The sequence below is a fragment of the Aegilops tauschii genome, chromosome 1 (genome assembly GCF_002575655.3).
Source record: "Aegilops tauschii subsp. strangulata cultivar AL8/78 chromosome 1, Aet v6.0, whole genome shotgun sequence".
Lineage (NCBI taxonomy): Eukaryota > Viridiplantae > Streptophyta > Magnoliopsida > Poales > Poaceae > Aegilops > Aegilops tauschii.
In genome coordinates this window covers 76,274,846-76,346,934 of record NC_053035.3, presented here as the reverse complement: position 1 = coordinate 76,346,934, position 72,089 = coordinate 76,274,846, and the positions used below count along the sequence as shown (strand labels likewise).

At 46.6% G+C, this 72,089-nt stretch overlaps 1 long non-coding RNA gene across 2 annotated transcripts; it reads left to right on the top strand.

The window, feature by feature from the left end:
- Nucleotides 1–40,058: 40,058 nt before the first annotated feature.
- On the top strand, nucleotides 40,059–44,889 carry LOC141041694 (uncharacterized). 2 transcript variants are annotated; one of them, XR_012202796.1, is made up of 3 exons: nucleotides 40,059–40,587; nucleotides 43,662–43,924; nucleotides 44,402–44,889. It is a non-coding gene; the product is annotated as an uncharacterized lncRNA (long non-coding RNA). The 2 variants fall into 2 exon arrangements; XR_012202795.1 differs by having other exon boundaries at nucleotides 40,059–40,593.
- Nucleotides 44,890–72,089: the final 27,200 nt, after the last annotated feature.

Sequence of the window (72,089 nt, the reverse complement as noted above, 5' to 3'; positions counted from 1 at the left end):
TCCTACTTGGGCGCCTTGTCCAATTCGCCCCCCCCATTACCATCTTTTCCGGAGAGGGAAGGAAAAGGGAGAGAGGAGGGAAGGAAGGGGAGGCCGAATTGCCTCCCCTTCACTTTCCCCTTCCTATTTGGCCATCAAGGGGCGCAGCAGCCCATGCTGGGTGCTGCGTTTCCCCTCTTCGCCCAATAGGCCCATATAGTTTGCCGGGGGTAGCCCGGAACCCCTTCTGGTGACCCGATACGTACCCGGTACCCCTGGAACACTTCCGGTGTCCAAATATTGTCGTCCTATATATGAATCTTTACCTCTCGACCATTTCGAGTATCCTCGGCATGTCCGTGATCTCATCCGGGACTCCAAACAACATTCGGTCACCAAATCACATAACTCATATAATACAAAATCGTCATCGAACGTTAAGCATGCGGACCCTACGGGTTCGAGAACTATGTAGACATGACAGATACACCTCTTCGGTCAATAACCCACAGCAGAACCTGGATGCTCATATTGGTTCCTACATATTCTACGAAGATCTTTATCGGTCGTACCGCAATGACAACATACGTAATTCCCTTTGTCCGGTATGTTACTTGCCCGAGATTCGATCGTCGGTATTTTCATGCCTAGTTCAATCTCGTTACCGGCAAGTCTCTTTACTCGTTATGTAATGCATCATCCCGTAACTAACTCATTAATCACATTGATTGCAAGGCTCACTGGTACAGCGACGTGCTATACAAATGGTTTTTAACCCCTTTCTGCGACGGCGTTTGGAACCGTCGCCAAGTGAGTCTGGACGATAGGGGGGTCCTTCCCACATGACCCAGAAACCGTCGGGGATATATAGGCCCTCCTGGCACATAGGATGGGGCAAAATTAGCTCGTGTCCTTTCTGGCGGGGCATCGAAACCCAATTGTTTTCGTTCGTATGTACATCCCGCACGGTGAATCCCAGAAAATCATTCCCGTTCGTATGTATATCACACACAGTTTTTTGTGTGGAAACGTTTGTGCAAGGTGGCCTAACACAAACAGTTCTCTGCCGGAAGCCGTGTGTGATTGTTAGTTGATCGAACACGCCTACTTTCTAGAAACCGTGCGAGTTGTTTGAGTTCATTGCCCACGGTGCTGCCTGAGTAACCGTTTGCAATAGAAAACCCCAATAAGCAGGATAATTAGCCTATTATTCATAATCCATGTACTAATCAAATTTATATTTCTTATAAAACACACCAGATATTTCATATCCGTATAACAGCAATCAGGATTTCATAATCGAATTACATCAGATAGCTTTGGCACTTAGTTACGCCATTACACAACAGCACCAAGTTTCACATGCAACATCAAAAACCTTTGGAAAGTAGCATCATACACGGTAAATAGATAGATGAATCTCATCTGGGAAACTACAGAAGCGGAAGGCAAATATTGAGCCTTTAGTGATGTTGAATGTCCTTGCAACTTTAGGGCAGTGGTTATGGATAATTGCCCGCCCAACCTTCGTCCTCTTCAGCAAGACTTGAATATTGTACCGTGGGTGTTGAATGAATACCTTCCTCGCCTCTTGACCATGCAGGTGGTTTGAGAGGTAATCATTGGTGAACTGCTTTGAGAAGTACTGGAAACAAAGATATGCATAAATCGCTGTTATAAATTTTGAAATGGCGCAAGGGGTAAAAACAAGGTAAGAGAGTTAGTACCATCCTATAGTTGGCTGATGTCTTCTTCATTGTGCAAACAAAGATCTTGTTGTTACTCGTCACAAGTTTCTTCATCCTAACAATCTTTCTGAGTTTCTTGACTTGACTGGTATTCATGGACATCTCATTTCCCCATATGCAAAATGGGTCGAACAGTGGGTCTAAGCCTCTGACAGCAGGACCTACATGTGTAAGACCAAAACCTAAATATTAGAATGATTCCTGCAACTGCACAATAATGTGCTATTAGCCAAAGGACCATGCTTGAACAAACCTCGATGGTAAACCGCAGTGTCCCCCATTGTTTCCCTGCAACACACATAAGGAAGATCTTGATCAGGTTAACTGAGAGTTGCCATAATATCAGTAGAATATGTATTCAGTACAGCCAAATTCGATTTATTTCACATGCATAAAAATACAAAATTGTACCCACAGCAAATGAAAATCAAATTGCAGAACTGAACCAAACAGTTAAATGAACACCAGACCAAATGAACCAAAATAGTTAACTGAGCATGACATTGCAGAACAGAAACATGTACTAGAAGATAAGACAGTTAACAAAACAAAGAATTCTTGAGAACAATACTATGAAATGTAGCAATCGTTGGACCAAACTTTTAACTGAACATTACATTTCAGAGGACCAAAGTGTTAACTGAACATTACATTTCATAGGACCAAACTTTTAACTGAACATCAGATTGCATATTAACATTACAGAGGACGAATCATTAGAAGGCACTGGCGGTTGCCTCGAGAAAACAGCATGAACTATATTTTAAATTAGACAACAGCGTGGCGGTGTCGACGGTGGCCTCGAAGACGAGGTGCTCCTCCAAGATCTGGCAGTCGGCACGCATGGCAGCCATAGCGACCTCGTGCGCGCGTGTGGCCGCATGCTACTGAGCTCCATGTTATACTGCATGCAAAATGGTTGTGGGCGGCGCTTAATTGGAGGAGGGGGACAGTGATTTCGGCGGAAGGTGTCGCGCTATCGGTCGGGGCATGTGGGACGGGAAAGGAGGAGGATGGTGTGGGTGGGGTGTGGATTACCTGACCTTATCGACAAGGCCGCGCAACAAGAAGAAGGGTCGGCGGCGAGGAGGTCACGCAGTAAGAAGAAGGGTCGCCGGCGAGGAGGCGGTGCTGCAAGAAGAAGGGTCGCCAGCGAGGAGGCGGCGCTGCAAGAAGAAGGGTAGCCGGCGAGGAGGCGGCGCTGCAAGAAGAAGGGTTGCCGGCAAGGAGGCTGAGCTGCCAGTAAGCACCAGTGAAGGTTTGAACTTGGAAAGCAAGGAGGAACAATGGAAATGTGGCTTTTGGTGGGAGGGAGGGGGCGGGGAGATAGACATTTCCGCAGTGGCAAAAAAATTCGCTCGGTGCCGCGAGAAACTGGCGCGCAAGTGTGGTTCAAGCGGGGGCGGTGGACTGTAGACGACGAAACTTCCTGCGTAAGCCATACAAGACGGTGCGCCAAGATATTTTATATCGCATCCCACACGATTCTTTCTAGTAAACTGTTTGTGGTATACCTGATTTTTATTCATTATGTTTCGAAAGACAAAATGGTGTCACGGAGGGAAACGATGGTGTTTGAATTGTTAGATTATTTATGTACAATGAACATATAACTACTCCCTCCATCTCAGTTTACAAGGCTTGCATGTTTATCTAGGTCGTCAATTTAACTTATATAAAATAAATAGTTTAACATAAAAATTATATCATTAGAAATAGAATATCTAAAGTTTCTAATGATATATTTTTTGTAATGTATGCCTCTTATTAAGTTGGTCAAATTAACAACCTAGGTACACGTGCAAGACTTGTAAACTGAGATGAAGGGAGTACATGAGTGTCGTGTTTAAATTTGGAATTATTCCGGATTCGTTTGGCATTTTTATGCATTAATTGAGTTTCTAGGCATTTAATATGCATAATTCAAATTTGAACTACAAGCACATGCTCCAGTGCACCAAAGTTTGTTGAAAAATCACATGTGTGTCTTTGGGTGAATTTATAGGTCCCATGCAAGAAATGGGAATGAAGTTCAAACATCTGGGCGTCGTGGCTCGGCCGAGAACATTGAGAAACTTGCTTTTTAAATTCCTTGAAATTCAAAACTCGCCTAAACATCATGAAACTTGGCATGGTGTCATTTCATGGCACCAACATGCTATGGTGAAAAAATTGGCCGCATTTGGACAAGTTTTTGGTATAAGCTTCTTGCAAACCGGAGCTTCTCTCGAGAAGACTCATGGTTCCCGAGGGGGGACGTGTCACCTTTGTGTTCAAAACTATATACACTGCCCCCCCCTTGTTTGTTTACAGAGGCAACATAGAACTATATGAGTGACGTGTTAAAATTTGGAAATATTCCGGATTCGTTTGGACTTTCTTATACATTAATTGAGTTTTTGGTCATTTAATGTGCATAATTCAAATTTGAACTACAAGCACATGCTCCAGTGCACCAAAGTTGGTTGAAAAATCACATGTCTGTCCTTGGGTGAATTTCTAGGTCCCATGCAAGAAATGGGAATGAAATTCAAACATCTGGGCGGCGTAGCTTGGCCGGAAAGATTGAGAAACTTGGTTTTTTAATTCATGTGAATCCAAAACACGCCTGAAAATCATGAAACTTGGCATGGTGTCATGACATGGCACCAACATGCAACGGTAATTTTTTTGGCTGAATTGGGATAAGCTTTGGTATAAGCTTCTTGCAAACCGGAGCTTCTCTCAAGAAGGCTCATGGTTCCAAGAGGGAACTTGTCACCTCCGTGTGTGAAATGACATACGTACACTGCCTTCTCCCGCCTTAATATTTGTACACAGGCAGATTAGACCAAATAGAAGTATCATGCTAAATTTTGGAATTATTTCAGGTTCGTTTGGCCTTTTTTATACATTAATTGAATTTATGGGCATTTAATGTGCATAATTCAAATTTGAACTACAAGCGCATGCTCCAATGCACCAAAGTTGGTTGAAAAATCACATGTGTGTCCTTGGGTGAATTTCTAGGTCTCGTGCAAGAAATAGGAATGAAATTCAAACATCTGGGCGTCGTGGGTCGGCCGGACAGATTGAGAAAATTGGTTTTTTAATTCCTGTAAATCCAAAACACGCCTGAAAATCATAAACTTGGCATGGTGTCATGACATGGCACCAACATGCTGTGGTAATTTTTTGTCCGACTTGCGAAGGCGCACACATTAACAATGAACAAAGTCATTTTGGAACAAGTGTTGTCACGTTACAAATCAGAAACACAAATATTATTGAAACCGTGGGTGTTCTACTTGCCAATTACGTGTCGCCACGCGTCCCCTTTTTTATTGGCTAGGAGGTGTCATGCGGGGTAGCTATTTGAGTATGGGTGGCGTGCGATCAGACCCCTGCGCGTGCTCATCGGGAGGAGAGCCCTTTGACCTCTATCTGCTGCGCACCTCCCTCCCAACGTCTCCATTAATGGCGCCCAAGCCCCTGTTTCATGGCGTGGCTATGTCTCACTGGACTAAGATTTAAGAGAGAAAAATGAAAATCTGAAAAGAAAGTTTTGCGCGGATCTTGATGTAATATCCGATGGACCTATATAGCATCGACTACGAATTATAGCAAGCATGATGAATATAAGGACGGTGACAGTGGATAATAATTTTCTTACATATTTAGGAACATAATTAAAAAAAGCCACATGTTGCAACGCCCGAAATACACAAGGGAAAAAGAAGAAGGAAGACAACGATCTAGCTCGCTGATCTCTACTTTCTTGATGCATTGCTGCAGGCCGCGGGAACTAGTCTCTGCAGAGAGCGGCGATGAGGTCTTTCCTGTCCTCAATATGCTGCTTGAGAGCATCCACAGATTCCTCCACCAACCTTTTGCGCTTCATGCGCAGCGCGACATTCTCGTCCATAAGTTTCTCGACGATGACGATGGTCCTCTTCAACAAGGTAGTGGTCTCCTCCTACTGCTCCGCACTTCCGACAATCTTTGCCCTCAGCAGGTCGCGCTGGGCCTGGAGCTTCGCATTGCTCTCCCTAAGTTATCGGATGACGCCGGTAGCCCGTTCAAACGAGGCTTTCATGTCGTCCTGCAACCTCGCCCAGCCGGAGATCTGATCCATCTGGCTATGGACGATTGCATGCATGTGCCTGTAAGAGTCCTAGCCTGCCCGTGAGACATTTTCCCAGGCCACCGCGGTGCGAGAGCACATCTATGCTGCTTTCGCGGCGCGGCCAGACATCTTTGCTGCTTCCGCGGCGCGGCCGCACCAGTTGCTGCATCGACGGCACGGCGGGACCTCCGTGCTGCTTCGGCGGCATGGCGGGAAATCTGTGCTGCTACGGCCACGCGGTGGGACATGTCGGCTGATTTTGCGGCGAGGCGGGACATCTCTCGTGCTTCGACTTCCATGCTCGCCTCTCCCTAGTGGCAATCTCTCGACCCAAAACTCACGCTAGCCATAATAGACACAAGGGAACGATGATGAATGACATGTTTGTTTTTGTGGATGAGGAGTTGAGGAGGAATGTGCAGTCATCTTGGAGTAGTACTATTTATAACCGAGTACTAATACGCTCCTAAGTGGGAAACCCTTTAGGTTTTGATCGGTGTGAACAGGTTTGCAATTTGGAATGTGATGGGACACAGGCTCAAAATTTATTGACGGTTCTATAATTTCTAAGTGCGGCACTATTCCCGGACGTCGTAACGTGGGCACGCTTTCTCGGCCGCGTACGTGGCGTCAGCACCATAGGGTGCACCGCAATAGGCAATGTCAGCACACGTCTTGTTCCAAGAACCGTGCGCGCTCGTTATTACCATCGCGCACGCTTCTTTTAGTTAGAATGTGTGCCCGTCTTGCACACACACGTTGATCTGTCTAACTGTTTATGTTTGTTGTGGCTAATCGCAAACAGTTAATTCATGTGAAGTGTATGCGATCAATCGCAGACACTTTGATCTGGCTGACCATTTCTATTCTATTGCCTAATCGCAAACAGTTAATCCTTCTGAAGCGTATGCCCTCAGTTGCACACACCTTTATGTAGATGCCCGTTTCTGTTGTTCCACCTCATCACAAAAAGTTAATCTGAGTAAACTGTATGTTGTATATCGCACACGCCTTCATCTGGCTGCCCATTTCTGTTCTTCTTCCTCATCGCAAACAGTTCATTGAACTGAACCATATGCCCTGCATCGCACAGGCAATCAAAATCTGAACCATGTTTGATACATCCGTCATCGCAAACGTTTTGCACCTTTTTGACAGTTTTTTACACCACCGTTTGCGATTATTGCATTGCACACAATTTCGTCGAAGGGTCTCTAGTCATAGTGTCGCGTTAGCAGCATCCTGCAGTAGTGGCTTATCATGATGTGCATTATTGAGAGGGCCCAGAGATACCTCTCCGATACTCGGAGTGACAAATCCTAATCTCGATCTATGCCAACCCAACAAACACCTTTTGAGATACCTGTAGAGCATCTTTATAATCACCCAGTTGCGTTGTGACGTTTGATAGCAAACAAGGTATTCCTACGGTATCCGGGAGTTGCATAATCTCATAGTCAAAGGAATATGTATAAGTGCTGAAGAAAGCAATAGCAATAAAACTTAATGATCATTATGCTAAGGTAACGGATGGGTCTTGTCCATCACATCATTCTCCTAATGATGTGATCCCGTTCATCAAATGACAACACATGTCTATGGCTAGGAAACTTAACCATCTTTGATTAATGAGCTAGTCTAGTAGAGGCTTACTAGGGATACTGTGTTTTGTCTATGTATCCACACATGTATCAAGTTTCCGGTTAATACAATTCTAGCATGCATGAATAATAAACATTTATCATGATATAAGGAAATATAAATAATAACTTTATTATTGCCTCTAGGGCATTTCCTTCAGTCTCCCACTTGCACTAGAGTCAATAATCTAGATTACATTGTAATGATTCTAACACCCATGGAGTATTGGTGTTGATCATGTTTTGCTCGTGGAAGAGGCTTAGTCAACGGGTCTGCCACATTCAGATCCGTATGTGATACGTCTCCAACGTATCTATAAATTTTTATTGTTCCATGCTATTTTATTATCAATCTTGGACGTTTTATAATCATTTAATAGTCATTTTATATCATTTTTTGGAACTAACCTATTGACATAGCGCCAAGTGCCAGTTGCTGTTTTTCCATGATTTTTACATCGCAGGAAATCAATATCAGACGGAGTCCAAATGCAACGAAACTTCATCATGGTTTTTTTGGACCAAAAGGAAGAAGTTGGGACCTGGTTGCACCTGGGGGGAGTCCCGAGGAGGGGACAACCCACCAGGGCACGCCAGGAGGCCCAGGCGCGCCCTGGTGGGTTGTGCCCACCTCGGGTGCCCCCGGACCGCCTCTTTGCTCTATAAATACCCCAAAAATACCAGAACCCTAGAAGCGTCGACGAAATATTCATCCAGCCGCCACAGAGTCCAGAACCACCAGATCCAATCTAGACACCATGTCGGATGGGGTTCACCACCTCCATTGGTGCCTCTCCGATGATGCGTGAGTAGTTCTTTGTAGACCTTCGGGTCCGTAGTTAGTAGCTAGATGGCTTTCTCTCTCTCGCTAAATTCTCGATACAATGGTCTCTTGGAGATCCATATGATGTAACTCCTTTGCGGTGTGTTTGTTGGGATCTGATGAACTTTGAGTTTATGATCAGTCATATCTTTTTATATCCATGAAAGTTATTTGATTTTCTTTTATCTCTTATAGCCTCGTATTTCTTCTCCGATATTTGTGTTTTGTTTGGCCAACTTGATCTATTTATCTTGCAATGGGAAGAGGTGCCCAGTAGTGGGTTCGATCCTACGGTGCTTGATCCCAGTGACAGAAAGAGAACCGACACGTATGTATCGTTGCTACTAAGGATAAAAAGATGGGATATATATCTACTGCCATAGATAAACGGATCTTGTCTGCATCATGTCATCATTCTTATTGCATTACTCCGTTTTTCATGAACTTAATTCACTAGATGCATGCTGGATAGCGGTCGATGTGTGGAGTAATAGTAGTAGATGCAGGCAGGAGTCGGTCTACTAATCTTGGACGTGATTCCTATGTAATGATCATTGCCTGGATATCGTCATAATTATTTGAGGTTCTATCAATTGCCCAACAGTAATTTGTTCACCCACCGTTTGCTATCTTTCTCGAGAGAAGCCACTAGTGAAACCTACGGCCCCCGGGTCTTCTTTCTCATATATTTGCTTTGTGATCTATTTTATTTGCACTTTTTATTCAGATCTACTAAACCAAAAATACAAAAATACTTTGCTGCACTTTATTTTATTTGCGATCTATTTATTCAATCTATTACAACTTTCTCCCGTCAACACGCAATTTCTGGTGCCGTTGCCCGAAAGGGATTGACAACCCCTTTAACATGTTGGGTTGCGAGGTGTTGTTATTTGTGTGCAGGGGCTGTTTACGTTGTGTTGCTTCGTTCTCCTACTGGTTCGATAACCTTGGTTTCATATCTGAGGTAAATACCTACCGCCGTTCTGCTGCATCATCCCTTCCTCTTTGGGCAAATACCGACGTAGCTTCAAGCGACATCAAAAGGAATTTCTGGCATCGTTGTCGGGGAGGATCTTCAACATAACCAGGTTCCTAATCACAAATCTCATCTCCTCGCAATTTACATTATTTGCCATTTGCCTCTCGTTTTCCTCTCCCCCACTTCACAAAAATTTGCCGTTTTATTCGCCTCTCTTTTTCCATTCGCCGTTTTCTTGCTGGATATGTTTTTGCGCGCCTTCTTGTTTGCCGTTATGGATAGTTCTTCCTCTATTGCTTGCACTCCCGAGGACGAGGTCCTCAACTTTAAACAAAGGGGAGGAGAAAATTTAAAAGATGCTTGGTATAGAATTTGCAATGCTCATAATAGATCTATCTGTAAGCAATCTATCAGTGTTCTTCTGCGTTGGTTTTATGTTGGCATCACCACTTGGTATAGATTCGTCCTTGATGTGATTACCGGTGGAAATTTCTTAATGAATCCTCCTTTTGATGCTCTTAATGCTATGCGAAATCTGGTGGGCTCACCACCTCTTATGGTTAATGAAACGATTTTGACTCTTGAGCATGTTATGGAAAGACTAGATGCTATCGAAAATAAAATGCTCACCGAAGATCATATGGAAATTATACATAAAAAGATGCATAACTTTGCTACTAATCTTGGGTGAAAAGCGGGTGATATTTTTAAGTTGTTAAAAGAGAGAGGTACCTTAATCCATGAAAGAATAGAAGAAAGTCTGTCTCGGATCGATAAATTGGAAAAAATCTTTAGTAATCTAAGAACGGCTTTTACTACCAGTAAAATTATTGAGGAAACTCCTGTAAAGAGTAGGAGATCCAGGAACAAGGGTGCAACTTCTAGTGATAGCAATAAAGGGGATCTTAAGATGATTAGTATGCACCCTGATTTTGTTGAAGTGATAAGAGATCCTTTTTGCAAGAATGAAATCTTTAAATTTACCCCTAGAAGTATTTCTATCGAAGGTCTTTATGCTAAATCCTTGAAGGATTCCAAGTGTTTGATTGAGGAGTTGGACAAAGATGACAAAACTTATATCATTGCTTTATGCCTATCTAAGGGCGTAAAACTATAGCGCTTGTTTTGGGCAACCCAATGAATAAAATTTATTTTTGCTTTTTGCTTTATGTTCTTGTGTGTTTACAAAATTGTGCTACTGTTATGATTGTGTTTTTTATGTTTTAATTAGTGTTTGTGCCAAGTAAAGCCTTTAGGATCTTCTTGGGTGATAGTTGTTTGCTCTTGCTGAAAAAGACAGAAACTTTGCGCTCACGAAATTAATTTTCATAAATCACAGAATAGAGCTTTTTCTCTGATTCTTTTTGCAGAAGATTGATATACAAATAACCCTGGTCGTCCTAATTTTGTAGAATATTTGGAGTTCCATAAGTATTCGCAAAACTCAGATTGCTACAGACTATTCTGTTTTGACAGATTCTGTTTTCTTTGTGTTGTGTGCTTATTTTGATGGCTCTATGGTTTTCTTTGATGAGTTTTTGCCATAGAAAAGTTGTAATACAGTAGATATAATAAAAAACAAAATATGAATTGGTTTTATACAACACTTATAGTAGTGATTTATTTTTCTTACACTAACGGATCTCACGAAGGTTTTGTTGAGTTTTGTGTGATTGAACTTTTCAAGTTTTGAGTTATCTTATGATGGATGAAGGATGCAAGAGCCTAAGCTTGGGGATGCCCCGGCATCCCAAGCTATTATCCAAAAATGAGCAACCAACTAAGCTTGGGGATGCCCTCGAGTGGTATCCCCGCTTTCTTCCAACAACTATCGGTATTTTACTCGAGACTATATTTCTATTCGTCACATGATATGTGTTTTGCTTGGAGCGTCTTGTATGATATGAGTCTTTGCTTGTTTTATTTTGTGTTTTAAGTCATCAATCCTTGCTGGACACACCTATTTGAGAGAGCCAAAATTATTTCATGACTTGTTAAAATTGCTCTCTGTGCTTCACTTAAATCTTTTATGAGCTAGGACTTGCTCTAATGCTTCACTTATATCTTTTTGAGCACGATGTGCTTAGTATTTTTGAAGAAATTCTCTCTTGCTTCACTTAGATTTATTTGAGAGTTAGTAAAATTTTGAAGAAATTCTCTCTTTCTTCACTTAAATTATTTTGAGAGAAAAAGAAAATTTGTTATGCTCATGATCTTCACTTATATTTGTTTGAGCTTATGAAAAGCAACACATGAAAATTAGTCCCAAAGTGATAGATATCCAAGAAGGATAAAGAAAAATGTCATGAAGATCATTGGACAAAATAAACTTGATTCTTAGTAATAGTTTTGAGATATGATGATGTGATATGTGAGTTATGTTGATGAGTAATTGTGCTTTAGTAAGAATATTGGTGTTAAGGTTTGTGATTCCCTATGCATGCGCGAAAGTCAATAATCATGCAATGAAAATTATATCCTACTTGTGGTGCATTATTCGGTGTTAATTATGCTTCATGCTTGCTTATGAGATTTTTCGTTTCTTGGTTCTCAATCTTTTTGCTAGCCTTCATTTTGCACTAAGTATGATCTCTACTTGTGCATCCAAAATCCTTTAAACCAGTTTTGCCACCTGAGTCCACTATATCTACCTATATGCGGTATTCTTTTGCCATTCTAAGCAAATTTGCATGTGCCATCTCTAATTTTCAAAATAAGCTTCTCTTTTGTGTGTTTGTTTCACTCGCGGAACGGTAATGGGTGGCTAATATTTTCCATGTTGGATGTGTTATTCTCGAGAGAAGCCACTAGTGAAACCTATGGCCCCTGGGTCTTCTTTCTCATATATTTGCTTTGCGATCTATTTTATTTGCACTTTCTATTTAGATCTACTAAACCAAAAATAGAAAAATACTTTGCTGCACTTTATTTTATTTGCGGTCTATTTATTCAATCTATTACAACTTTCTTCCGTCAACACGCAATTTCTTGCGTCGTTACCCGAAAGGGATTGACAACCCCTTTAACACGTCGGGTTGTGAGGTGTTGTTATTTGTGTGCAGGGGTTGTTTACGTTGTGTTGCTTGGTTCTCCTACTAGTTCAATAACCTTTGTTTCATATCTAAGGGAAATACCTACCGCCGCTGTGCTGCATCATCCCTTCCTCTTTTGGAGAAATACCGACGTAGCTTCAAGCGACATCAGTTTGTATTTTGCAAATCTCTATGTCTCCCTCCTTGACTTGATCACGGATGGAGTTGAAGCGTCTCTTGATGTGTTTGGTTCTCTTGTGAAATCTGGATTCCTTCGCCAAGGCAATTGCTCCAGTATTATCACAAAAGATTTTCATTGGACCGGATGCACTAGGTATTACACCTAGATCGGATATGAACTCCTTCATCCAGACTCCTTCATTCGCTGCTTCCGAAGCAGCTACGTACTCCTCTTCACACGTAGATCCCGCCACGATGCTTTGCTTGGAACTGCACCAACTGACAGCTCCACCATTCAATATAAATACATATCCGTTTTGAGACTTAGAGTCATCCGGATCAGTGTCAAAGCTAGCATCAACGTAACCATTTACGATGAGCTCTTTGTCACCTCCATAAATGAGAAACATATCCTTAGTCCTTTTCAGGTACTTCAAGATGTTCTTGACCGCTGTCCAGTGATCCACTCCTGGATTACTTTGGTACCTCCGTGCCAGACTTATAGCAAGGCACACATCAGGTCTGGTACACAGCATTGCATAGATGATAGAACCGAGGTCTAGCATGAATAATAAACATTTATCATGATATAAAGAAATATAAATAACAACTTTATTATTGCCTCTAGGGCATATTTCCTTCAGGCCCACCTCCACGCAGCGATGAGGGGCCCAGCGCCATTGACCTTCCTCGCGAAGTACCCGTCTTCGTACACCTCCTCCGCACGACGACGCGCCCGCCCCCAAAGCTCCGACGCCTCCTTTTTCTAGGCGGCATCACGGGCTTCACAGGCCGCCTGGTACCTGGCTTCCTCCTCCGCCATCTCCTTCCTGAACGCCACTTGCCTAGCATTGTCAGCCGGCGGCAGCGACTTCCACGGACAAAGATTGTACTAGTCCCAAAACCAATCCAAAGTTGTGGGGTCCAGTGCAACCTCGTCCGGTGGCATGTAGGGGTCCTCATCGCTGCTATTCGAGTGAGCGTCCTCGGGGGGCGGCGACTCCTCGTCGACGCGTGGGCAGACCGGCAGCGCCATGGCAGAGATTTGAGAGAGAGAGAGAGAGAGAGAGGGTGAGCGAAGGGAGGATGTAGATGAGAATGCGGGCAGGACGACGCGAGAAAGGTAGTATTTATTGGTGGCCGGAATCTAGATTGACGGGAACAGTACACACGCGGGTCACCGGAATTTACGAGTACTGTAGTTTGAATGACACACGATTCCCGCAGCAAAATCCGTGTGTGAGCTTAATAGCTGACGGTTTTCAATACAGAACCATGTCTGATTAATGACCCCCTGTGACGCCCCGAGACCGACGCTCCAGATGCGTTCCACGTTTTGCGTGTCAGCTCTGTTATTTATTTTGTTGTTGCATTCTTCATCGCATCATTCGCATTGCATCGGCACTCGTTGCCGTCTTTGTTTTTAAAAAACATGCATCCGATCGTAGTTGCCGCGTTCCCCCCTTGCTTTCGTTGACCGTTCCGAGACCAACCGTGTTTTCGGTTCCATCTTGTCAAACCAACTAACCTCTCTCGTCAGCCCGCGATCCCCTCCCGCGCGTCCGAAAGTTGTCCCGTACCCGACCCGGTTTGTTGTTACCGTTGGATTCGGATCATCCCCAAACATCTACAAAACATCACCGTTTTCTTCATTGGACGTCCTAACCTATAGTTTCTCAGCCGCCCGATTAAATCGAAAGGCCCGAACCTAATCCTATTGTCCTATATATAGACCAACCCCACCCAAATCAGACCAAACCCTATTTTCTAGGGATCCTCCCCTGTCCCATCCATCTCACCGCGGCCGCCACTGTTCTCTCGGGATCCATCCCGAGCCAACCACCGTCCCTCCTGCCCGATCCATCCAACCAGCGCTCTCCCCTGCTCCTCCTCGATCTAGGTGCCCGCACCCCCGATCCAAACTCCCTCTCGATCTCTCCCCGCCAACTAGTGCCTCCCCTGGATCCCGTCGTCTTCGCGTGCCACGCCGGAGTTCCACCTCGCCGGAGCACAGGACCCCCTCTGCCGCCGGTGAGATGCCCTGCTGCTGCTCCTCCGTTTTCCCCTGCACCTCCCGTGCCTCACATCTCCCTCTCGACCTCCTAATGCAGCGCCATGGATGGCTGCAGCCCAAGCTCGCGCCCGACCTCTTGGATCCGCCTTTGCTCCGCCTCAAGCCGCGTCCTCGCCGGGCCTCTCGTGCGCCCGAGCTCCACCTTGCGTGTCCGCCTCCTCGTCCTCGTGGCCGAAGCAGCCGAACAGGAGGCCGAGCGCCCAAGCCCAGTCCCCGTAGCCTCCCGTCCACGTCGTCTCGTCCCGGACATCGCCGGTGATACCCCGCTACCGCGTGTCCCTGTCTCTCTCTCCTTTGCCTCTCTGACCTCCCCTGCTCTCCCCTTCTTGGTTGAACAGGTAGGAGCATCACCACCTCATCCCTGGAGCCGCCCCTGCCGGATCCGCGTCCTCGCCATGCCTATGATCCGCCCGTTGTTCCTCACCCGCTCGAGGGCGCCATCGTTTCCCGTTCCAGCACGGCTGCTGCTGGCCTCGTCTCTCTGCGAGGGAGACGAGCCCCTCGCTCGTTGACCTCGGCCTCCTCAAGCCCGGCGCCGCCAAGCCGCTTCCTCGCCAGAATCTCCTCCCCGCCATCACCTGCGCCGCCCCGATGACGCGCCATCGACCGCGAGTCCCGCCGCGCCAAGCCCCTCCAGTCGCCGGTCTCCTTCGCTGCATCGAGCAGCATCAGTTCAGACAGAGGAGGGCGATGCCTCTGCCTCGACACCTCCCGTTGACCGCGACCCGTGGCCCAGCAAGGCGCTGCAGCCAGCCCCTCTCCTCCAGTCGGCCCATGAGGCCTGGTGAGAAACCCCCCCCCCCCCAAGTGCCCATGTCCTGTTTCGGCCTGTAGCTCTAATTCAGCCCGTGACTTGTTTTTTTTCCTGTGCTGTGATTTTGTCATTAAATCCTGGACATGCTTATTACAGAAATTCCCCTGTTTTAAACTGCTAATAACTATTTAACCATGCATCCAAATAAAACATGTCATATATGTAACATGCTTAGAATTTCATCTAGTTTCACAATATCCCTCTTTCATCCATGTTTAAAATGTTTAAATTACTGCTTGCATTTAATTTGCATAAATGCCATGTTTAAATGATTTATTTCATAGCTAAATAACCGTAACTCGGATTTTAATAAACTTTATATGTAAATGGGGTGGAAAATGCCTAGTTTAACATGGTACACTTTATTTTTCTGTTTAACATCATTAAAATATGGTTTTAGGCAGAACAGTACCAAATCTAAAATATGGACATGAGGATTTTCCGAAATTGTTGTTTATTATTTCCGGCCTCATTTAACTTGCTCAAATAGTTAGTTTACTTATGCTTCACCTCTTGCCATGTTAATCAACATTTAATATTGTTGGGTACATAACCGAGAGAACTAAACAATTGATGTCGTGTTTCGTCAATATGCAACTCGTTGCATATTGAGCTCCACTTAACTTGTAGTTTCGTTTGTGCACTTTGCCATGCCATGCCTCACTAAACCGGACATGCATCATACTTGATTGTGCATCATGCCATGTTTATGTTTGTGTGTTTACTTTGTTGTTTGTTTCTTTCCGGGTTGCTTCTCTCGTTAGCTTCGGTTTCGTTCCGGAGTTGTGAGGATTCGTTCGACTACGTCCGTTTGTCTTCTTCATGGACTCGTTCTTCTTCCTAGCGGGATCTCAGGCAAGATGACCATACCCTCGAAATCACTTCTATCTTTGCTTTGCTAGTTGTTCGCTCTATCGCTATGCTTGCGCTACCTACCACTTGCTTATCAAGCCTCCCATATTGCCATGAACCCCTAACCTTTGTCACCCTTCCTAGCAAACCGTTGTTTGGCTATGTTACTGCTTTTGCTCAGCCCCTCTTATAGCGTTGCTAGTTGCAGGTGAAGATGAAGATTGCTCCATGTTGGATTATGTTTATGTTGGGATATCACAATATCTCTTATATTATTAATGCATCTATATACTTGGTAAAGGTTGGAAGGCTCGGCCTTATGCCTGGTGTTTTGTTCCACTCTTGCCGCCCTAGTTTCCGTCATACCAGTGTTATGTTCCTTGATTTTGCGTTCCTTACGCGGTTGGGTGATTTATGGGACCCCCTTGACAGTTCGCTTTGAATAAAACTCCTTCAGCAAGGCCCAACCTTGGTTTTACCATTTGCCTACCTAAGCCTTTTTCCCCTGGGTTCTGCAGACTCAAGGGTCATCTTTATTTTAAACCCCCGGGCCAGTGCTCCTCTGAGTGTTGGTCCAACCCATCAGTCGCCGGTGGCCACCAGGGGCAACCCTGGGCTCGCCTATCGGAAGCTTGGACAATCCGGTGTGCCCTGAGAACGAGATATGTGCAGCTCCTATCGGGATTTGTCGGCACATTCGGGCGGCTTTGCTGGTCTTGTTTTACCATTGTCGAAATGTCTTGTAAACCGGGATTCCGAGACTGATCGGGTCTTTCCGGGAGAAGGTTTATCCTTCGTTGACCGTGAGAGCTTATAATGGGCTAAGTTGGGACACCCCTGCAGGGTATTAACTTTCGAGAGCAGGTTATGTGGCAGATGGGAATTTGTTAATATCCGGTTGTAGAGAACTTGACACTTGACCCTAATTAAAACGCATCAACCGCGTCTGTAGCCGTGATGGTCTCTTCTCGGCGGAGTCTGGGAAGGTGAACACGGTTCTTGGGTTATGTTTGACGTAAGTAGGAGTTCAGGATCACTTCTTGATCATTTCTAGTTGTCGACCGTTCCTTTGCTTCTCTTCTCGCTCTTATTTGCGTATGTTAGCCACCATATATGCTTAGTGCTTGCTGCAGCTCCACCTCACTACCTTTTCCTTCCTATAAGCTTAAATAGTCTTGATCTCGCGGGTGTGAGATTACTGAGTCCTCGTGACTCACAGATACTTCCAAAACAGTTGCAGGTGCCGAGGATACCAGTGCAGGTGACGCAACTGAGCTCAAGTGGGAGCTCGATGAAGATCTTGTTCGTGGTGTTGTTTCTTTTCTTGTTGATCAGTAGTGGAGCCCAGTTGGGAAGATCAGGGATCTAGCAGTTGGGTTGTCTTCTTTTCTTTTGGTTCCGTAGTCGGACCTATGTGTGTATCTTGAATGATGTATGATTTTATTTATGTATTGTGTGAAGTGGCGATTGTAAGCCAACTCTTTATCCCATTCTTGTTCATTACATGGATTGTGTGAAGATGACCCTTCTTGCGACAAAACCACAATGCGGTTATGCCTCTAAGTAGTGCCTCGACACGTGGGAGATATAGCCGCATCGTGGGCGTTACAAGTTCGTAATCAGAGCCATCCCCGACTTAGGAGCCCCTGCTTGATCGAATCGCTGACGTTGTTGAGTCTAGAACAAAAATGTTTTGAGTCTTAGCATTATATATATCGGAGAGTAGGATTCTTTTTACTCCTCAGTCCCTTCGTCGCTCTGGTGAGGTCTCCTGACGTAGAAGTTTTGACTCTTCTCTCCTCAAATTTCACTAAATTTTTTTTAGGATCACGCGGGTATCTTGGAATCGTTCCGATGGTTTTGTGACGAGAACATTGTTCTTGGTGCCTCCTGACATTTACGGGTTGTGGCGGTGTCCCGGGGAGTTGAGCTCCGAGGTGTTGTCGTCACAATTTTATCGTTGCAGTTCTGGAATACCTGAGTTTCGCCGACATCGAAATCTCTTTTATGCAGTTGTTGGTGAGATCACCTCGACGCCACCCCGTACTGGGGCGGGAGTTCGGGAGTATTGCCATAACTCGTATAACGGATGCTTTTCGAAGGTTGAGGTAAACGATTTCCGGAGTTTTCTTGGTTTTGTGTTGACGGATGGATACAGCTGGATCTAGGGATTGTTAGTTTGGGTGATATATATTTTGTGTCCCCTGTATCCCCAACACCAGATTGCATAACCAGAAAGTTTCGGGAGTTTTTAAGTGGGAATTCAAGTAGCTCTTAGGATATCTTTCCGACAGACGCGTGATATGAGATTGGGGTTCGACGTCTAGTGGTCCGCCTTTCCACGGTTGGTTTTATAGTGGTCTCGTAGTGTCTTAAAGAGTCCTTGGCTATGCCGACTCGGGGACGCTTCGTATGTCATGTGCAGTGCCTTGTACATGATGGTGCTGTACGACCGAGCCCGTGTGGGCCCCACCACGAAAACTTCGGACGAAATCTCTATCATATGTTTGTTCCAGCTTATTCTGCGAGCCAATCCTTTGTTTTGTTTTTATTTGTGGTATTCGAGTTGCTTCGAAGTCAAATGTTGAATCCATACCTTTCCTAAACGGTGTTCTCATATTCCTATGTGGATACTAATCCTTCTTGATCATCGAGGTCGTCATGTTAATTCTTTTCCAACCGGCGTGCTTCTCTTCAAGTAAATCCGATCATTCTCCCCATTCGGAAGATCAATTATAAGTTTTCTCAACGTTGTTTGTTTCATCTGCCCCAAGTTGCCTTTGTTTTCCTGCCCTCCCACCCTTTTTCTTCAAACACTCAGATTTCTTAATCAAGTATCCATCTTATGGGTGTGAAGTCTCTTCATTATTTTCCTCCATTTTCTTACCCGGTGATTTCTCATGAAGATGCTCAACAGTTTCAAGTTCATCATCCTTCATTGTTGTTTCTTCTCCGGTGGATCCAATTCAAGCTTACAGTGTTGATCATATTCCTTTCCTCATTTCAAATGTTTTTCTCATGCCGGTGCACCTCTTAATCATCCATTTTTTCGCCTTTCATTTGTATCCAGAGCGTTGAAGATATCTCAGAAAATTCAAGTTTCCATTCTTAATCAGTTTAAACTATTTTGAGGTTGTTATCTCATTCAAGCCATTTAATTCAACCAGTGCAATCTCCTTTTCAAGTAATCTTTTCAACGGTGTATCTTTTGAGTGGGCCCTAACCCACAGGTCTTTTCCCAGGATCTTACCTGACTCTTCTAATTTTTCTGGAGTTATTCTCAAATTCATTGCAAAGTTTGACGTAAGAATGAATTATCATCAGTCAAATGTCTTTCTCCAAGATCTTTCAAACTCTTTTCATTGTTGGTTTAACCTTTCTAATTTTTCATTCCGGAGTGCCAACAATTCATGGTGGTGTTTCTCGTCATCATTCTTAACATTTGAAGACCGAAGAAGAGTTCCTCTTCAATCTTATCCGTTCTTTCAGAGATTCATGGTTCTAGATTGATGCCATCCTCTCATAATTGTTTTCGATTGTGAGAATTCTTTTCTTACCCATCCGGAGCATTCCAGAGTTGTTTTCATTTCTTGATCATCCAAAGGCCATCATTTCAGAAGATTTCTTCGTTCTAAGTTTTCAGCTTCGTTCTCCAATTATTCTAAATTGATGTCTCTTCGTTCTTCCCCATATTCTCCCGGTGCATCACTCAAATATCCTCTAATCAGTTCATGATATCTTCCTTCTTGTGTATCTAAATTCTGTCAAGTATCTCCATTCATTTTCTAATTCTTTCTGTTGATTTGTTCCTTTGCTACTTTCATTTTCAATTCTCGCGGTGGTTCGTTCAAGTTTTCTCTTCCTTCGTTATCATATCAATTTATTCGTTGTTTCAATCCTACCGGTGATTCGATGAAGACCTTCTCACAAGTTTGTGTTTTATCTCTCATAATCCTTTCTACGAGAATAAGTAGTATGACAAATCCATTGCTTGTCATCAATTAATTGGTGGAGGATGAGCATAATGTAATTCTTATTCTTGTTTCCTACAAGTGATTAATTCCTTCTTCCGGAGTTCGTTCATGTTATCAAATTTTTGGCTCCAAGTTGTTCATCTTTTCTTTCCGGAGCTCCAAGTTATTTCAATTATATCATTTCAAAGCTTCATCTAATCATTGCAAGACTTCTCCCGGAGTTCTTTTCAATTTTCCATTTCGTTTGATCATTCTTTTATTATCGGAGTTCTTCATGGAGGTTCTACATGGTGCTTGGTCAAGGATTCCTTTCATTGTTCAATTGTTCTTCAAGATTTCTCTCGGAGTTAAGATCCGCCAATCTATACTCTATAATAAACATGGTGCTCTACACATGTTTGTTTTGAGAAGTTCAAGCATTCTTCATCTCGCATTCCGAAGTGCAATTCTTCCTACTTTATATTTTGAGGTGGTATTATGTCATTCTTGACAATTTGAGTTCGTGTTTCATGATTCACAAGGTGTCAGGAATGAGATAATTAAATCCATCATTTTCTCTTCGTTCAAGAGATCTTTTCGTCCAATCAATCTTTTTGTTGGAGTTGTATTGGGTTATATTTCACCTATAGCCTTCCCTAAGGAATGTAGCTATTTGTGGTGTTTATCAATGATCCAAGTTTTTCTCCATTCTCTCGGCGAGAGAAGTTTTCATCTCTTCGTTGATCTCAAGCAAGAAATTGTTTCCGCTAGTGGCGGGTTGTCACCTCATAATTTTGAGATGTGTTCCATAATCCCTCAACAAGTTTGTTCTTTTTCGTTGTTGATTTTCCCAACAACTCCGTTCTAACCTTCTCCGAAGGGTGCTTTCCAAGCTCATTTGTGGCAGAAGTTGGCATTTTCTTCTCCATTCTTATTTCAAGGATCTGTCTTCTATTATTTATTTCTTCCGGAGGCATGGTGATGTTGCTCTCTTCACTCATCATCTCGATTTGTGAGGACCGTGTTCTTTTCGTGCTTATCCATTTCCAACCGGAGTGTCGTGCCCTCTTTTCAAGTTCTTCCCATTCTGTCAAGTTTTGCCTCCCTTCTCAACCGGAGTGCTGTCTGAAATCTTTCTTACCCCTTGTGTCATTCTTTCATTAGTTCCGGAGGCAGTGTGTTGTTAATTTCATCGAGTATCCTCTCATCTTGAAAAGATCATGTTAAATTCCTTCCATTTACAGTCGGAGTGCTGCCCAAATTATATCATTCTTATTCCTTCTCTATCTTGTTTTAACCGGAGTGGTTTAAATATCTATTGTGTCACTTAACCTCAAGGTTCTCATGGTGTTCCGTGTCTCTCTTTTCTACCGGAGTCTTCTCAATTTTGTTCACCTCTGTCGTGTCATTCCTTCAAGCTTTGCAACCTCTCAAGGTTCTTTGGTTTCACTTGTTTGTCAAAGAAGCAATTTTTTTTACCTTTTCCTCTTCCACTTTTCTCCGGTGCCATCCTAGATCTCGGGACGAGATCCTCTTGTAGTGGTGGAGTGTTGTGACGCCCCGAGACCGACGCTCCAGATGCGTTCCATGTTTTGCGTGTCAGCTCTGTTATTTATTTTGTTGTTGCATTCTTCATCGCATCATTCGCATTGCATCGGCACTCGTTGCCATCTTTGTTTTTAAAAAACATGCATCCGATCGTAGTTGCCGCGTTCCCCCCTTGCTTTCGTTGACCGTTCCGAGACCAACCGTGTTTTCGGTTCCATCTTGTCAAACCAACTAACCTCTCTCGTCAGCCCGCGATCCCCTCCCGCGCGTCCGAAAGTCGTCCCGTACCCGACCCGGTTTGTTGTTACCATTGGATTCGGATCATCCCCAAACATCTACAAAACATCATCGTTTTCTTCATTGGACGTCCTAACCTATAGTTTCTCAGCCGCCCGATTAAATCGAAAGGCCCGAACCTAATCGTATTGTCCTATATATAGACCAACCCCACCCAAATCAGACCAAACCCTATTTTCTAGGGATCCTCCCCTGTCCCATCCATCTCACCGCCGCCGCCATTGTTCTCTCGGGATCCATCCCGAGCCAACCACCGTCCCTCCTGCCTGATCCATCCAACCAGCGCTCTCCACTGCTCCTCCTCGATCTAGGTGCCCGCGCCCCCGATCCAAACTCCCTCGCGATCTCTCCCCGCCAACTAGTGCCTCCCCTGGATCCCGTCGTCTTCGCGTGCCACGCCGGAGTTCCACCTCGCCGGAGCACAGGACCCACTCTGCCGCCGGTGAGATGCCCTGCTGCTGCTCCACCGTTTTCCCCTGCACCTCCCGTGCCTCACATCTCCCTCTCGACCTCCTAATGCAGCGCCATGGATGGCTGCAGCCCAAGCTCGCGTCCGACCTCTTGGATCCGCCTTTGCTCCGCCTCAAGCCGCGTCCTCGCCGGGCCTCTCGCGCGCCCGAGCTCCACCTTGCGTGCCCGCCTCCTCGTCCTCGTGGCCGAAGCAGCCGAACAGGAGGCCGAGCGCCCAAGCCCAGTCCCCGTAGCCTCCCGTCCACGTCGTCTCGTCCCGGACCTCGCCGGTGATACCCCGCCGCCGCGTGTCCCTGTCTCTCTCTCCTTTGCCCTCTCTGACTTCCCCTGCTCTCCCCTTCTCGGTTGAACAGGTAGGAGCATCACCACCTCATCCTTGGAGCCGCCCCTGCCAGATCCGCGTCCTCGCCATGCCTATGATCCGCCCGTCGTTCCTCACCCGCCCGAGGGCGCCATCGTTCCCCGTTCCAGCGCGGCTGCTGCCAGCCTCGTCTCTCTGCAAGGGAGACGAGCCCCTCGCTCGTTGACCTCGGCGTCCTCAAGCCCGGCGCCGCCAAGCCGATTCCTCGCCAGATGCTCCTCCCCGCCATCACCTGCGCCGCCCCGGTGACGCGCCATCGACCGCGAGTCCTGCCGCGCCAAGCCCCTCCACTCGCCGGTCTCCTTCGCTGCATCGAGCAGCATCAGTTCAGACAGAGGAGGGCGATGCCTCTGCCTCGACACCTCCCGTTGACCGTGACCCGTGGCCCAGCAAGGCGTCGTAGCCAGCCCCTCTCCTCCAGCCGGCCCATGAGGCCTGGTGAGAAACCCCCTAGTGCCCATGTCCTGTTTCGGCCTGTAGCTCTAATTCGGCCCGTGACTTGTTTTTTTCCTGTGCTGTGATTTTGTCATTAAATCCTGGACATGCTTATTACAGAAATGCCCCTGTTTTAAACTGCTAATAACTATTTAACCATGCATCCAAATAAAACATGTCATATATGTAACATGCTTAGAATTTCATCTAGTTTCACAATATCCCACTTTCATCCATGTTTAAAATGTTTAAATTACAGTTTGCATTTAATTTGCATAAATGCCATGTTTAAATGGTTTATTTCATAGCTAAATAACCGTAACTCGGATTTTAATAAACTTTATATGTAAATGGGGTGGAAAAATGCCTAGTTTAACATGGTACACTTTATTTTTCTGTTTAACATCATTAAAATATGGTTTTAGGCAGAACAGTACCAAATCTAAAATATGGACATGAGGATTTTCCGAAATTGTTGTTTATTATTTCCGGCCTCATTTAACTTGCTTAAATAGTTAGTTTACTTATGCTTCACCTCTTGCCATGTTAATCAACATTTAATATTGTTGGGTACATAACCGAGAGAACTAAACAATTGATGTCGTGTTTCGTCAATATGCAACTCGTTGCATATTGAGCTCCACTTAACTTGTAGTTTCGTTTGTGCACTTTGCCATGCCATGCCTCACTAAACCGGACATGCATCATACTTGATTGTGCATCATGCCATGTTTATGTTTGTGTGTTTACTTTGTTGTTTGTTTCTTTCCGGGTTGCTTCTCTCGCTAGCTTCGGTTTCGTTCCGGAGTTGTGAGGATTCGTTTGACTACGTCCGTTTGTCTTCTTCATGGACTCGTTCTTCTTCCTAGCGGGATCTCAGGCAAGATGACCATACCCTCGAAATCACTTCTATCTTTGCTTTGCTAGTTGTTCGCTCTATCGCCATGCTTGCGCTACCTACCACTTGCTTATCAAGCCTCCCATATTGCCATGAACCCGTAACCTTTGTCACCCTCAAACCGTTGTTTGGCTATGTTACTGCTTTTGCTCAGCCCCTCTTATAGCGTTGCTAGTTGCAGGTGAAGATGAAGATTGCTCCATGTTGGATTATGTTTATGTTGGGATATCACAATATCTCTTATATTATTAATGCATCTATATACTTGGTAAAGGGTGGAAGGGTCGGCCTTATGCCTGGTGTTTTGTTCCACTCTTGCCGCCCTAGTTTCCGTCATACCGGTGTTATGTTCCTCGATTTTGCGTTCCTTACGCGGTTGGGTGATTTATGGGACCCCCTTGACAGTTCGCTTTGAATAAAACTCCTCCAGCAAGGCCCAACCTTGGTTTTACCATTTGCCTACCTAAGCCTTTTTCCCTTGGGTTCTGCAGACTCAAGGGTCATCTTTATTTTAAACCCCCGGGCCAGTGCTCCTCTGAGTGTTGGTCCAACCCGTCAGTCGCCGGTGGCCACCAGGGGCAACCCTGGGCTCGCCTATCGGAAGCTTGGACAATCCGGTGTGCCCTGAGAAGGAGATATGTGCAGCTCCTATCGGGATTTGTCGGCACATTCGGGCGGCTTTGCTGGTCTTGTTTCACCATTGTCGAAATGTCTTGTAAACCGGGATTCCGAGACTGATCGGGTCTTTCCGGGAGAAGGTTTATCCTTCGTTGACCGTGAGAGCTTATAATGGGCTAAGTTGGGACACCCCTGCAGGGTATTAACTTTCGAGAGCCCTGCCCGCGGTTATGTGGCAGATGGGAATTTGTTAATATCCGGTTGTAGAGAACTTGACATTTGACCCTAATTAAAACGCATCAACCGCGTCTGTAGCCGTGATGGTCTCTTCTCGGCGGAGTCCGGGAAGGTGAACACGGTTCTTGGGTTATGTTTGACGTAAGTAGGAGTTCAGGATCACTTCTTGATCATTTCTTGTTGTCGACCGTTCCTTTGCTTCTCTTCTCGCTCTTATTTGCGTATGTTAGCCACCATATATGCTTAGTGCTTGCTGCAGCTCCACCTCACTACCTTTTCCTTCCTATAAGCTTAAATAGTCTTGATCTCGCGGGTGTGAGATTACTGAGTCCTCGTGACTCACAAATACTTCCAAAACAGTTGCAGGTGCCGAGGATACCAGTGCAGGTGACGCAACTGAGCTCAAGTGGGAGCTCGATGAAGATCTTGTTCGTGGTGTTGTTTCTTTTCTTGTTGATCAGTAGTGGAGCCCAGTTGGGACGATCAGGGATCTAGCAGTTGGGTTGTCTTCTTTTCTTTTGGTTCCGTAGTCGGACCTATGTGTGTATCTTGAATGATGTATGATTTTATTTATGTATTGTGTGAAGTGGCAATTGTAAGCCAACTCTTTATCCCATTCTTGTTCATTACATGGGATTGTGTGAAGATGACCCTTCTTACGACAAAACCACAATGCGGTTATGCCTCTAAGTCGTGCCTCGACACGTGGGAGATATAGCCGCATCATGGGCGTTACATCCCCCACCACTCACCTACCAAACCTCGAGCCGCGAAATAGAGTGCCAATCGTGTGGGGGGCGGTTGTCTTGCTAGATCTTTACATTTTGTTTTTTGAACACCACATATTTACATCGTCTGATGATTTTTTAACTCGCACACAAGTACACAAAAATATGATTTTTCAAACCGTTATGGTTAGCCATTGCATGTAGATATAGTTCAAATTTGAATTACGGTCATTAAATGGCTATAAAATCACTTAAATGTCTTTAAATGGTCAAATGACCCCTAGAATTTTCCAAATTTTCACATGACAGTTGTAGTAGTGCATGTTAAATGTAGAAAAAATTTGAAGGCCGTAAGAGGAAGCTATCTCCCGATCGTCATCAAACATGCATTGTTCCCTCTCGGAACCACGAGCCTTCTAGTGAGTTGCTCCAGTTTGTGAGGGGTGTGTGTCCAAACTTTCATCAAGCAGGCCAATTTTTTTACCACTTCATCTTGGTGGCATGACATTACATCAAGCAAGGTTTCATGTTTTTCCGATCATTTTTAATTTTTTTGGAATTAAATGCCATGGCACTCCATGCATCTGTCCATGCCATGAGACCAATATGTTTGACAATTCCTTCTAATTTATTGCACATGGAATTAACTCACACACAAGTACATAAATATGATTTTTCAAACTGTTATGGTTAGCCGTTGCATGTAGATGTAGTTCAAATTTGAATTACGGTCATTAAATGGCTAGAAAATCATTTAAATGTCTTTAAAAGGTCAAATGACCCCTGAAATTTTCCAAATATTCAGATGGCAGTTGTATTAGTGCATGTTAAATGTAGAAAAAATTGAAGGCCGTAAGAGGAAGTTATCTCCCGTTCATCATTAAACATGCATTGTTCCCTCTCAGAACCACGAGCCTTTTAGTGAGTTGCTCCGGTTTGTGAGGGGTGTGTGTCCAAACTTTCATCAAACAGGACAATTTTTTTACCACATCATCTTGGTGGCATGACATTACATCAAGCAAGGTTTCATGTTTTCCTGATCTTTTTTTATTTTTTGGAATTTAAATGCCATGACACTCCATGCATGTGTCCATGTCGTGAGACCAATATGTTTGAAAATTCTTTCTAATTTATTCCACATGGAATTAACTCGCACACAAGTACACAAATATGATTTTTCAAACCATTATGGTTAGTCGTTGCATGTAGATGTAGTTCAAATTTGAATTACAGTCATTAAATGGCTAGAAAATCACTTAAATGTCTTTAAAAGGTCAAATGACCCCTGAAATTTTCACATGACAGTTGTATTGGTGCACGTTGAAATGTAGAAAAAAATTGAAGGCCGTCAGGGGAAGTTATCTCACATTCGTCATAAAACATGCATTGTTCGCTCTCGGAACCACGAGCCTTCTAGTGAGTTGCTCTGGATTGTGAGGGCGGTGTGTCCAAATTTTCGTCAAATAAGCCAATTTTTTTACCACATCATCTTGGTGGAATGACATTAAATCAAGTAAGGTTTCATGTTTTTCTGATCATTTTTTTCATTTTTTGGATATTAAATGCCATGCCACTCCATGCATGTGTCCATGCCGTGAGACCAATATGTTTGAAAATTCCTTCTAATTTACTGCACATGGAATTAACACGCACACAAGTACACAAATATGATTTTTCAAACCGTTATGGTTAGTTGTTGCATGTAAATGTAAATGTAGTTCAAATTTGAATTTCGGTCATTAAATGGCTAGAAAATCACTTAAATGTCTTTAAAAGGTCAAATGACCCCTGGAATTTTCCAAATTTTCACATGACAGTTGTATTAGTGCACGTTAAATGTAGAAAAAATTTGAAGGTCGTAAGGGGAAGCTATCTCCTGTTTGTCATCAAACGTGCATTGTTCCCTCTCAAAAACACGAGCCTTCTAGTGAGTTGCTTCGGTTTGTGAGGGGTGTGTGTCCAAACTTTTGTCAAACATGCCAATTTTTTAACCACATTATCTTGGTGGCATGACATTACATCAAGCAAGGTTTCATGTTTTTCTAATCATTTTTTAATTTTTTTGAATTAAAATGCCATGCCACTCCATGCATGTGTCCATGCCGTGAGACCAATATGTTTGAACATTCCTTCTAATTTACTGCACATGGAATTAACTCGCACACAAGTACACAAATATCATTTTTCAAACCATTATGGTTAGATGTTGCATGTAGATGTAGTTCAAATTTGAATTACGGTCATTAAATGGCTAGAAAATCACTTAAATGGTTTTAAAAGGTCAAATGACCCCTGAATTTTTTTAAATTTTCACATGACAGTTGTATTAGTGCACGTTAAATGTAGAAACATTTTGAAGGCCGTAAGGGGTAGCTATCTCCGGTTCATCATCAAACATGCATTGTTCCCTCTCGGAAACACGAGCCTTCTAGTGAGTTGCTTCGGTTTGTGAGGGGTGTGTGTCCAAAGTTTCGTCAAACATGCCAAAAAATTTACCACATCATCTTGGTGGCATGACATTCATCAAGCAAGGTTTCATGTGTTTCTGATCTTTTTTTTGGAATATAAATGCCATGGCACTCCATGCTTAATTGTGTGATAGCCGTTAGACCAATATGTTTGAAAATTCCTTCCAATTTACTGCACATGGAATTAAATCGTACACAAGTACACAAAATATGACTTTTCAAACCGTTATGGTTAGCTGTTGCATGTACATGTAGTTCAAATTTGAATTACAGTCATTAATGGCTAGAAAATAACTTAAATGTCTTAAAAGGTCAAATGACCCCTAAAATTTTCCAAATTTTACATGGCAGGTGTATTAGTACTACAAATTTTCTCGTACATTTAAAACACCATCCGTTGCCACTTTACTCCCACTTCGTCTTTCACAGCTAATAAAAAATATCAACAACATCACACACAAATTTTTTGTAGGAACCATTTGCGATGAAACTTTCTTGGTCTATTTAAGTCTTCCTCATTAAGCTTCACTGGCTCGTCTGCTCCATGATAACCCACAAGTATAGGGGATCGCAACAGTTTTCGAGGGTAGAGTATTCAACCCAAATTTATAGTCTCGACACAAGGGGAGCCAAAGAATATTTGAAGGTATTAGCAGCTGAGTTGTCAATTCAACCACACCTGGAGATTAATTATCTGCAGCAAAGTAATATGATAGTTTTGATAGTGGTGACAGTAGCAACAGTAACGGTAACAGTGATAGCAGTAATTTTGTAGCAAGTGTGACAGTGATGATAGCAATAGTAACGCAGCAAGATCAATAAGGATAAATTTGTAGGCATTGGATCGGTGACTTGTTGGATGATATTCATCATCTGACAGTTATAACCTAGAGCGATACAGCACTAGCTCCAGTTCATCGATATAATGTAGGCATGTAATCCGTAAATAGTCATACGTGCTGTATTAAAAGAACTTGCATGACATCTTTTGTCCTACCCTCCCGTGGCAGCGGGGTCCATATTGTAAACTAAGGGATATTAAGGCCTCCTTTTAATAGAGAACCGGAACAAAGCATTAACACATAGTGAATACATGAACTCCTCAAACTACGGTCATCACCGGGAGTGGGCCTGGTTGTTGTCACTCCGGGGTTGCCGGATCATAACACGTAGTAGGTGACTATAACTTGCAAGATCGGATCTAAAACATGGATATAATGATGAATTCATAAACGGTTCAGATCTGAGTTCATGGCACCCGGTCCCAAAGTGACAAGCATTAAGCATAGCAAAGTCATAGCAACATCAATCTAAGAACATAGTGGATACTAGGGATCAGGCCCTAACAAAACTAACTCGATTAGATGATGAATCTCATCCAACTCCTCACCGACCAGCGAGCCTACGAACGAATTACTCACTCCCGGTGGGGAGCATCATGGAATTGGCAATGGAGATTGGTTGGTGATGACAAAGAACAAAGATCCCCCTCCCCGAAGCCCCAAACGGACTCCAGATCTGCCCCCCCCCCCCCCGAGGAAGAACAGGGCTTGGCGGCCGCTCCGTCTCGTGGATCGTGATAATTCTTTCTCCCTGATTTTTTCTGCAATAATGTGAATTTATAGTATCAGGGGGGTCATCAGCGGGGCCACCAGGTGGGTACAACCCACCTAGGTGCGCCAGGAGAGGGGGCGCGCCCTAGTGGGTTGTGCCCAACCAGGGGGCCCGCAAAGTTTCGTTCCATTCCGAGAACTTTTATTTCTGAAAACAGCGTTAGTCCACGGTTAGTTTCATTCAAATCAGGCAAATTAGAGTCCAAAACAAGAGAAAAAGTGTGAGAAAAACTAGATACGTTGGAGACGTATCAACTCCCCCAAGCTTAAACCTTTGCTTGTCCTCAAGCAATTCAGTTGATAAACTGAAAGTGAGAAAGAAAAACTTTTACAAACTCTTTTGATCTTGTTTGCATAAATAAGCTTACACTACTAGGGAAAACCTTATACACAGAACTTTACCAGTAGCGCTGGACAAAACAGGGACCTACTGCTATTTAGTAGTAGCGTTTTTAAATAGACCGCACTACTGCTACTACTTTAACAGTAGCGCGTTCTTCCAAAGTGCGTTGCTGCTATATTTTTACTGGGCGCAGATGGCTAGCCCCACTTAGCAGTAGCGCGTACCACTGATAGGCGCTACTGCTACGGAACGTAGTAGTAGCGCGTTTCTCTGAAACGCGCTACTACTTACTTACCTTATCCTGGAGCGGTTCACCCTCTCACACTCACTCCCTCTCACTCGCTCTCGCCCGCGCTGAACCCGTACGTCGTCCGCCGCCGCCGTGCTGCTCCTCGCCGAGGTACTCCCTCCTCCCCCTCCTCCTCCGGCCACCCTCCTCCCACCGCCCCTCTCCCACCTCCTCCTCCTCCTCCGGCCGCCCCCTCCCTCCTGCTCCTCGCCGCCGTGCACTAATACAAATCAGAGTGGTCTTGGCGATGAACTCCTGAGTGGTGGGCACTCCTTGCCCTGTGTTCTCCTGAGGGAAACGTGTCGCGAAGCACGCCTCCAAGTGGTGCCCAAGCGCCTCCCTCGTGAGGTTGGCAAGGTCTGAGGCCCTCCAGAAGAAAGCCCCCGATCCCTGCCTGAGGAGGGCGCCGGGCGCGCCTTCCTATGGGATGGAGGGAGGCGCCCCTGGGACGAACGCTGATCCTGATGAGGCTCCTGCCGCGACGCCATCCTCCTGAGGTCCTGCGCGACGCAGCTGCTTCTTCTTGGGGATGGCCTCCGAAGGGCCCTCACTTCTGCTGTCGGGGTCGTTGATTGCTGCAGCCTGGAAGGCGCGCTCAAGGGAGCACACCGCATCTCTTTCTTCACATGGGACCGTGATGATTCCGCCGCTTCCCGGCATCTTGAGGACGTTGTAGCCGTGATGGGTGAATGCCATGAACTTGGCTAGGGCCGGATACCCGAGGATGGCGTTGTACGGCAGGCAGATATGCGCGACGTTGAAGTCGATGAGCTCGGTGCGGTAGTTCTTGCGCTCTCCGAAGGTGACAGGCAGGCGGACCTGCCCTATCGGTGTGGTGGAACCGTCGGTCACTCTTGAGAAAGGTTTGGTAGGCTGGAGCTGCTCATATGGCACTTGAAGGTTGTCGAACGTGTCGACGGACAGGACGTTGAGCCATGTGCCGCCGTCGATGAGGGTCTTGGTAACCTGCACGTTGCTGATGACTGGGGAGCACAGCATCGGGAGGGCGCCAGCGGTGGCCGCGCACTTGAGCTGATCTACCGAGTTGAAACTGATGGCGCATTGGGACCACTTGAGCGGGCGTGTGGCCTCGAGCTTGGGGAGCACCGCGTTCACCTCGCAAGCGAACTGTTTGAAGATGCGCTGAGAGGCTGGGGCTTGGGCGCTGCCCAAGATGCAGGCGATTGCGCGCGGCTCCTGGAAGCCCCCAGCCCCCTCGTCCTGGTGGTGATCGTCGTCCCTTCTTGGTGGTGGTGGCAGCGGGGGAAGACCGGCGTTGCCCTGAGGGCGATCCTCACGAGGCTGGTCCCTCCAGGCGCCCTCGTGAGGATGGTCCTGCCAGCGGTGCTCACGAGGCATGTCAGGCCATTCCTGGCGCGGGCCACGGTCGTCCCAGTGTCCGCCTTCACGTCCTCCTCCACGGCCGTAGCCCTGGTCGCTGCGCTCGGGGCGTCGACCGAAGCGTTCTTCTCGTATGGCTCTGAACTCTTGACAGTCACTGGTGTTGTGAGTGTTCAGGTTGTGGAAGGCGCAGAACGGTCAGCTATTCTTGGATGACTCGGGCTCATCTCTGCCCCGCTTGGTGTCGGGCTCCGCTGCGAGCACTGCCGCTTCCTTGCGCTTCACGTCCTTGGTCTTGGCTTTATTCTCCTCCGCTCCCACAGCTGGCAGCTCAAGGAGGGAGAGGCGCCCCTCCTCAACTCTTGTGCACTTGGTCGCCAGGTTGAATAGCTCTTGAGATGTGCACAGCTCCTCATGGATAGCGAGCTCTTCCTTCATCTTGACGTCACGGACGCCGTCTGAGAACGCGGAGATGATGGCCTCGTCCGTGACCTTAGGGATCTTGAGGTGAGTGTTGTTGAAGCGCTGGATGTACTTCTGGAGAGTCTCTCCTAGTTGTTGCTTGATGCAGCGCAGGCCACCCGCGGCCGATGGGCGGTCGCGCGTGCCCTGGAAGTTGGCGACGAAGCGGTCGCGCATCTCGTCCTAGGAGGAGATCGAGCCATGCTGCAGGTTCAGGAGCCAGGAGCGGGCTCCATCCTTGAGAGCCATGGGAAACCAGTTCGCCATGACTTTCTCGTCGCCGTTGGCCGCTTCGATGCTCAGCTCGTAGAGCTGCAAGAGCTCCGCGGGGTCGGCGGTGCCGTCATAGCGAGGAGGCAGATCCGGCTTGAACTTGCCTGGCCAGGCGATGCTACGCAGCTCGGGGGTGAAGGCGCGGCAACCGGCCGTGGTCGTTGGGGCCCGCTTTGGAGGTGGAGCTTGGTCTTGACGAGGTCCACGCGGCGCCCTGCGGGCGGTGCGCGGTCTTGACGAGGCGGCGCGGGGAGGGCGGGTGCAGCTTCTCGCGGCCGAGGGATTTCTTGGCAGCTTCTCTCTTCGCGCGCGGGCGCCGCGCGTGGCGGATCACGCCGCGGGGCCGCGCGCCTTGGTGCCAAGGCGCCGTCTTGGGGCAGAGGTGGTGGAGGCGCGCCATGAGCCTCGTCGCCCGTGGCTGGCTGAGGGTGTGGCGGAGAGAGGGACGGCGCCGGGGAGCCCCCTGCGGCGCGGACGAGCTCGGCGACGCGATCGAGCCACTCCTCGTAGAGGTCGTCAACTGGGCGGTGGCGCAGGAGCTCGTTCGTCGCGAGGAGCGCGCCCCGCGCCTCCATGGGAGCGCGGCGTGCATGAGACGAAGAACCGGCCGGGGTCAGCGACGGAGTGGCGGTGTGGCCGTCCTGCCGTACCGATGGATGCAGCGAGGACGCCTGTTGCTCGTTCCCGTCGGGCTGGTGGCAGCGTTGGCGGCGGGACACGAAGAGCGACGAGGTGGCCCGCCGACGGGAGCCGTCTGAGCAAGGCGGGCGGTGAGGGCAGCCCGGCGCTCTGCTCGAGCACGGCGAGCGTCCGCCATGGAGACGATGGAGCGACGGATCGACTGATCGACGAGAGGGAAGCTACGGCGCACCCCTACCTGGCGCGCCAAATGTCGGATGTGGGGTTCCGGCAAACCCTTAAGGTTCGAACTCTGGGGTGCGCGTGAAGTCTTTCCCTCCTACCGATCTACGCCCTAGCTTGCTAAGATCTCGCGGACGAACTCGACGAACTCACAACACCAAAAGACACGAGATTTATACTGGTTCGGGCCACCGTTGTGGTGTAATACCCTACTCCAGTGTGGTGGTGATGGATTGCCTCTTGGGCTGATGAAGAACAGTACAAGGGGAAGAATAGCCTCCTGAGGTTGAGGTGTTCTTGTGGCTAGGGTAGGCTCTCGATCAGATTGGATCAAGCTAAGATCAGATGCCCCTACTGTGGTGGCTAGCTCTACTTATATAGGCCCTGGTCCTCTCCCCAAATATTAAGCGGGAAGGGAGCCAACAACAGCAGGCAAATTTGAAGGGGGACAGCTAGTACAAGCTACCCTGACAAAAGTGGTCTTCGCCTGCAAAAGGCTCTGGTGGTGACGCCGTCTTGGGCTCCACGATGACCTCCGTCTTGCCGTCCTTCTGGTCTTGGTCTCGTTCCACCGATATGGCAACCTTTGCCTGATGCCTCGGTACTCCTCGCATGCGACTGCTTCCTTAGCACCAAAGAGGAAACAAGGACGCTGCACGCGCTGGCGCCCGCCTGGTGCCGATCGTCATGGCTCACGTCACGAGAGCCTCGTGAGATTTGCCTTGCCTTGATATCCGCTCCTCGTGAGCCTGCCTGACCAGGCCACTCCTGAGGAGGTCTTGCGTCGTCCGCCTCACGAGGCTTGGCCCCTCGCGAGGATCTTGAATGCCTTGTTGATGGAGATGGGCCGTACGGCCCACTGGCCTGGCCACGCCGTGGGCCGCAGGAAGGCAAGTCTGGGGACCCCCGTTCCCAGAACGCCGACAACCGCCCCGGAGCCCTGCGACCCCCGTCGCCACCGCCACCCTGCCGCTGCGAAGCCCCGGCCAACGCCATCTCCGTAAGTTTTTTTCTATTTTTTGCTATTTAATTGTTAGATTAGACTATATATATGTGTTAGTGCTAGATTATATTAGATTAGACTAGTGCATGGGTTTTAGTTAATTAGTCATATAATTAAAAGAAGTAGAAAAAAGATGAAAAGAAGAAGAAGAAGAAGAAGAAGAAGAAGCAGAAGAAAAGAAGAATATGTAGAAGGGGGAGAAGAAGAAGAAAAGGAGGAGGAGAAGAAGAAGAAGAAGAAGAAGAAGAAGAAGAAGAAGAAGAAGAAGAAGAAGAAGAAGAAGAAGAAGAAGAAGAAGAAGAAGAAGAAGAAGAAGAAGAAAAGGAGGAGAAGAGGAGAAGAAGAAGAGGAAAAAGGAAAATAAGGAAGAAATAGAAGAAGAAGAAGAAGAAGAAGAAGAAGAAGAAGAAGAAGAAGAAGAAGAAGAAGAAGAAGAAGAAGAAGAAGAAGAAGAAGAAGAAGAAGAAGAAGAAGAAGAAGAGAAGGAAAGAAGAAGAAGAAGAAGAAGAAGAAGAAGAAGAAGAAGAAGAAGAAAGGAAAGAAGAAGAAGCAGAAGAAGAGGAAAGAAGAAGAAGAAGGAGAGAAGGAAACACCCCGACCGTGACACCCCGACACCACACCCCGATATCCCGACCCCGACACGACACCCTAACCCCCTAACCCCCTGACCCTGACACCCCGACCCCGAAACAGCACCCGGACCCCGACACGGCACCCTGACCCCGACACGACACCCACGACACCCCGACCCCCGACACCTCCCGAAAAGGTGCTCTTTGGCCTTCCAGAGGCCGACGGGGTCATACATTTGGGAATTATGAGTTAGGTCATATATTTTTCGATTTTGTTATGCAAAACATCATATATATATTTTGTGTTGGTCGGGTGTATTTAAATGTGCAGTTGTTTCGACGCTGCGAGGGTGTGGTGTTTGACGACCTCCCTGTGCGTTCGACGAGCTCCGCCCCTCCGTTCGTTGGTGAGCACAAAAGACATCTCCTCCTCCCCCCTTCATTTGCTCTGTTCCGGTCTTTGTGCCGATGAAACTTGCTAGCTATAGGTGTCAATCATTAGTATGCGTAACCACTATGCGTCTCCCGTTCGAAAGGGTTACATCTATAAATATGCATGCATTTTCATATTTATAATCGTGATTCTTTCGAATTGTCCAACATTATCCATGGACAGCCCGAGTATGTGTAGATTGGGTTCGTTTTCCCATATGCTCTGCTCCGGATCCGATGCAGAATTTCATCAGTGCATCCCTGTTGTTCTCCGGGTACACATCCTCTCTGCTTATTGCCGAGACGTGTATCAGGAGAACAGCGGGGAGGTGCTGTCGAAATTTTGTGTCGGATCCGGAGCAGAGCATGGGAAAACGAACCCAATCTACACATACTTGTGTGGGATTAGGACCTATCTTTACCTATTAGTGTGTAGGTTGCATGGACGTAATAAAACTGACAAACTCCATTAACTGATGCATATGGTTTGCTTAATTACGTATATATTTCTTGTGTGTCCAGTAGGAAGTCAATATGAGTGATCGTGTGTGGATGTACACCGGTTACACTAGACAGAAAGTTTGGACCGAGGAATGGTTAACAAAAACCAAAGGGTTTGTTAGAGCCGCATTTGCAAATGGCCAGAAATTTAGCTGGTGCCCCTGTGTCCGGTGCGACAACTATAATAAGAGGGACGAGTTTCAAATGAGTAAAGACCTGCAGAAGTTTGGTTTTACGCCTGGTTACACGGTCTGGACATTTCATGGTGAGTCTGCCAAACGTGCTAGAGCCGAGGTGGTTCGTCGTCGCACCGACGAGCATGGTACCGGGCTGGAAGACATGGTGCAAGACTTTGACGATGCTCGGGACTCAGACGAGGAGATAGAGGAATCTGCAAAGGCCTTCACTGAAATGTTGGAGTCCTAAAAACGTCCTCTCCACGAGCACACTGAGCTTTGTCAGCTGGATGCCATCTCACAAATAATGGCTTTGAAGGCTCAATTCAACTTGGGCAGAGAATGCTACGACGCGATGATGACAGTATTCAGACAATTTCTACCCAAAGGCCATGTGCTACCTGCAAACCTGTACTAGTCATACAAAATCCTCCGTGCCCTTAAGATGCCCTATGAGAAGATACATGCCTGTGAGAAAGGATGTGTCTTATTTAGGCTTTAGTATGAGGACTTGAACTATTGTCCCATTTGCAATTCTTCTAGGTATGTTGTGGTAGACAACGGTATGGGTGAGAAGACGCAGGCCAAAATACCCGTTAATGTTCTTCGGTATATGCCAATTGTATCAAGACTTCAACGTCTTTTCATGGTCGAAGAGACGGCCAGATAGATGACATGGCACAAAACGGCCAAAAGAACCGAACTAGATGCAGATTGGAATGTGATGATGGTGCACACATCTGATGGTGAAGCGTGGAAGCGCTTCGATGCATTACATAAGGAAAAAATGGCAGATCCAAGGCATCCTCGAGTCGCCATCAGCATGGATGGGTTCAGTGTGTTTGGTCAGGCGGCAGCCCCATACAGTTGTTGGCCCGTGTTTGTCATTCCACTCAATCTCCCCCCCCCCCCCCGGGCAGATTATGCAAAGAAAGCACATTTTCCTGACGTTGATAATTCCAGGGCCCAACTATCCGGGGAAGAATATGAATGTGTACATGCAGCCACTTAAGGACGAATTGCAAAGCACCCATTTGTTGGCCCGTCGAAATCAAACAAAACACCCATTTGGATGTTCTCGATGTCTATATTATGGCTCAACAGGCAACACAAGTTTTCTATCTACCGTGGGCATGTCAAAGTGATCCAAATCTCAGTGGTTGGGATGTCGTTTATGAAGTACCGCCACGTGTTAGACCACCTCCCCCCAATGAAGAGGATTATGAACCTCACATTAACCAAGACACATATGATGAAGGAGAATTCTTCCAAGAAACACGTCTTTCCAAAAAACATTTCAAGAACCGCTCTACACCACCCCAGATTATTGAAGTAGACAACGATAGTGAATCCGACTTCACCCCTGAGCCGGAATAAGAAGAAGTTACTGCTGCAGATGACCTGTCAATGCTTGAACGATTACGTAAAGGAGGCCTTCCACATGTTGATGCATTTATTGATGACGATGAAGAGCATGTCACTGATAGTGATGATGATGATGCATTTAATGATCCCGGAGCATATATAGATGATTCAGAGTAATATTAGTAATGTGAGGTATTCATTTTTTTATTATGTTCATGATGATGATACACTTAAATTATATACATATTATTCATGTCAGGTATTTAAATTTTTTATGTTGTACTAATTTCGTTTACTTTTTGTCATTGCAGGTGTTGACTGGATGGTGGGCAAGGGTCCAGAGCGCCCCGAGCCTCCTGTAAGCGCTACTGGGAGAGGTGGTTCCATTATTCCACCCCAGCCCCTCCAGAGAGCGATGCTAGATAGTATGCAGACAGCAGCGGTGGGCGCTTCTTCTTCGGCTGAGAGACGTCAGGGGAGGACGAAGAAGGCTCCTAGAGGTGGACGTGGCAGTGGGAGAGATTGGAAGGCTGCTACGCCTTCCTCGCCGCCACCCCCAGCTGATTCACCCGACCACAGGACTGCTCTGTCTGACGTGGACCCGTCTCAGACTCCGGTCCATGAGCCTCAGGTCGCTGATCCTTCACCCCACCAGACTCGGGTCGCCGATCCTTCGCCCCACCAGACTCGTGTCGCCGATCCTTCGCCCCACGTGAGTCCGGTCCCAGATTCTTCGTCCCAGAAGACTCCGGTCCCGGAGTCTTCATCCCAGAAGATTCTGATCCCGGAGTCTTCTTCCCACGAGACTCCAGAGGCTAGTGGCCCTACTGATGGTAGCGAGGACACCTTTTCTGATGATAGCTACAGCGATGACGAGTTGGTTGAGAAGGTCAAGAAGGTCTACAAGCGTGGTTGTACAAAGCTCCCGCCCGTGCCAATGACCCCCGACCAGAGGTGGTTGATTGCGCCTAATGGGTTGAAGTAAGTGCATTTACTATTTTTTAACCTTTTACCTTCATGTTCCTTCAAATTAATATCTAATGCATTGGCCTTGTCATACTGCAGGGGCTGGGTACACCCCCGTGGTGTCCGCAGGCCCAACCAGGTCCTTGGTGTGCTTTGCCGGCAGCGCTTCCCTGGGTGGGTCACGTTGCCCGGTGAGGGTCAGGTTCCACAGCTAGCACTGAGCTCGGAGCTGTACTCGGTTGCCCCGGCCCCGCCAGAGGAGATGGTCGCCGGTGTCTTGTGCGAGACGGTGGCCGACATTGTGTTCCGTCAGTTTTGGGTAATTTCTCCTTTACAGAATTAAAAATCAACACTACCTAGTGATTGTACTAATCAGTGTTGTCTTTTTTGATTGCAGACCTTCTACAGGGTTTTAGAGGGAGAGCAGGAGGCCGCGTCTATGGTTGTCGAAACCGAGTGAAAGCGCCTACTTCAGAACTCACAGCACGAGGCTCGGGTGCAGGCCGTTCGAGACTACTACACCTCAAAGGGTATTAGGAGGGCCAAGAAGAAGTGTCGCGACAAGTTTTTGAGTAAGGAGAAGTACATGCAGGTAATTACCTATTCTTAAAGCCTTGAACTTAGTTTTCTTGATTTGATTCGTAGGCGTAGCGCTAAAATTTCTCTTGACTAACTTAGGTGCCCCCGAGATGGTGTGTGGACACCCAGGCGCCGGCTTGACACCGTCATGATCACCATCGTCACCGACTTGACACCTTCATCTCCATCGAAGCATCGTTGTCGTCTCGCCAACTATTGCTTATACGACTATAGCTACCGCTTAGTGATAAAGTAAAGCAATTACATGGCGATTGCATTTTCATACAATAAAGCGACGACCATATGGCTCCTGCCAGTTGCCGATAACTGTTACAAAACATGATAATCTCATACAACAATTTATATATCATCACGTTTTGACCATATCACATCACAGCAAGCCCTGCAAAAACAAGTTAGACGTCCTCTACTTTGTTGTTGCAAGTTTTACGTGGCTGCTACGGGCTTCTAGCAAGAACCGTTATTACCTACGCATCAAAACCACAACGATTTTTTGTCAAGTGTGCTGTTTCAACCTTCAACAAGGATCGGGCGTAGTCACACTCGATTCAACTAAAGTTGGAGAAACAGACACCCACTAGCCACCTGTGTGTGAAGCATGGCGGTAGAACTAGTCTCATGAACGCGGTCATGTAATGTCGGTCTGGGCCGCTTCATCCAACAATACCGCCGAATCAAAGTATGGCATGCTGGTAAGCAGTATGACTATTATCGCCCACAACTCTTTGTGTTCTACTCGTGCATATAACATCTATGCATAGACCTGGCTCAGATGCCACTGTTGGGGAACGCAGTATTTCAAAAAGTTTACCTACGATCACGCAAGATCTATCTAGGGCGTTGTTTGGATAGTGAAGATTAGCGATAGGATTATAGAAAATGGGTTTTTAGCCGATTTCTAAGAAAACCCGTTTTACGTCAGTTTTTACGAATAACCAGTTTATAAATAACTATGTTTGGTAAGGAAATTTGGAAAACTGGTCGGCCCAGTTCCTTGTTTGGATACCCATGACCACTAGCTGCTCCTATTCCTATTCTCCTCCCGTGAGTGACTCACTTTCCCCAAATCGCACACCATGGCCTCATCCATCCAAGCTCGTTGAGCTGCTGCTGCCCTCCGATTCCTCCTCCGCTCACTCACACCGCTGCTCCCTCGTCTCGCCGGTGGAAGAATCCGCGCGCGAATGCCGGGTACGGCGCGCCTTCGCCGTCCTAGACACTGGTTGCTGCTGGACTCCCAGGTCGGCAGGTACACGCCGCCGCGCGCGGACGCCTACTACTGCGCGCCTCCGCCCCCTGGATGTTGGTTGCTTCTCGCCTCCCCTCCCCTGGACGGCTAGGTCCCCAGGCATACTCCATTTCGTCGGCCGTCGACCCCGCACAAGCTCTACCTAGAGAGCGGTCCTGCTTCAGGTCAACGCACAGGCCTGCCTCCCCTCAACGCCGGCCGTGCAGGCTGCATCGACATCAGCCTGTATTGGCGGCGCCGGGGGCAGCAGCCAGCTGTAGCAGATGGGGATTCCAAGCTAGCGGATGGGGATTCAGAGGTGCATGTATGTTTGACTATTATTTTCAAGTTTTGTACTAGTAAATTAACATGAACTGCATCATGCACTTGACGAGAGAAGCTACAGTTATCTCCCTTTTTGGTTTCTTAGCATGTTTTCATGGTCTACATCACGCACTTGCGGAGAGTATACTACTTCATAACTAACAGGACTTAGCAATTAGCTACATATCTACTTGGTCCATTGAAGAATCTGGTGTGTAGGTACAAGGGGAACACTAATGTCACATAAAAATGCACCAATTTTAAGTAGTTTATTGGTTGCTTCACTTGCTGAAAAGATTGGTAGACAATAACATTTCATCTTGTAGCTCCAGATAGAGAGAGGGAGAGGCAGAGGGTGAGAGAGAGAGCATATATGCCTATAAAAGAATGGGAAGTTCATGTCCATATAAAGAATTAAAAGTTGCAACAATAATTATGCAGATATATCTGCAATTGAAGATGGAAAACAAATATTACAGTATTTAATCATCTTCTGGTTGAGCACTACGTTGTTGATGTTTAGTCCACAACTCTCGAGTGATGGCAGCACGAACTCTCTCACCAGCAACTCTATCATCTTCTCTTGCTTGCCCATGAAATTGTTGATCACCATGGTCAGTATTTTGTTCTGTTTCCCCATGCTCATAAAGCTCGAATAACTCATCAATATGATTAACCTTCCTTATGAAGTTGTGGATAATGCAACAAGCCATAACAATTTTCACTTGAGTTCTGTATGGATAAGGAATTCCTCCTTTCCTACTTAGAATTGGAAAACGAGCTTTTAGAACACCAAAAGTTCGTTCAACAACATTCCGCAACTGTGCATGTAGATGGTTGAACAAGTCCTTCTCACTAGTATATCGACGATTACTTCCACGAAAAGAAGCAATATGATAGCGATCTCCGCGATACGGGGTAATAAATCTTGGAGTATTTGCATAGCCTGAAAACAAGGTAAAATTTACCTGCACATTAATTTCATATCAAACTCAGCATCTTTATATATATTGTAGATACACAAATAATTGTACTTTACCTTCAGGAACAACTAAACCCCCACTAGTCACAACCCATCTTAGAACAGCTTGATCCGATGCAGAACCCTCCCATCCAGCAGCGACATAAGAGAATGTCATGTCAAATGACACTACTGCCATTACATTTTGAGACGGATAACCATGTCTGTTTCTATAAGGAGTTTACTTATCAAGCCTGACTTTTGCCTCAATATGTGTCCCATCAATTGCTCCTAGGCAGTTCTGTTGGGATTTTTTGTTAGTCAAACAATAAAGTTTAGATGGTGTCGACCTTCTATTTATGAAAATCTTATGTAAAGGAGTATCTGCTTCTAATAGCAAACATACCTTTAAATATGGGTAGAATATTGCGTCACCCAATATTTTTGATGGGATTTGATTGCTTGGATCTGTTATGCAAACATCACGCAAACCATTTATGGCATCTAAAACTTTGTTGAAGTGTTGGCTGATTGGTTCGCCAGAATGCTGATATCTATCTTGGATGACACGGTTTCTAACATTGTGACCAATTGTATGTAGAAACATGAGTAGTTGTTCGTCCACTGTCATTCGATTTGTATCCTTAAGTAACTTCCTCTCGCACAAAGCATCCCACAACAAGTAGAATGTGTGCTTCTCAAGACGAAATTGTTCATAAAATCTAACTGGATGTCCCTCTAAAAACTCTATTGTTTTCTGAGCACCAGTTAATATAGAAGTGTTGCGGGGTGTTCTGAATAACCTTGTGAACAACACATCGCGAAACAAGGACACTGCAGAAATGTTATTAATAAGCACTTGCTCGGAATTAGAAAGTTCATCATCTGGCACATCCGAAATGTTCATAGATCCCTGCACGATTTGCACAGTTGACCATATCATCTCTGGATAATTGCTTCAAAATGTAATAGTGCTGAACCGGACAATGAACAATACCAAACTGAAAACAATATTTATTACTTCACACAAACTGACAAAACATAAGTGAAATTGTTTTCTGAATCTTGTAAAGTGTGACAACGACTGAAATAAATAATATGCTCAAAGGTGTATTACAAAAATTCTAAGGATCAAGAATCCAGAGCTTCATCCATCTCAATGAAAATGGCCCGTTTATCACCATCTGTAAATGCCTTTACCGCTTTTAGTTTCTCTTTGGGGATCTAGATTACTCATACTATTTAATATTGCCATACAAGATTTAACCGAGTAAGCTTCAGTTTGTTGTGCTACTATTTTCTTTCCTTCAGCAATGCTAAGTGATGCATCTGCAAGGCGATCAATTGCTATTATGGCATCATCGGCTGTCCGTTTTTGTCCTCTTGCAGTTTCCTTGGATCCACTTCCAAGTGACTTCTTTTTTCTGGCTCAATGGTAGTTGACTTCTTGGTGAAGACACCAGGGGAAGCATTGATTTCATCAGAATCAATGTCATGTACTTCAACTTCCGTATTGAGATCAATTTGCGAAGATTTGGTCATACATGTACCATCTTTTCCTTTGCTAGATACAGCACCAGCTCCAGATGCTGTTGAACTAGCACATATGGCTTGAAGATCTATCCAACTAGGCCACACCTTATCTTGATATTCTTGGATAGCCTTATCCTTCTGCAAGTTGTTTAATGTTTTTTTGTTAATAATAGGATATGGAAACTTTATATGAATTCTACTCGAACAAACTTACCTTAATTAGTTCTTCCCAAATATCTTCTGGAGCTTTTATCATTTTCTCATCGTCATCCCAACCAAATCCCGTGAGTTTTAGAAGTCTGTCCATGGTGCTGTAGCAACTCCTGTAGTACTTATGACAATTTTTTAGTTGTTGTAATTCAAGTTTTTCTACCCATGAATCATTGAATTGTTCTAAGATATCACGCCATGCTTTCTTTGTGTAACCCGTTCCTTCTTTTCCTCCATGTAGGCTTTGATCTTTTAATATATTCAGCAGTATTTTGTCCTCTGAAGATTTCCATACATGGCGCTTAGCTTTATCTGTGTTTTCCTTCTTAATTTTTTTCCTTCTCATCATCCATATTTTTCTACAGATGGGATACAAGAAGCAATAATGGAAGATGAGTCATTTGGTTCAAAAGGAATAAATCTACGAAGTGGAAGAAAATGAGCATGCCACTAATCTTTTGTTCATGCTATGACTGGACACTTGAATTTTTGTCGCTTGTCTGTCTAACGGGATGTTCACATCCCTTATCAGTTATTTTCCTAGGTTGCTGCCAAGATCTTTAATTTGCTATTAAATATGTTCTCGCTTGCCCCATGTACTGCTATCAACATCAGATGACATCACAAGGTATTCTAATCTTCATCTGCTTACTGCTTAGCTCTTACTGTACACTATATATTCTGGATAAATATGATTGATACTTATGGAAAATTATCCTTACAGTGTGCTTTAAACTGCATCTTTGTCATGAAAAATTAACTACTGCACTTGATATATATAGTCATCGATAATCTAATTGTGGTTCGGTGTTAGATCATTTTAGTATGTATATAGGCATTCATAGTGCAATCTGATTCTCTTATGTGCCACATGTTCATATTTACGATACTCCCTAATCAGAGTTTCCTCTAATTTTTCCTTCAACAGTACTTGTTATCATTTAGATTAATAGATTACCAGGTTGTTGGATCTACTATGTCCTAGGAATTGCCCATATGAAATTATCAGAGGTTTTATGCAAAATAGGGTTCACTACCAAATAGATTAATTCAATCAACAGTACCATGAAAATATTTACAAATACAAATTTGTACTCCTGTGTAGGATGGTGAAGCCATTGAACCTGATTGAAGATGGGAAGACTGATTGAAGGTGGGAAGACGATGCACGGAAAACCTGATGGAGATGTGGAGCCTTATTGAAGATGACCAACTTCAGATCCAAGGTCAACGTCTCCCATCCAGTGCCTGTCACGGGGATCACATCCAGCCCTTTGCAATTTGGGTGTATAACTTGCGGGAAACAAAGTTGTCTTTTATAGGCAGTGAAAAAGGCGCGAGGTGAGACACAAAAAGCAGAATTGGCGCCAACTTTGGTTGTTGAGAAATAGGCGGGGGCGGAGAAAGGCAGTTGCATCTGTATATGCTAATCGCGTTTGTGAAGAAATGAGTAATACTAGTTTTCCCACAAACCCGGAATTATGGGATTTTGGGAAACGACTTTCCCCTATCCACAAGGTTGTTGGACGAGTTAAACAAGATTTTTTACGGTTAGGCAGTTTCCTTGCACTACAAAAAAATACACTTCCGTGATGATACGTGTTTGTCACAGTAGGTCGCATTTTCTGTCATGCATGTACATCCATGATGATTTTATGACAGAATCAAGATAGTCATACCTGTGCTGTCGTAGAAGTGTTCCATGACAATACCAAAATTATCATCACGGAAGTGTCCACTTCCATGACGATAAATCTTGCGTCACAGAAGTGCTTTCGTCAAGGGTGACCGACACGTGGCATCCACCGTAATGGAACACCGTTAAGCTATCGGGTCGGGTTTTGGATCCGATAACCCGTTAACAGCCCCGACCAATGGGGATTTTCCACGTGTAAAATCATCATTGGCTGGAGGAAACATGTGTCGGCTCATCGTTGGGACAGATGTCATCCACTCATTGGACAAAAGGCGCCTATGATACGTCGACACGTAGCACGGCCCAACAGAGGCCCATTCCTGTGAAAAGGCCGGCCCGTTTGACTTGGTCAAAAGGTGGCGAGCCGGCCCATGTAAAGCCTGTTAACGGCATGTTCGCATATAGCCCATTTACAGCCCGCTAACCCAAGGCCCGTTACGCCCTATCTGAATTAGGCCCAGTAGCGTCATCTGGGCCACCCAATATGATTCCAGCCCGTTTTCACTTCTGGCCCATGTATGGCCCATGACGTCTTCCGGCCCATATGAGGCCCTATGTAACTCTTGGCCTATTAACGGCCCGTGGTGAAACTGGCCCGTAATGAACAGTGTATCACTTTACACCCATTAACGGCCCGTGGTGAAACTGGCCCGTAATGAACTGTGTATCACTTTATACCCATTAACGGCCCGTTATTCCGTTGGGCCGTTTCCAGCCCATGCTATCTTTCGGCCTTCTCAGAGCCCATTTATTCTTGGGCTCATTTCCAGCATTCGTTTACTTACGGCCCGTTACTGTCATTTTCTGCTTGTGGGCCAAATTCAGCCTGTGGTTACAGTCGGCCCGTTTGTGGTCTATTAATACGTTGGGCCGTTTTCATAGCGTCATCAAATACGGCCTATTAACGATGGCCCGTTATGGTCGGACCATGAACGGACGATTCCAACTCTAGCCCGTTTACGGCCATAATGCGGCATGTTATTGGCCCATGTTTGGCCAATCGATCATATTGCCCGTATAAGGCCCATTGATGATACGGCCCGTAGAAGGCCCATTGTTTCTACGGCCCGTAAAAGGCCCATTGTTTCTACGGCCCGTAGAAGGCCCACTGTTTCTACGGCCCGTAGAAGGCCCACTGTTTCTACGGCCCGTAGGAGGCCCAGTGTCACTACAGTAAATATTAGCCCATGGTTATTGTGGCCTAGTTTTAAAAAATAGGTTATTGCAGCCACTAGCAAACCGCGAAAAAAGAACTACAATGACTACAAGCAAACAAATAAACAAGACAACAAGGAAATAAATAAGCAAGCAACTTACGCTAGGCTATCATGGCTATCACACATATTACATCCACTGGGCATCAAAGTTCGCCACCAGTGCAAATAAATGCGCCGACAAAAGAATATACAAAACTGAGAGCACTTCAGAAGGCACTAGGCCTGGCCACGTCGGGCCCCCCAAACAGCTGCAGAAGCTGAGTAGACCTCAGTTGTGTCAACGATAGATGCATCAACACTAGATTTAAGGCATGATGGTGCGCACGGCAGTCCTCTGACATCTTCATTGCATCTTTGACTTCAAGTCGGAGCTGAGCTGAAGCAAGCCTTTCCGCTTTAAGTTGAGACTGAAGAAGTCGAACTGATTGAGGCAGCGACTGCATAGAGGTTGTCTCACACCTGCTGGTGAGTAGCTTCAACTCACTGTCTTCATCAAGACAGGACCTTGGGGTCATCTCGCTGTCCTCAAGATGGTTTGGCTCACTATCTTCCCTAAAGTTCTGCTTGGCGTAAGAGATACGAGTCTGAAAGAGAAACAAGGAGACACGTAACAGGTTTCACAATTATATAAGCAAATAAATGGATCTGTTCTGCATAAGGAACATGTTTTTACAACTACAATTTGAAACTGGTAGTTGTTGCAAACATCCAATCAGATGTAAACAGCAAAGCAAACAGCAGTGGAGGAAATGATGCCTATCCAAATCTATACTAGAACAAAGCTTGAAGGCTTGAGAAGGATGAACTTACATTACATGTTAACACGGGCTGGACAAAGCCCTTCTCCATGTTGATGGAAGGATAATTCAATAAATTCCCCAAAGAAAATTCTTTATAAGCGTTGCCATTATTCTACATTTTGCAAAGAGTAAATATAGATCAAATAATATTGGAAGAAACAGAGGATAATGAAGCTCAGGTGTAGACTGATGATACATAATCAAATAGCAATTAATGAAGTACAGCGTTACAAGGCAAAAGGGAGAGAGGTACTGACAAGAGCAATGCAGAGCCCATTATTGTTTTGAGATCGTATGATCCTTTGAGCAAGGAGATTCATCTGAAATTAGTTTTCATACAAGAGAGAAGGTAAGGCACAAGCAGAAATTTAGGAGTTCAAATTTTGAATTGATATCATAGACAGTACCTGACGCTGGGCTCCCAGCAGTTCTAATAGGGGTTTGGCCACTGGAGTAGGGGTAAAGTGTGGTACAGTTGGGCCTGTGTTTTCTGTGGCTGCTGATCTATCTGATTTAACAGGTATCACTACCTTTTCCAAATACCTAGTTTGTACTCCTTGAGGATCTGCACTCACCCTCTTCCTTTTGGACATCTATTATGAAAGAACAACATTTGACTGGAAAAACATAGTGTGACGACACATGGAATAGGTACAGAAAATGGATAGGTATGGCACATACTCATATATGATGCTTAAACTAAGCAGATGGTGTAACAAAGTAGAAGTAATGCAAGAGGTCAGATGCAAAATATGTGCGACCAATACAACTTTGCAAAGTTAGAGCAAGCACCTTGATGGGTGAATAATATAGGCCATCCTCCACCATGCCAAGTTTGTTAGCCAGTGGATCGTTCCGCAATATTCCTCTCGTGCGCCCATTCTCATATTCATTTTGATAATTTTCAATATCTGACATGCATGAAAACATAAAAACAAGTGAGATTTTCTTTGTAATGCAGAAGTGATTCTAATCCAATACTGCCTCCCTGTAAACCCCTTTGTGTGTCTCTGCAATTCTTTTAAAAGATGCCATGCATGCTGTAATTTGTTGTGTGCATTAATATAATGTGGCCTACTACTCAAAATATGAGAGCTCCAGAAGTGATGACACTTCGCAGATGATAGCTTCAACATATAGTAAAGAAGAACAAGTCGACCTGACCTGACAGATTCAAAATATACTAAGGGAGAACAACTCGACCTGACCAGTCGACCGCAAGAGAAGAGTATCATCTTAAAGAAGAGCAAAAGAGCAAGCAGATTGAAGATCTTACAAGTCTTTCAATACAATGTCGGTTGGCCACCCATGATGAACCAGAGCGCACAGAGAAATACTATTCTTTCCGGTCTCTCCATATGTGGCTCACATGCATTTCGAAACTAAAGTAGGAACATTTAGCTAACCAATTAAACATCTCTCAGTTTTACTAATATCAGCAATAATATCAGATATGAATTTGTACAACTAAGCTTGTTTAGCTCGATGGGTGGAGCAGTGCTATTACGACACGAACCACGTAGGCTGACTGTGGTCATCATAAAATGGGGGAAACATAAGCATGATGAGTACAGTGTTGACCGTGGCAGTGGGATGGCAGATCTGAAGCTGCAAACCGCGCAAAGGGTAGTTAGCAACCTATGTTTGCTTTGAAATAACAACTAAGATTTGGTATGGACAAGAAAGTACGGTCAACAAGTGACAAAGAAATGCAATTATGCTGTCTCTCTATATGTCGCGACATGCATTTGGAAACTCAAGTGGGACCTTTAGCTAACCAATTAAATGTGTCGGTTAACTAATACCAGTATCATATCACAATCATATTTGAACAACTAAGCTTTCGAATTCTGAGTGTTGTGTTGTTTAGCTTGAAGGGTGGAGTAATGCTAGTACGACAGAAAGCACCTACGCAGATCATAGTAGAGTAGATAAAAGGGGAAAACCCTAAGCATCAAGAGAAAAATCAGGAAAGTGGAACTAGCTGGACTAGTGGGTGGCGCACATGCTTTTCGAAACGAATATAGGAACATTAGGTGACCAATTAAACGTTCTCTATTTTAGTGATATGAGCATCATATCAGATTCGTATTTCAACACGTAAGCTTTGGGTTAAGGTCTTGAGGAGCAATGCTAGCACGACACGAAGCACCTACGATGATGGTAGTGAATATAAAGGGGGGAAACCATAAGCTTTACGAGTATAGTGCCCGTGCCATGGCAGATCTGAAGGTGCAAACCGGACAAAGCTACTTCGCAACTAATGTTTGCTTTCAACTAGCCACTATGATTTGGTACGGACAAGAAAAGTACAATAAACAAATTACGATCTATTTTCCGGGTGAGATCAATAACTTAAGCACATATGGAAGAGTACCACCTCTCTTGCGACGCTGTGTAGGCCTATGCTGATACGTTGAGGGTGCTGCGGGTGCGATGGCTGTCGGCGGCGGGGAAGAAGACTTTAGACGGCAGACGGCTGGGTCGGGGGATATATCATGTTGCCGTGGACGTGGCGGTCGTAGGAGCGGCAACGGCAAGGTGGACGACGGCGCCGATGAAGCGAGAGGAGGCGATGAAAGGATCCTGGTCCAGCGCCGTGGATGAGAGACGTCCATCTCTTGCTGTGGACGACGGGGTAGGGGTAGCGGCTCCGGCAAGGTGGAGGATGGGGTGGCGGACGGAGGAGGCTAGCCGCAGTGTGAAGGTTGTCGTGCCGCCGACAGTGTATGAATGGGGAAATGGAGGGGAGGGGGATCTCAAACTTTGGGACGCGCTTCTCTGAAATGGGGGAAAGTTACGAACTTATCCCCCGTTTAAAATTTTGGACATCGCGTCGATTGGGGATAGGACAATAATCTCGCATCTCCCAAATATTTGCCGGTAACTATTTCGGGCGAGGAGAGGGTGTTTTGCCGCCCACGGTTGGCGCCCACGGTGTATGAACCGGGTTGACAGGTAGGGAGGTTCTGTCACGTCTGATGGAAGTTACACATCTGCCCCTATTTAAAATATTAGCCTACATCGATTTTGGACGAGGAGAGTTTGTTTTGCCGCCCACCGTGTATGAATGGGGAAATGGAGGAAGAGACACATGTCTTTCGGACAAGCTTGAATCAAATGTGTTTTGCCGCCCACGTTTGGCGCCCACCGTGTCTGAATGGGCTCAGAGGCCGTCGTGTCACGTCTGATTGAAGTTACTAGTCTACCCCTATCGACAGCAGTGTAAATCCGGTCGATAAGGATGTCAAGTGTGAGGGTAGACAGTAATTTCCATCTCGCAAACACTTGCTTCGGGCAGCCCACAAATTATAGTGGGTGTTTAGCCGCTTCGTTCAAAACTTGGGAGAATTAGCATTCACGTTTGCCCTGGGACCTGGCAAACTAAATTCAAATCCAATTTGTATTCGATTATGAATATCCACAGATAATTATACATTTTGTTATTTATTTCTTCAAAACCACAACAAAGATTTATTCCACCTTTATATATGATTATGATTTAGAAATGTCGTGATCTTCGAATTCAGTAGGTTGGATACACTCTAAGTCAAACAGTTATTTCATCCAATACAATATGCTCACACGAAAAACAGTTCACCTTATGTCAATCATACAAGTACTGAGGATTACCTCGCCTAAAAATTTCGGATCATTACAACACATGGACAACATAGGGGGTCTTGCAACATAATCCATTCACAGACATGACACAACATGCAAGTACAATAATCTAATGACAATTACAACTGGTATCTAAAGAAGAACCGGGATTACCTTGGGCTTCAGATAGCAGAAACAGCAGGACCTCCTCCGTCTTCAAATGCAACATTCTTACTTCCTCCAATTCTTGGGTTGCTTGCATAATGCGTGCCGCTAATTCCGTAATTTCTAGCCTCAAGATAAAGATTACCTCATTCATGGCAGCCACACCATCTCTTTCTGCCTCTAGTATAGCCTCAAGCACTATAATATTTGTGCTCAGACTACTCTCCGGCGGTGTTGCCTCTGAACTGCTACCATCTGGTAACATGGATGGCGCACTGCTTCCACAAATAGATTCTGGGGTTGTACATTGTGTCCTAGTGTGAACAGCATCCTGAAAGGTTTCCGCTGGACATCAGTAAGAGATAGTTATCATATGATCCAGGCAGTAAGCTTACATGGTAAACGACGGACGAATTATTGCCGAGCATGGCAAACTATATTTAAATGGTTCGAAGCAGCATCAGCCGAAAAGAAATTAAAATGGTAAGATGAAACTAGGGATGTAAGTGGCAAATAAACGACATCCGCCAGTCCCATCTAGTTAGTTTTTGCTACCTCCCAAGTTCATTTTCCTCAAAAAACAAAAACTCTTTTGAACTATCATACCACTAGTGGACTTTAATCGGGATTAAACGGGACCCAGTTGACATACCTAGTTGAAAGGGAGTGTACAACCGCTATATTTAAGTTGCCAAGGCATCTAAGCAGTTGAAATAATCTGAGAAAGCACTTAACAGTGTGGCCTCATATAAACTATGAAGACAGTCTTGTGATGAAGTTGAGAGGAAAAGTTAAGGACTCAAATGAAATAGGCATGCATTTCTTTACGATAGTACAGTAGGCACTGCTGACATATTGGCCAACTTAGGTATAGCGTAACAACAAATAAGCATTCGAATCAAGCAATACAGCAAAGCAGACAACTGAACTATTTGTAATTCGGTAGGATTACACGTTGAGGGCACAAGCCAAGAAAGCAGCCCACTCGCATTACATTTCACATGTACTAAAACACACTGGCTTACCATATGTTGCTGTGAAGCCTAGCTGTTGTTGCAATGTTCTTTGAAGATATCGTCAGCATCCCGTGGTTGCAAATCTAGTTGTTGTAGTTTATTCTACACCATCTATTTAGGTAAAATTAATTTTAATCGCATGCACTGGTCCGAATTGATCATCAATGGTTCATCTAAACTAATGAAAGAAGGGTGTGTGCATACACGACAATATATCTGCTTCCCTCTATTTTTATGCTTGTTCGAGGTGCCAGCCCCAAAAGAACAAATATTTTGCTTGATGGGGTTGGCAGCTCCATAATTAATAGAAGCATCAAATTAGTCATGCAACTTGGGAAGATCAAGAACACACAAACAAGTAATGAACAGAGGCTCGGAGCAGTGATGTAATAGCTAGCATCAGAAAATGTAGGGTAAAACGAACAAAAAGCTGCGGAACCACATGCTAGTTTGCTGATGTGTAATTAAGCATAGAGAACATTAAGCAGTCTGATGGAACCAACAGGTGGCATCAGAACAAAACTAAAGCATATTAACTATATGTGCACTGGTATGTAATTTAGCACATGTAACATGTTCACTGCCAAAAGTATGGCCCTACAGGTGCAAGCAGAATAACGCGTCTCATGAAAAACTGAATGGTGCCCTGAAGAAATTCAAAGGTGCGGCGCTTATGCTAGGAAAGTGAACGTAGGCGCCGGCCGTTGGATAATAGTACCTGATTCTCGGCGGCGTATGGGTATCGTTGTCATACTTGATAGCTAAGGATCATCGATGGTGCTCGTGTTGCGGTTGAGTTTGGGCCGGCTGTCGCCGTCGCTGAAGCGGCTCCGGTGCTACGGTTGCGGCGCCTGTCGACATACAAGAAAGCTCATCTGTGGTAAGTGAACAGTTGCACGATAAAGAGAAAACCCGAAGGAGTACAAATCGAAATAACCTGATGAGGCTGCGGCGTCGGTCAAGCAGGGCCGGTGGAGTTGAATATGGCGTCCGTGGAGCGGGTCCGGTGCAGTGGACGAAGGCTTCGGCGGGCGCGTTGTACAATGCTTTCGGTGAGGCGGATCTGTTGCGGCGGACGAGGGCTTGTATGAAGGGCCAGCGAAGGGGCGAACGAGGGAGTCAGTGAAGGGCCTACGCTGTGGTGGACGAGGGCGCCGGTTAAGCAGATCCGGTGCGGTGGACCATGATGGCAATCAAGGAGATCTGGAGCGGTGGACAAGCCAGTCGCTGAAGCGGCTCCGGTGAAGTGGTGAGTTGGCAGTTGGGGGTTCCAAGGTGCGGAAGGTAGATCCGGCGGGGTGTGAGGTCCACCGCTGCGGCGGAGGACTAGATTCGGCGGCTTGTCGTGGTTGGGGGGGTCGGGGAGGGGAAGGGGAGGGGCTCTGGGGAAGAATGTTGGGGGCAAAGAGGGGAAAACAATGGAGTTACCAAAGCAGCCCTTTTCCGTTCATGTGGCAGGGGTAAAACAGGAATATTGCAGGGCTAAACTTTCGGGCGCGTGATATTTCGATGTGAGCGGGAAGTTTGAAAGCTTTTGGCGCCTAAAATTATAAGTATTCTGCTCTCGTACGGCCGACTATGATATCATGGCCGACAATTTGTTTGTTTTGCACGCAAAAAAATGTGCAAGTTTTGAAAATCAATGTCTCCAACTCGAAACTTAGATTGTCCATTCAATTCAAATATGGATCATTGAGCTACTACAAGCAAATACCATCATACGGTCCAATTCAAATGAAATTACAAATGTGTTTATACTAAATATGATGACAAAAGCAAAAATGTGTATGTGTATGAATAAAGTGGATGATTATAAAGTTTGAACATGCCCGTATGTGTATATCTCTAGGTTTGATATATGAATTTGAAATCACGAAATCCCGGCTTAAAATGTACCTCCATTTAAATGAATTACAAAAGCTAATGATGGAGTCGAATTCCAAATTTCCAATCTTAGGTTTGTAATTCTGGTACATCAAGGTATATCATGCATGTTCAAAAGTATCGTTATCTCATAGTACAAACTGTGAAACAAATTGATCAACCATGAGTGCGCAATATCTCAATTACGCTAAAGTCCCTCAAATATAGACACCTCACTCTTTATCTGAAGTCAACCCCCCCCCCCCCCCCACCACACACACACACACATAGAGAAGTTGTTCTCTCCCCCCAAACACCAACACACGAGCACATTAACACCCCTCTCTCTTGTAAAGTCCGGACCCCAACATAGGTCTCTATCACTTTGTCTCTCGGGCATGCACACATCTCTTCCCTCACTCTAGGTCTCCCGCTATCTCTCTTACCCAAGCACACGCACTATGTAGAGTGTATATTTCCCATACACACAAAACGTCGCCCCCAAACTTCTATCTACCTAGTTATGTGGTTCTCGCGCACTCACCTCGCACACCACCCCCACTGCAAACAAGCACACTTTGTCTCCTTGTGCACCACTCTCCTCTTTCTATCTCTCCCACATGCGGACTCGCCCCAGCTCCTTCCCTGTATACATATATGTCGTGACTCTTTGCATAGCTCCCTAATGTATAATCGTTCTCAATTTCGCACATTGTTCTCTACACCATCTATTCTAGATCTCTCATGAAGTCCCTATCACACACACGATGACTCGCTTCCCTTGCGTCTCCATTCATAGGCCAATTTCGGACAACATCAACATTGTCTCCCTATCTATACGCCATTTATGGACACAAACGCCCCTCTTGCCCCCTCTCTTCCTCTCTCTCTCTCTCCGTCGCTAGCTCTCTCTTTCTCTCGCTCTCACACCCCTCTCCCACACACACACTCGATGTCTCTTCCAAATAGTCTGCTCCCCCGCCCGCACCCGTGCTATCTCGCTACTACACATGTCACACCATTCCCCCTTCCCTTATACTAGGTTTACATCATCGGTGGTCTCTCTACTCCACATACACTCTCTCCCTCTCACACACAAACGCGTGCACAAACACACACAGACACGCACAAACACCCATTTATCTGGATCCTCATCTCTCGTCATGTCCGCATGTGTATCTCACACACTCACTCTCTAATTATGTATATGTGTCTCCACGTTACACAACACAAAGCCCCATGTACATGTCTCTCTCTATCCTCCACACACATAGACACAAAGAATCTGTTATCATTGCCTCAGTCTCTAACATATCACACACGCACACTGTCTCTCTCTCTCTCTCTCTCTCTCTCTCTCTCGCAAACACGCTCAACAAGGGTTCCCCGTGAATAACTTACCGTCTATTCATCAACAATCGTGGCAGTACGGCGAACACGAGACGTGAAAAAGAATAAATCTACACATGCTTAGACCATCTAGTATGACTACTAGGACTAGAGCAAGCCAAAAAGCGCGCCGTCGTCACCCCCTCCTTGTCGGCGACGGGAAAATCTTTGTTTTACACAGTCGCGAAGTCATTGTGCTAAGGCCCCACATGCCGAGGCGTTGAATAGAATGTAGATGCTAGTTTACGGAAGCAAGTATCGATAATACGTTTGTATCTCCATACTTATATTTCTTCTCTTATAAAAAACCGAGTTGGTGATGATGGTACGTGTGCCATCTTGCAATATAGACCATCCGGTCTATATCTGACGGATGGAAATTAAACTAAAAGATACCCGCACCCCTCTCCACATTTGTAGACAAAGCCTTCCCTCATTCATCCTTATCTCCAACAAACCTCATTGTTGAGCAATTAAGAAAGGAAGCCTCTGGAACAAACTGGCCTGGTGGCCGCTGCCGGCGTCGTCAATCCCCATGCCTCCGCTCAGTCCGACCACCAACCACCACCACACCCCACTCCTCTTCGCCTTATCTCATATTTCTTGAGATATCATTAGTTTTTACACATGGGATTACTCCCGCAAGGGTCAATCACAACAAGTGTTTTATAAAAAAATTCATCTTGATGTTCCGTGCAATGCACGGATCTTGCTAGTACTCCTACACAAGACTAAGTTGGTGATGCTGGTGTGTCTGCCATCCGTCGTTTCTGACCATTAGATCTACATCTAACGATTGTGAGGTAAGTTGTTGCCTTTTCTCACCAACATCCCACTTGTCTACCAATTTGCAGAAAAACCCATAATTAGTATCTTAAAACCAACCACATCCCTCCCTGACCTCACCAAAATAGCCCAAGGAATATATTCTAATTCAAACATAATATATCTCTAGTGACATATGTATATCAAAATTAGAGTGTTTTGTACCAAGTTTGTGAATAAAGTATTATTCTAATTATGATTCGTTGCAACGGACATGAACATTGCTAGTATTTCCAACCATGCATTTTTTTTCTAGTATTCCATAGTTTCGAGTTTTCCATCAAGATATTAGTCACTCATGGTTGATATTTACTTTCAATCATGTACACATATGCACTATGTAACTAGCCTTGCTTATTGGCTTTCAAAGCTTAACTTTCACTCCTACTTACAATATGTAGAGTATTTAACAAAAAACTACCACTTTCAACCAGCCCTAGGAAGAATCTATTGTACAAAAAATAGCAAAAACATACCCAAAATTTCTTAATCCACGCCAAAAACTACCTAGTACTCCTACCGATTAGGTTCGTTTAAACCCATTTATGACAGGGTTGGCCCACACGTCCGTGCTGACGAGGCAGCTTAAACCAACACATTTTGTTTGACCATTGACACGAGGGACCCACATCTGACCTTCTATCCTGTTATTCCCCCTCAAATCATTATTTTTCCTGAACATTACTTCAAACAGTACTGATGCGTGTTCGTCGGTGGCGCCGGTGATGAGCGAGTTGGCCGCCGCTCCGCCGGACGGGCCGGACGTCGTGCTGGCCTCCGCACGGGTTGGCAGGCTGGCCCGAGCGTGACTCACGAGCGAGCAAGCCGCCGCGCTGGCCTTTGCTCGAGCCAGATGGCTGGCCTTAGCGCGGCGCGCGCGAGCAAGCCGCCGCGCTGCCGTGCCAATCTAGCTAGCAAACCTTGCAGACAAGCAGCTGGACGGAGCTATCTTGACTAGCTAGCTGCCGCGAGCGCCGGACGGAGCTGGCATCCGGGCTGCCGCAACATGGGCTCCGCACCGCCGGCGGTTTTGACCTCGCCTTCTGCCGGCGGCGGTAGCTGCGTCCCATGGCCGAGGATGACTAGGTGGACGGGCCGGAGGTAGGAGGTCACTCGAGGATTTTTTTTTTGGTAAGAGCATGTACAATGGTTGATAAGGTAGTCTTATCTTAAGTCTGCCACGTATGCAAGTGGTAGTAGTTTCTTGGCATTTTAGTGATTTCCTGCATTATTAGAGCAAGTACAATAGAGCTGAGTCAGCGTGCTATAAGAAATAAACTAGTATATTTCTGCTTAGTTGGAGGAAAGAGAAGAGGAGAGAGAAGGTAAGCGGGCTCTTCGTGAAGAGCCAGCTCTAGCACGTGCTCCTAGGCACTTTGTGAGAATGAGAAGTGGGCCACATAATAAAAAAGTAGTACACTCTTTTGATCTATTATTGTACATGTGGGCTATAAGATGGGCTGTAGATGACATGGCACTGGCTTATAGCCAGCAGCTGGCTATACTATTAACCATGCTCTTAGGTGTTTCTTGTAAGGAACAATGTACGTACTACTAGCAACAAAAGGCGATTCTAGGTTGCGTTGTACTCCAACGAGTACTACTAGTGGTCGCGGGAGTGTATACCTCGTTTGTGGGTTCGATCCCGGCCGAACGCACAGCGGCCTTTTTTTAAATAGTACTACTACACTTCGCTGTGAGCCAATATTTTACATGGGTAGTTTGAGTTTTGAAGTCAAACGGACGTGCGGCCCCACAATCTGGGTGCACTGGACAACCTAGCCATGTGAACGGGTTTTCCTTCCCAGCATCCCGTGGCTCGCGTGCTCGCCCTAGCCGCACCTCGCTTGCAGCTTCCAGCTAGTAGCATATTTAAACTAGCGCCTCCCAATTAAGCCCGAGGAGCCGGAAAAGCCTGGCGGGGCATTGGGAACTGTGCAATATGGCTCTGTACATAAAGTGCTCTACTACTACTCTGTAGCTTGTGGCGTTGCACGCATGGACTTCACTCCATTATCGGCTCTACTATAAAAGAAATTCCTCTTGGCGTGTTTTTTTTGAAACGGAGGCAAAAGCTTTGCTTCATCTCATTCATAAAGAAGGAACTACTAACAAAGTTCGACGAGATCCATTACACCTCCACAAATGGAAGCGAAAAGCCTAGTCTCGCTGTATCAAATAACTCAAATGTTCTGCCCCCGCAGTAACCGTCGCTGATAAACAGGCTGCTAGTGTGTGCGTGAGAGGAGTGGCTGAGTAGGCCAGCTACGTGAGAGGAGCGGCTGAATAGAGCACCGAGAGTACCCACTAGGCCACTACGCAGGTGTACTTCCCCTGCATTGATAGTACAACGATGGTTCTAGAGAACAGTAGTACCCTCCACTTCCAACTGTAGCTCCTTGGCCCTGAGATTCAAGAGTTCAAAACTGGTGCACTATACTAGACTAGACTAGAAGTACAGTACATCGCACTACTAGTTGAGAAAAGTAGTACTAGTACTGCTACAGTACGAGTACGTACTCCTCTGTCACATAATGTAAGACGTTTTTTGACACTAGTTGGCGTGTACAAAAAATGTCAAAAACATACCCAAAATTTCTTAATCCACGCCAAAAACTACTACCTAGTGCCAAAAATTTCTTACTAGTGCTATTATTTACAGTATAATGCAATCCCATAACATTCCATAATGCTAGTACTAGTAGTAAATAATAGCCTCACCCCTTCGCTGAGGAACGATCTACAGTTGGAAGGGACGAGGCCCTGCGGTTACTACGCTCTTATCTCCTCCTCGCCAGTTCCCCTCCCCCGAAGAGAAGGCAGTTCGTCGCTGCTCCCATGGATTCGCCAGGCGGTTCTCCTCCTCGTCGGGGCTGGGAGACCTTGGACGACGATCCTCTGGGAGAAATCGCATGCCGCTCTGACGTCCTCACCGCCGCAAGACTCGGTGCTTCCTGCACCAACTTTTTCAAGACGCTGCTTAAACAGGCTTGGGAAAAGGCCATGCTTGTTGGTCTTCCATGCGTCCTTGAGGAGAAGGTTCTTCTATGGCACAATCCTTCGAACAGTCCACCGCTCCCTGGCCATGGTTGCACGTTGACTCCGCTAGAGTTGCCGACGTTGAGAGGTAGTCGGATTTTGTCCGATGAGCAGGTCGGTAATGGAGTTTGATCATGTAGTACTTAGTTATTCCATTTCCATCCCGTAATTTCTCTGCTGCCCACCGTCTTATATATAGGTCTGGGTCGGTGCCAACAAAGATTGGCTTGCATACCTCCGGCCAGATACCACCATCATTTTGCACAACATCCACAGCAGTGCGGCCGTTCCGGTAGACCCCTTCTCCACCATTGGGATCGGCCTTCCGGACTGGCTGGGCTTGAATACGTATGATGATGCCTACATGAGATTGAAGAAGATAGCAATTGTGGACCCGCCGACAAAGCGACGCGGCTACGACGATTACTATCTCATCGCGGTGTTCGACATAAGGATTACCATCAATGCAAGAGGCAGTAACGGCAGAGGCTGGCGCATGTTGGCGGCGGCAGATTTGTACCCCTACACGTTCGAAGACGCCGTGCGCCATCTAGGCCGCATCTTCGCGGTGACAAGCCAGGGGACTTGTTTCATCTGGTTGCCATCCTACGGTACGGGAGATTACAAACGGAATGCACAAACCATCATTTGCATCCCTAACGGTACTCCATTATTTTGCAGGGACCAGTCATCCCCCGATCAAAATAAGATCGCCGATCCTGGATGTGCATTTGCATCCGCGATTCGGTCTAACCTGGAACCTTGTAGCTGACTTTGGCATATTGGTATCAACTATCTTAGCAGTTGTTACCCATGGTACCACTGATGTGCAACATGGTCACACAATCTACCACGATCGGACCGTCACCATCTACCTAGGTATTCCATTTTTAACCCTCTCGCCTTCTCTTTCATTGTTGTACTAGTAGTACACTTTGTAGTACTAGTAGGAGTACTTTATACCTTGGAGGACGCGTATAGCTAGCTAGGCCCTTGAAGACTTGAACCCACTAGCTGCCACCATTTTTGTTTTTCCATGTCTTACTATATCATCCATGTAGCCAAGAGTGGCTATATATAATAAGCCGGTTATTTTACTTCCTCTATACCGGAGTAGTACTATTTGATGCACAGTATTACTGACCGCCATATTTGAGCACAACATTATTGTGCATGGACCTTGACTATGTACGTCACCATGTGTCCAGATCTGGGATGCCGCGTGTACCAGATGAACGGCGCCGAGTTCGACCCCCGTGATGCTACGTGGGTGCCGAGGAACAATCTTGGAGAGTACTCGCTTTTCATCGGGGACAGCTACCCCATTGTGAAGCGGATGCCACCTTCCGTGCACGACACGGAAGGCCTGCCGTTCATGAAGCATGGTTGTGTCTTCAGTGCGCACCGCCGGATGAACGACATGCTGGGACACGCTATCCCTGATTTATGCCGCTTCAGCTTGGATGAGTCTCCATCGTGTGGAACCGGACTAGAAAGCTGCGACAATGATTCCCGTTGCCCACCGCTATGGATCGTGCCATCCATGAAGAACACCTGGGACTGGAACCTGGAGGAGGACATGTAGCCCTTCTATAACGTGTAAGTGGAGTACGGTAATTATGAACGGTAGCGCTGTGAATATATGTAGACTAGTCATGCACAAATTTATCACATGAATTGGAGATGAACTTGTGTGGCATACTGGCATTTGTCCTTTAGAATTTATTGCTAGTAAATGTGTTATGTGTACGTGCAACTTGTGTGGTTGTTGCACGGGCTCCAACACGCTCTTTCAGAAGAAAAAAAGGTGGCACGGCTTTGGATATACGTGACGTGGCGGCATCATACAGTAGCATCGTTCGCTATAGTTGTAGTACACTCCTACTAGGACGACAACTCCTATAAAACCTTGCGCTTGGCTCTTTGCCTCTTCGGGAGGTTCAACAGTTCGTACTCGTGTGAACCTTGCACTTGGCTCTTCGCCTCTTCGGAAGGTCAAACAATGATGATACTACAGTACAATATGCTTCTGGCAATCTGACACTGATTGAACTGCTGCACGTCCACCGCGAGGGCGAGGGCGAGGGAGAGGGAGAGGGCGCTGTAGTCAAAACCCTCTCCTCGTCCTGCGAACCACCGCGTGCGTGGGCGAGGGAGATGCGTAGTAAGCAAGCTTCTCCTCATTCGGCGAGTTGACGGGACACATCAAAGCAGTACTAGTACTAGTAGTAGTAGTCCATATTGCATCCTTTCCGATTAATATGGCTTAATTTGAAACGAGAAAAATACACTGGCGGTCAATGTATGTAACAATACGCTCTTTACGGTCACTATATATAGTTTTGCGGCAATTATACGATCACTAGCTCATCGTAGAGCACCGTATAGCACCCTACTGACTGGCCACATAGTCAATGTGGCACTTTGTTGACTGGTTAAATTGTCACCTGGTTTCTGGGTCCCACCTGTCAGTTGGCAGAGCAAAGAAATCAGTTAAACAAAACTTTACGCAGGCGCGACACGAGTCCAACCCTTACGCGCGAACCACCCTGGCTGTGTATGTGAGTGCATGCACGTGTCCTCCCTCGGTCTTCCAACAAAGAGTGTACATCGGCTATAAAACAAGGAGTGTAGTACATGATGTACATCTACACTTCCAATGCATTTTGCCTTTAATCTAAATCGATATTGATTGACTAATGCACCAACTTGTGCTGTAGGTATAGGCTACATGTCTATCCTTAATTACAGCATGCAACGGCCTTCATTTAATCTTCGTATCTCAATGGTCGCATGCACACATAAGTCTGCTACTTTTGGGCGTTAATTATGCCCTGGTCAATGTGTAAATCTCTAAATGTACAGTCTTTCACGGACGTAGGGAGTAGGTTGAGCACTTGAGTGTGAGCATGTGTGTTGCGTCGTGTGCTGTGTGCCGCATGGGTGCGTGAGTGTTGCGTGTGTCCATGTGTACGTGTGAGTGTTGCATGTTGCATGCATGCATGGGGCTTACTCCCTCCCATTGACATGTTCATATTTCAAGCTTCCTCTGTTCCCTCCATATGGTGATACTCCCTCTGTTCCCAAATAGTATGGAGTAAAAGCCTCCCTCTGTTCCCAAATACGGAGTATTTGTCTTTCTACAGATTTCAACAAGTGACTAGGTACGGAGCAAAATGAGTGAAGTGAGCGTAGAGGCATAGGGATACTGTAGAAAGGAAGTCCTCGCGATCCATTATTCCACATCTCGGTCAGAGAGAACTATTCAACTAGGCTTCACAGTGAAGTGACAATACACGCTGCAGCGGATGGGACATGTAATTAATAAGCTGAACCAGCGTGTTGGTGTTACTAAATCAGCCTTACCCAGTACTGCCATCGTGTTTGCCAGTAGAGCACGCTTCCGTAAATACGCCTACGCACCTCTGTCCTCCATTAACTGACATATGGGCCCTGTTGTGGTAGACCCACATGTCATCGGTGTAACTATTTACACTCCGAAGGACGGTATATCCTGGTAGTAGTACTAGTAGAATTGAGATTGAATGCACTTTCTTCCCCGTCTTCCACTCTTCTTCCTCCTCTCTTCTTCTTCCTCCTCTCTTCTTCTTCCCCCTCTCTTCTTCTTCCTCCTCTCTTCCCCATCGTCGGCCGCACACCATTTACCCCCGCTCACTGCTCGCCCGCCGCGCCATCTTCCTTGGTAGCTCGCGCGTACCATATCCCCCCGCTCACTGCTCGGCCACACGGGGAGAAGCTTCTTCGCTCGCCCGCCCGAATCCACTTCCCCGCTGGCTCGCAGGCACCGAAAACCCCAATGGCAGAACCGACTGACACGCAGAGCCGCGATTGGAATTCCCTCCCCGATGTTCTCTTGGAGCAGATCTGTAGTCGTATGGACCTACTCAGCACCGTCCGTCTGGCCGCATGCTCGGTGTCTTTGTACCGTCTACTCATCTGCAACCGGCCGGCTCTTTTCAAGACACCCTGCTTGCTGATGCCCGATCCTCGCAGGTGGCCCAGACACCGACTTGACGATCCTACGGAGGTTGCCGTGGTGCCCCTCGACATGCTACCACTACCCGTCCACCTATCCTTCATGCGCGGCCACTACTGGGCGGGCATGAAGGCCAACTGGATCGTCCTCATCCACCACACCGGTAGTCCATGGCGTCTCGTGGATATCTACACCCAGCAAGAGATCACCCTTCCATCGTTGGATACCGCCGCCATCGAGCCTCGCGGCCCGCCGGACACTCCTGCCTACTACGCACGAGACGCGTCAAGCTTTTGGCTCGACCTCTGTTTGAAGAAGGTTGTAATCTGCGAAGTGCCCACACCATCAAAAGACTATATGGATTACAAGCTCATTGCCTTGTTCAACATGGGATTAGTCTATCTGGAATCCGGTCGCCATACATGGTTATGGCTCATCATCAATCCTGTTGAGGCAACATTTCTGTCTGATGCTATAGTGCACGATGGCATCGTTTACGCGGTCGATGCACAGATTGGCTGCCTATACTGGTGGAATCTATCGTCGTGTAATTGTTCTATCTCATCTCATCTTTACCTTATGAATACGACTGCCTGTTCATTTGTTACAAATTTAGAATGCATAGCATGTCTATAACCACATCATTGCTATATGTTCCTCTCATTTCCTAGATTTTTATGACCACACATGTTATTGTTAGAGTTGATATGAGAACAATTGGCATCTAATGATTGTTAGAATACATATTATGAGCATAACATCATGATTGCTATATGTTACTCTCGTTTACAATATTTTTATAACAACGCATGTTATTGCTTAGAGTTGATATGAGAACAGTAGTAGTAAGTGCTATGGTAGAATATGAGTAGGCGCTGTCATAACTGTTTTCCTCTCATTGTTACATGATGTTTGAACCATGACATATTTCTAGAATATGAAAGCCATTGCCTTATTTTTTTAACTTGGGGTATGATTATGACCACGGCATTGCAATTTTCTGTCTATGATATGTGTCACTGTTATAATAATCTTAATTCCACACATACTCTGAACATGATTGTTTATTTTTGTCCTTTTGGTCTCCAATTTGAATTGTTGCAGCAGACGCAAATGCGCTGGCCTTCATGATTCCAAGACCTGGAATCATACCAACCGATGGGTGGTGGTTTATCGCTCGTTCAGCTGACGGCAGTCATTTGATGCTCATTCGCACGTACCAAATTGACCAAACCATTACATCAAACCACATGCAGTACAATGCATGGGGCGTTCGTGACATTGATGGCTATGGCTGCTTCGTGTTCGAGAAAGATCCTAGCTCCATTGGGCCAGGCGTATTCAATTGGAGGCGGGTTTACAGCCTCGGCAACCACTCCTTGTTCCTCGGGCTCAATTATCCGATCATCCAACCAATCATCGATCATATCACCGGTGATGATTATTGTGCTATGCAACTTCCATTCGTGAGGGGGGCTGTGTTTACACATCATACCATGGGTTTCATGAATCACCATATCCAGAGATTCGTCGACACAGCTTGTTGCCAGATAATCTTCAGTGTGTGAAAGGCATCAAGCTTCCATGCGATGGATGGCTTTTGCAAACCCGACATGCGGCGATGTGGTTCATGCCAACAGCAAATATGCACAACTTGATTCGTGCTGATATCTAGACTGAGCCATGTATTCTGCTGCCTAGCACGACCCTCTTTTGTTGGATATTATGTATTGTTGTTAGTTTGAAGCACTCCTCTGGTTTGAAGGATAGATACCTTCCTGGGATCAAGTGCATCCTAACTCACCTGCGTAGGATGTACTGATAATGATGATGGAGATGCTGTGCAGAAGCCATATATATATATATATATATATATATATATATATATCAGTTAGGCTTCAAGTGCGTACTTGTTAGTTAAACCTATGTATAAATTATGACACTAAATACGACTAGTAAGTAGTACAATAGCAGTACTAGTATACGTCGGTCAAATTATTCATCATGTCCACACATTGAATTGACGTGACAACACGCGCTGCGCGTGAGGTGACACAAGAATCCCGGCGGCGTGTTCGGGTATTCTGGACTTCAGATTTGGAGTACCACTTATCTGTCGAAATCTTTCATCATTCACTTAAAACAGTCGATTGATCATACATTGAGTACCATATAACTGGAATTACCTATGCAAGTCGAAGAAGGATTGGCCGGTGCTGCCGGCTGGCGTCAAGTTCGATCCCATGGATCAGGAGCTCATCGAGCACCTTGAGGCCAAAGTGAGTGCTGACAGCGCGAGATTTCAGTCTCTCATCGATTTGTTCATACCAACCATCGACAGCGAGCACGGCATATGCTACACCCAACCTGAGAAACTTCCAGGTAAGACACCGATCAGCCGTCTACTTGCACAAACATATTCCTTTGTTTATAGCTCTATTTTTCTTTTTAGACGCAGACCTGGTGAAGCAATTACAATTTGACAGTTAATAAAAAGTGAAACAAGTGACTGCAACATGCCAAAGATGTTATGAAAATGCCAACTAGGTACACTAAAACCTGTATTCCACAATACTGCAATTATAACACTGAGTGGACTAAGGAAGCATTTCTTCTAGCGCAATTCCAGGGCGTTCAAAAGGGGCACGTGGACGTGTCGCAAGATACAGTCGGAGTGCGGCATGCACGCGATCTGGCACAAGACCGGCAATACCTTGCCGGTGATGGTCAACGGCCGACAGACGGGCAGCAAAAAAGGTTCTGGTGCTGCACACCAATAAGAACTTCGACCAGCAGAGGACCAACTGGGTGATGCACCAGTACCACCTCGGGGACCTTGAGCAAGAGAAGGAGCGGGAGCTGGTCCTCTGCAAGATTTTCTACCAGACGAACACTAGGGCCAGGAGTAAAAAGATTATAAGTTAGTTTGGTATTGGTAGTTGTACTACCTTGTCGTCCGCAAGTTGGTATTGTTGTTAATGATCTTTTGGTATGAACTTGCATTTGCTTCCAACCATCATGCCGAGGGTCGACGTGGATATAAAGCTGAATCATTTGTTTCAAAACGAATTTTTAGGCACCTGATTTTTATTTGATGGGTAGCATAAGCACCCGCCGTTCGAATTCCCAGTTCTCCAATTTTCTCGAAACAAGTGCATGCACTTATTATCATGATAAAAAACAATATCCGTGCTGCATCCCAGTTATCAGTCTGTACTTGCAGAATTCTCTCGTTTATATAGCACGTATATTGTTTTTTCAGGTGGAGCAAGTTTCAACTGGGTTGTAGACTGCCCAGGGTTGGTTCTGTTTTTAACAGGCCCAGCCCATGACGACAACGGGGCACAAAGATCCAGCAGGTATCTAATGGCCTCTGGCCCGCCAGCGTTAGTTATATTTTGTCTTACAACATCCGCAGGCAGTTTTTTTTACTGAATCAAACACACAACCCAGTTCTATTTTCCTCTTGAAACGCATGTCCTACATCCGTTTTCTAATCTCTACCTATAGTTTTACTAGTTCATATACACGTATCATTATATTGAAAACACATAATATTCCCTTTTCATATTTACATCCTTATTTTTGTTGTTTTTTCCCACCCAGCGCTGATTTTTTACCACTGGTTTTCCCTTAAACCAACTCAACTGTCCCACGTCTTATTTGCTTACAAAAACAAAACGTTTTTTGGCAAATCAATAAGTTCTTAAAAAATCTTTATCATTTCGGGATTACAACAGTTCGGACTCCACCGAAATATGCAAAATAAGGTTGAACTTTTTGACCGTGGTCCTGGGCAGAAAATGGGCTGTAATAAATTACTTAAGAATTAGCAAATGGGCTGCAAATTATAAAAAATAGCAAATGGGCTTTATGTTGTCTGCCACAGATTTGGAGGCTGACTTGTGTGCCTACTAAGTTCATGCGTACACAAAGTTTCTCAAAAAATAAACTTAGTCAACAATCGACTCTACCAGCGTCAGACCGTTATATGTCAATCTAACGGCAATCGTGCTTCTTTAGTCTCTGATCTTCCTGCCCCAGCCGCCCAAACCAGCGCCGTCGGAACCGCTTGCTCCCGGCTCCCGTGGCCGGCAGTGCTGCCGGGCAGGCCTCACGGCCCCATCATACTCGCATCCCTGGCCTGTCTATCCCTCTACTCACCCACACCTCCTGTTATTTTCCGGCGACGGCAGTCAAACCAGTCAACCCTCGTACTCTCCACCGCGTGGGCAGCCACTGCCGTGTCTTCCCCGGCTCCGTGTCGTTCCCTTCGTAGGCCTCGCCGTCGTCCACCGCCCTGGTGCTCTCGGCGCGGCGTGGCCAACGATGTCCATCCAACGGCCGTAGTGCTTCTTCAACCTCTGGTCTTCTTGCCCCAGCCGCCCAAAGCAGCGCTGGTCGTGCCGCATGCTCCTGCCTCCCGTGGCCGGCTGTGCTGCCGTGGAGGCCTCACCGTCCCCATACTACTCCCACCGCTGTCCAGGCCATCCCTCCACTCACCCACTCCCCCTGTTATTCTGCGGCGACGGCAGCCTCACACCGCAGCCGAACCAGTGAACCCTCGTACTCCTCTCCGCGTGGGCATCCACTGCCGCGTCTTCCCCGGCTCCGCGTCGTCCCCTTCCTAGGCCTCGCCGTCGTCCACCGCCGTGGTGCTCTCGGCGCGGCGTGGTCAATGTGGTTAACGACCGACTTCCATCGGAAGAGTACTGTACATGGAGAGGCTGACAGCTGGGTCCACGGCAGCCGCAAGGAAGTGCCTCCTTATTACGCGCAAAATAATTATTCCTCCACCTGACAGCAGGGACCCACCGGACGGGCCACCAGTATTTCGCGGAAAAAACGTTTCCCCCTGACTGCTAGGACCCACCGGACGGGCCACCGTATTTCGCAAAAAAACGTTTGCCCCTGACTGCTGGGACCCACCGGACGGACCACCGTATTTTGCAAAAAAACGTTCCCCCCGCTGTCAGCTCGGACCCACCGGAAGTGCCTCCTTATTACGCACAGAAAAATGAATACTCCCCCTGCTAGTTGGGACCCACCATGGTGGGAGGCTGACTTGTGGGCCTACTAAGTTGACGGGGATGGAGGGCTTTGTCAACTTAGTCAATATGAATGATTCTAGCTCCAGTGACCGTACGATGTCCATCCAACGGCCGTCGTGCTTCTTCAATCTCTGCTCTTCCTACTCCAGCCGCTCAAACAAGCGCCGGCGGGACTGCCTGCTCCCTCCTCCCCGCGGCCGGCTCTGCTGCCGCGCAATCCTCACTGCCCCACCGTACTCCCATCGCTGGCCTAGCCATCCCTCTACTCACCCACACTTGTTGTTATTCTCCGGTGACGGCAGACGAACCAGTAAACCCTCGTACAGTCGTACTCCCCTCCGCGTGGGAAACAACTGCCGAGTCTTCCCTGCCTCCGTGTCGTTCCCTTCCTAAGCCTCGCCGTCGTCCACCGCCCTGGTGCTCTCGGCGCGGCCTGGTCAATGTGGTCAACGACCGACATGCATCTAAAGTGGATTGTACGTGGAGAGCCGACAGCTGGGTCCACGGCCGCACGCAAGGAAATGCCTCCTTATTACGCGCAAAATAATGATTCCTCCACCTGACATCAGGGACCCACCGAAAGGGCCTTTGTATTTCGCGAAAAAAACGTTACCGCCGCTGACATCTCGGACCCACCAGCTATATCTTCGCACGCAAGGAAGTGCCTCCTTATTACGCACAAAAAAAATGAATACTCCCCCTATTAGCTGGGACCCAGTATAGTGGCAGGCTGACTTGTGGGCTTACTAAGTTGACGGGGACGGAGGGCTTTGTCAACTTAGTCAATATGCACGATTCTAGCTCCAGTGACCGTACGATGTCCATCCAACGACCGTAGTGCTTCTTCAACCTCTGGTCTTCTTGCTCCAGCCGCCCAAACCAGTGCCGGTCGTGCCTCGTGCTCCTGCCTCCTGTGGCCGGCTGCGATGCGGCGGAGGCCTCACCGCCCCCTAGTACTCCCACCGCTGGCCAGGCCATCCCTCTACTCACCCATACCCCCTGTTATTCTGCGGCGACAGCAGCCTCACACCGCAGCGAACCAGTGAACCCTCGTACTCCTCTACGCGTGGGCATCCACTGTCGCGTCTTCCCCGGCTCCGCGTCGTCCCCTTCCTAGGCCTCGCCGTCGTCCACCACCCTGGTGCTCTCGGCGCGGCATGGTCAACGTGGTCAAGGAACGGCTTCTGTCGGACGTGGACTGTACGCGGAGAGGCTGACAGCTGGGTCCACGGCCGCAGCAAGGAAGTGCCTCCTTATTACGTGCAAAATAATTATTCCTCCACCTGACAGCGGGGACCCACCGGACGGGCCATCGTATTTTGCGAAAAAATGTTTCCCCCCTGACTGCTGGGACCCACCAGCTACACCTTCGCACGCAAGGAAGTGCGTCCAGGCAAAAAAACAAAACGATTCGCCCCCTGACTACTGGGACCCACCAGCTACATCTTCACACGCAAGGAAGTGCCTGACAGTCGCGACCCACCTAGTCGAAGCGTGCGTAGCTTTGTCATTCTGGTCACGAACGTGTACGTACATATATACTGGTGGATGTAGAGGTGCGCACGTGTCGTATTAGAGGCGCGTACGTGTCGTAGTAGAGGCGCGCACGTAGCATGTACACGTACGTACAGCGGCCAGGGTGCAAGAAAGAAAATATGGCCACGTATGTGTACATACGGGAGGGGTCTCGAATGCCTACTCGCGCATACGTACGGCCAGGGCTCGTGTACATGGCTGGGTCGGAACGGAGAAACAGCGTCATCGTCGTGTTCATGGGGAGGCAACGGAATGCGTCGTGTTCATGGGGAGGCAACGGAATGCGTCGTGTTCATGGGGAGGCAACGGAATGCGTCGTATTCATCGGGAGGCAACGGAACGCGTGGGAGCCAACCGGCTAGGTCGGAACGGAATGCGTGGTCGTGTTCATCGGGAGGGCTTGGACGGAACAGGCGATGGAAACGAGGCCTGGCGTACCGCAGAACGGAGGAAACGGACCTCCTACGGTCGAAATGGGGGTCATGTTGATCGGGAGGGGTGTGGCGTACCGCAAAACGGAGGAAACGGACCTCCTACGGTCGAAACGGGGGTCCTGTTGATCGGGAGGGGTGTGGCGTACCGCAAAACGGACGAAACGGACCTCCTACGGTCGAAACGGGGGTCCTGTTCATCGGGAGGGGTGTGGCATACTGCAAAACGGGACTCCACGGGATACTGTTCATCTCCACCGTCGACCTCCTCCAGCCTCCACGGGCTACCGTCGACCTCCTCCAGCCTCCACGGGCTCCTGTTCATCCAGCCTCCACCGCGCGCTACTCCACCGGCTACTGTTCAACCACCCCTCCACCGTCTACTATTCATCCAGCCCTCCACACCATGGGGTCCTGTTCAACCACCCATCCACGGGCACCCCTCCACCGTCTACTGTTCATCCAGCCCTCCACACCACGGGGTCCTGTTCATCCAGAGGCAACGCCACCGCTCACTGTTCATCCAACCCCCCCCCCCCCCGCAACGCTCACTGTTCATCCAATCGATCGGCTTCAGTTAGCAGCAGTAGCGAAGGAATCACTCGATCGGGTTCAGTTAAACAGCCATCGATCGATCGCTCGTTTTCAATAACGTGTAGCCTGCAGTGCAATCGCTCGGGTTCAGTTAGAGCCCAACGCCTCGCTCGGGTTCAGTTAGAGCCAACGCCTCGCACACACACGCGTACGTGTACGAGAGAAACGCGCATCGCTTGGCCCCCGACCTCCCACCGTAACCGGGAACTCCCCGAAATTTTCCTCGCCCTCGCTTCTACCACGGTTTTTTCCGTCATGGACGGCCCAAAGAATGTCATGCAGCTGCGTCTCCGGCCCGCCCAGGATGAAAAGCCCATTTTCTGTCATGATTTTTTGTCATAGAAGTAGGATCCCACCACATCTATGATGATACCGGGTTTTGTCACAATTATCATCATAGAAGTGTCATATGTATGACAGAAAAAAATTCGTTCGGCCCAAAATGTCACGGATGTGTCTTTTTTTTGTAGTGTTGGCTTACGTAGATTGCGTTCTCTATATTCCTCTTATCCAAACAACGCCTAGGAGATGCATAGCAACGAGATGGGAGAGTGTGTCCACGTACCCTCGTAGACCGAAAGCCCAAGCGTTTAGTAACACGGTTGTTGTAGTCGAATGACTTCGCGATCCAACCGATCCAGGTACCGAACATACGGAACCTCCGCGTTCAGCACACGTTTAGCTCGATGACGTCCATCGATCTCTTGATCCAGTTGAGGACGAGGGAGAGTTCCGTCAGCACGATGGCGTGGCGACGGTGATGATGAAGTTACCGACGCAGGGCTTCGCCTAAGCACTACGATGATATGACTGAGGTCTGTAACTGTGGAGGGGGGCACCGCACACCGCTAAGACAATTATCTGTTGTGTCTATGGGGTGCCCCCCGCCCCCATATATAAAGGAGGGGAGAAGGAGGTCGGCCAACAAGGGGCGTGCCAGGGAGAGGGGAGTCCTACTAGGACTCTAGTCCTAGTAGGATTCGGCCCCACCCTTTTTTCCTTTCTACCGGAGGGGGAAAAGGGGAAGGAGAGGGAGTAGGAGAAGGAAAGGGGGTGGCGCCCCCTTCCCAAGTCCAATTCGGCCTCCTCCCTTGTGGGGGCGCACCAGCCCCTTGTGGGCTGGTTAGCCTCCCTCCTATGGCCCATAAGGCCCATATCTTTCCCCGGGGGGTTCCGTAACCCCTCCGGTACTCCGGTATGTACCCAATACACTCCGGATGTTGGGGAACGTAGTAATTTCAAAAATATTCCTACGCACACGCAAGATCATGGTGATGCATAGCAACGAGAGGGGAGAGTGTTGTCCACGTACCCTCATAGACCGAAAGCGGAAGCGTTATGACAACGCGGTTGATGTGGTTGTACGTCTTCACGATCGACCGATCCTAGTACCGAACGTACGGCACCTCCACGATCTGCACACGTTCAGCTCGGTGACATCCCAAGAACTCACGATCCAGCAGAGTGTCGAGGGAGAGCTTCGTCAGCACGACGGCGTGATGACGGTGATGATGAAGCTACCTGCGCAGGGCTTCGCCTAAGCACTACGACGATATGACCGAGGTGGATTA